Genomic DNA, 72,089 nt, shown 5'->3' with positions numbered 1-72,089 from the left:
ACTACAGATTCCTTTTAAAGAGTCTTGATGCATGATGCCAAAATTTCCTTACATCACAGATCTTGGAGTCAAATTGCACTCAATGATCTAATGCCAATGTTATAATGCAAAACATTATGCTAAAGATAATTTTTATTTGTAAAACTGTTAATTTGTCATTATAACAAAGTTTCCAGGGATTGAAAACATTTCCTTTTAGCCTTTTTATAAATGTAAACAGAACTAGAGTATTTGTGGATTCTAGTCTACTGTCTAAAGGCTTTGCTCACTACAGGTACCTGCCCATGCAGGACATCATGTGCATGGAGTGTCTGTCACGGAAGCTACAGGAAGCAGTAACTCTTTACTTGAGGGTGGTGAAAGTGGTGGACTTATGTGCAAGCCGGTGGTGGGAATACATGCCTTCAGGTTGGTAGAGTATATTTTCAGCCAACCAGGTTGTTTTATCAGCATATATGTGCTTCTTCATGGTCTTCTACCCACTAGGGGTAAGTGTTCTGATGATATACTTCATTACTACAAGAGATTGCCTCACAATACACTTTTCAGAGTATTTCAACACATTTACAGTTTCTTGTGATGTCTTTCACATATGTGCATTGGTGTAAACTATAGCATTGCTAAATGCAACATCTAAAATGACAGAAATGTGCAAAAGCTTTGGAATGCACATAATCAATATTAAAGAAGGGTCACATCATCCTGTCCCATAATTCTGTCATTAAAGGGTGGTAGACTGATGTTTTAATTGTATGTTCTTTCAATGTAGGATTCACAGACTCAAGTTTCCTCACACTCCTGAAGAAGATGCCTGATTTAGAGCAGTTGTATGGTTTGCATCCACGTTACCTAGAGCGCAGAAGGGTGAGGGGATATGAAGCTTTCAGTATTCCCGGTGTTCTGGAGGCTCTTCAGGCCTGCCCTAACCTTCTGGTGAGTGCAGAATGTACAAGTGAATAAAAATGTTGGTGAGGAGCTTATCCTGATTTCCTGAAATTCAGATAACATTTAGGTATCTGTTTTGTTTGATGTATTTATTTATTTATTTACTCATTCAAAGGGTGTGGAGACATCTCATTTGGAGCTGGTGGAAGCAATTTGGAACTACATGCCTCAGGTTCACATCCTTGGAAAGTTCAGGAATCGCAATGGAGCCTTTCCTATTCCCCCTGAGAACAAACTCACTATTCCAGCTGCAGCTAAAATCCAGACCCTTCATCTTGTTGGTAGGTTTAAAGCTGTTACTGTTTGTCTATTTAAAATTTTTGTGATTTAGCATCATTAACGTTTTGGTCTACACACTGTCCTATAAATATTGTCTAAAATTTTCCATTCCTCAGGGGTCAATGTACCAGAAATTCCTTGTGTGTCCATGCTTAGACATTTGTATATGAAGTGGGTGCGCCTTACAAAGCCTCAGCCCTTCAAAGACTTTTTGTGTGTGAGCCTGCGAACGTTTGTCATGAGAAACTGTGCTGGTCCCACCAACTCCTTGAAGTATGTGCCACTGGTGACGGGCTTGGCCTCTGCCCGTAACCTGGAGCAGCTAGAGCTTGTAAGGGTCCCCTTCTTAGGGGGACTGATACAGCATGTAGTGGAGGACAGCTGGAGGTCAGGTGAGGGAAAAATGCTGATTAGTCCACTCTGTTAATATGTTGTTCCTTAGGTCTCACAGTAGTAAAATTTGCTTTTCTCAGGATCTCAAAATAGTTAACAATAACATAAATAGCCATAAGAAATAATATGTAACGTGTAAAAAAAAAAAAAGTCAAATACTAGGGATGCCCCAAGCTTTTTTGCAAGTCCAATATTAGTTTACCGTGTTATGCTCTGTTTACAGTAGATGTTGTAATAAAATTACATTATCCACAACTTAGGGCAGTGAAGGCCATTTTAAAAAGAGTCACAGTTGCACCTATGGCCACCTCTGCCACACTTGGCATCACCACACCATGTCTTGTATCACTGAAAAGAAGCTTGTTTCATGTAGAACTGAACTTATTCACTTATTTCAACTGTCTTTGTACTGACAAAAACATTCCCACAAAAAGTGCATATTTTCTGAGATATCATTGACTAATGTAGACTTTTGGCCTGATTTGGTAACATTCAGGATGTGATGACTTTCAGAACAAAATTCTCTCTTTCTATAATATGTACATTCTGAAGCATATTCCAGGATTTCTCAGTTCATTGCTAATGGCCTAATTTATGATAGCTGCATGTTTAATTATATATCATTTGCATATCTAAATGTAATATTTACATTTAATTCATATCTAAATTTAATTTTTACATTTACTTAAAATAAGAGTAAAAGAATATAGTATATAAGTAATATATTGGCAAACGACAAAGGCAGTTTGTGTTTAAAGAAAAAAAGGTAACCATTTGACTTTTCTGTCATTTTGACAATATTTTTATGTCCTAGGGGGTTTTCGAAATTTGCACACTATTGTGTTTGGTGCATGTAAGAATGCACTTGAAGTTGACTTGGGCTACCTCATCATTACTGCTGCACGCAGGTGAGGGAGGACTTTTTGTCTTAAAGGTATTGTCTTTCAGATGTATTTTAAATTAATGTAATTTCATTACATCACAGGCTGCATGAAGTTCGAATCCAGCCTTCCTTAACCAAAGATGGCGTGTTCTCAGCACTAAAGATGGCTGAACTTGAGTTTCCCCAGTTTGAGACTTTGCACCTTGGATATGTCGATGAGTTCTTACTACAGTGTGAGTATATATACAGTTTAGTCATGTTCATCGGAAAACGAGCAGCAGTTTTAGGCCTTCAGATTTTTAGCCATGCTATTTTTTAGGCTTGTTCAAGAATCAGATACTTGTAAAAGTGCTTCTAAATCTATTATTAGTTTCACCATATTTGACTTATTCCTTAATACTGTAAATGTTTGTTAATAAATAATTTAGCTTTAGCACAAAATAGTTTTCATTTGTTTTCACTACAAAAATTTAACATGGATTTTATTATACCTAGGAAATGGATTTAAATAGTGAAATAGTATAGTGTCTTCACAATTAGAAAAACAATCCTAGACTTAATATTTCCATGTATAACTTAAAAAATTGAGCCTATATACCAACAATTTCAGTGGTTCAACTGATTTTAGCTTTTTTGTTGTATTTGTATGTCCCATACTAGCCTGGCCTGGGAAATATAAAACTAAAGTAGCATAGCTGAATTATTCATTTGCTTTGTAAATGATGACAAAAAATAATACACTCCTTAATAATAAGGAATTATACCATTAGACCCACACAGTTAGATCAGACTCTTGAGGCAACAGATGGCTCTGATACAATCTTAGCCAATTTACCACTTGTGAATTATTTTTACTCACCCAGTTGCTCATTCTGAAACCCAGTTTGCTTTGACTTGAAAAGAAGGCATTTTATTTCATGGTGCATGATCCACATTAACAGTTTTAAAACATAATTTTACATTGTTACAATTCATTTCAATAATAGAATACTGTATGCATGTTATTATAAATGAGGCTCCAATAATCCCTATGAATTCACTGAACACAGCAAATCAAAAACCACAATAATAAATATGAACAAGAAAGGGTTAGTCAGGAAATGCATCAAATCTAAAAATGCAACATTTAACAGTACTCAAACTGGAAACTGTTAGTGTTTATTAAGCCTCATGTGCTTGTTATTGATCAGTTATCCCATGAACAGACTGTGTGATGGCAGAATATAAATGCAGTATGAATACAGAATACCCTTTATTTGTAATATCCATCTAAATCAATTAAGCATCTCTTCTAAAGCACATATTCATATTCCTTTTCATCACTGACACTCACTTAAGAGACAGTGACTGGTTTCAATAAATAATTATGTCTTAGGGGTGGGTGTAAGTAATGCAGTCTTTCATAGCAGTTGGGGCATTTGTTTTTGTTAGTGTGTCCGGAAAGTATTCACAGTGCTTCACTTTCATTTTGTTATGTTACAGCCTTATTCCGAAATGGATTAAATTCATTTTTTCCCCTCAAAATTCTACACATAATACCCCATAATGAAAAAGTGAAAAAGGTTTGTTTGGAATTTTTGCAAATTTATTAAAAATAAAAAACCCAAAAAGTCACATGGAAAAAGTGAAGAGCGGGGAATACCTACCGGATGCACCGTATGCAAACATAATTAAACCATAAGAATAGGTTTGGTAACCAGATGTTTCTTCTTTTGATCAAGATATCAAAAAATACCACAAAAATGTCTTGTTCACACCACACACACACACACACACACACACACATACGTATGTGTATGTGTATGTGTGTGTGTGTGTGTATGTGTGTGTGTGTGTGTGTGTGTATGTATGTGTGTGTGTGTGTGTGTATGTGTGTGTGTGTGTGTGTATGTGTGTGTGTGTGTGTATGTGTGTGTGTGTGTATGTGTGTGTGTGTGTGTGTGTGTGTGTGTGTGTGTGTGTGTGTATATATATATATATATATATATATATATATATAATAAATAATAAAATTTGTATTAAACACTCATTAGTGAGTGCTCAGTGATTTGATCTTTTCTTTTTTCTGTTGGTATTTCCTCTTTTATAGGTAAATTGAGTCATACTGAGTTAGTGAAATATGGCCTTGCTGATGTAATAGAGAATCCAGGGATCATCACTGATATTGGAATGAAGGCTGTTAATGAAGTATTTGCCTCAATCAAATATTTAGTCATTTACAACTGCCCTCATCTCCACAACCCACACAACTGGATCACAGGTATTAATAACCATTTCTTGATTGTCTCACACCTGAAGATGAATAGTTTTCATATCTAGTTGAATATTTTGCATCCTGTGAATTCTGTCAGAGAAAGGCTTATTTACAGAACGCTTATAGTTAGAAAAACTGATGTTTAAGAACTATGTTGTTCCAAATACATGTCAAGCTCCTAAATGTTTGATTTCTAAATGTAGTATTAGCAGATCAGAATCAAATGGTAGAATTGAGTTTCTTAACATTTTCCTCACTGAAATGCAAATTATTTTATATACATACACAGTGGAGTCTGTAGGCAAATAAACAGTGGTATACTTTTTGTTGTTTTTGCTCTGTACTCATGCACACTGAATATGAAATTAAAGAATTTTATTAAATAATAAAGTAAAGAATGTGAGCTGCATTGCATATATGAATTACAACCTTTATACATAAGTCGCTGGACCATAAATACTTAAATAATTGTGTGACCTGTTTTTTCTTGGCTAGCTGAGTCCATTACCTGTCATCATTAGTTTATGCACAATAGAGCTTTAAAAAAAAGGTCTAAAATTATTCTGGTACAGCATTTGCATCAGTTGATGTTGAGGGACAGTAAATGCCATCACGAAGCTGAAAAATCTGAATAAATCAGAGATATAGCTGACATTTGGTGTCAAAATGAGCTCTTTGATAAGAAGCAAGAATGGGCTCATTACTGAGAAACAAGAATAAACGTGAGCAGTGATGGCAAAAAACCTGGCAGACCATGGAAGATCACAAAGAATGCTATTAGTTATCAACAAACAATGCTGAATGGAAAAGAACAATATAGAAGAAATACTATATTGCAAATGTGGGATAGCATCATACAAGATGCAACCTAGTGTCTTGTGATTGCCTGAAATCTGCAAACAATAGACACTCAGTCATTGTTTGCAAAGGATTTGCAATCAAGTAGCAGACAATTTAAGTTTGTTTTGCATTTGAAATCCATTTCTCAATGCCTCACATGGGGAGAATTTATAAACATTGCATGGGGAGTCATACTTTTGTTTCAATAACAGTCAACTAATGTAAACTATGTATATATATATATATATATATATATATATATATATATATATATAAATAAGATGTTCTGTCATGCAATACATACTCAGTCATAACTGTAAGTTGCTTTGGATAAAAGCATCAGCTAAATACCATAAATGTAATATAATTTTATTCAGTTTGCTATGGTAACTGCAAGTAGATTCAACAGTCAACCCTGATTTACAGATTTACATTTTAGAATTGAAATTTTATGCTCTGAATAAACGACAAAACGGTAAGATGCACAGAAAAAAACTGTACTGTGTGACTACTGTGAATTTGCTGTTTTTGAAAATTTACCAGGGTTTGTAATGATTCCCCAAGTGGAATGTGAGAAGTTGTAAAAGAATTGCAAGTTACTGAGACACTAAAGCTATTGTTGAGGCTATGTTGCAATAAATTATGTGAAAGAACAATTTTCTATGCTTCAGAGTGGAGACAAGGCATTTACTTCAGAAGACACATTCATTTTTTAAGATGGCTGTCAGAATTTGATGTGACATATAAACATCCTGAGGAATCACTGTGTAATTGTGCCTGTGTACACTTTACAGTCATAAAACTACTTTGTTACTTTAAAAAAAACCAAAACAAACAAAAAATATGACATTTTGCACCTTATCTTCATAGTTATTGTTCATTTCAGATCCAGTGTGGAGTACAGAGCTAAAGTAACACAAACTGTCATTCCGTTCAGTTAGTGCTATAGAATGCACTCAGTGAAATAATAGTCTGCTACTTTGATCACATAAAAAAACCCCAAGTCATTAGGTAAAATCTGCACCATATTTCCTTACAGTAAATTTGACCACGGTAGTGTCTTCTCAATGCCCAATTTATGCATATATTCTGAATGACTAATAAATTGATCTTTTCTTTTAGACCATTCTCGTTGGAGCAGACTGGTGGATCTCACTCTAGTGCGTTGTCATGCCATTAAACTTGAGTCTTTTAGCCAATTTATTGAAATGCTGCCCAATCTGGAGTTCATCTCCCTAGACCAGATGTTCCGTGAGCCCCCCAAGGTGAATATGTTCAAAACACATCAAAGAATCTCATTCAAATACCAGCATAGTTCTTGTTTATAAGAAGCAAGAATAATGGAAAATACTTCTGTTAAACATATTGAACCTTACCTTAGTGGTTACTGATTCATTCCTCATGTACTCAGAAAATCTGTTTCTGATTCTAACTGTCCAGAAGGGGACCCACCTGGTCAGGCCTGAGTAGGTGTGAGATCCTGACACTGCTGCATTGTCTTTTTCAAGGGTTGTGCTCGGGTCGGTCTTAGTGCAGGCACAGGTATTGGTGTATCATCTGCTCTGGTTAGTAACCAGAACCCTAACAACGGCAACGACAACAACAACAATCACCAGAACAACAATGCTGCTAATATTCCTCCACGTAATCGTGACAACCATGCTGTTGACATGCCACCACACAGAGTTGAAGGCATGCTATCCTTGTACTAGAAAGAAAATATCTATTTTATTATTTATTTATTTTTGAGTCTTGGACTGATCTGTGCTTTTCATGCAGAGATCCCTGATGTGGAGGGCATGGTGGTGGAGAACATTGAAGCAGAGCCACAGGCTACAGCTGCCAGTCAAGGGGAAGATTCTCAAGGGCTCTGTCAGGCACAAAATCCTGCACTAGAGGATGAAGAGCAAGCAGGTATGAGATGCATCATGACCCCATTAGTTTTGCTAGGGATGCCTTTTGCTCATAGTTGGCTTTTCTGTCCTTTAGGGCCCAGTGGTGTGCAGCCTGCCATGAAGAAAATTCCAGTTGTGGTGTCTGATTCTGACAGTGAGGATGAAGAAGGTCCAGTCAAGACCCAGGACAGTTTTCACTCACAGCAGCAGTACGATGAGGCAGATATGCAGAAGAAGAATGGGGCTGCAGAAGAACCAGCTTCAAGAGGTTTATCATATTGGGTCATATCACCATGAATAACGGTACAAATTTGGATCCAGCAGTGTTCCAAATGACGCTCTGTTTTGACAGGGAAAGGGAAAACCCCACTGCGTCGACGGGGTTCGCAGTGTCCCAGCTGTGAGAAAGGCTGTCAGGTGACCAGTGAGCAGATCAAAGCAGACATGAAAGCAGCCAGCGAATTGACCGAGGACAGTGCCCGAGACAGAAATAGTGGAGCTGCTGGCCACAACACCGCCGGGTGTGTCTGCTCCATCCGCTGGAGAGAGGAGTCCGTAAACCCCGAGGGGCGAGCAAGGTCAGGAGCAAGGGAAGAAGGCCCAATGAGGACACGTTGCGCTTGCATCCGGGCTCATGCTGGCGCTGAGAGCAGCACTCGCACCACCCTTAGCCAGCCAGGAGGAGGAGAGAGCAGATCGGCTCACCATGTCCCTGAACAGACAGCCAAGGCAGAGCAGTCTGAGACCAGGCACAGAAATGCCCCTCCAAGGATTCCGAGCGCCGCTGAGGGGTGTGGCACTGCAGGGCTCCAGGGAGAAGCTGTTCCTTCACATAGAACCTCCAGGGACATGTTTTTCAGGCGGCCGGTCACACGTGCTTGCAGCAGGCTGTGCTCCGTCCCCCTAGTGTCTGAATCAGGTAAGGGCAGGACAATCACACTATGTGAGAGAAAGTGCACCAGGTTGCCAGTTTATTAGCTACACCCCCCCCCCCCCCCCCAAAAAAAATCATAAACTGACAGTGTACAGTAGAAACAAAGCAGATCCATGTTTCTATTCTCAGTTAGTGTTTAACTGAGCTTTGGAATAGCTAAAATGACTGACAAATCCAGGTTCCTCTTGCATTATGCTGATGGAAGGACCAGTATTTGGCATTTGAATTATAAGTAGAGTCATTATGTTTGGTGTAAACAGGAGAGGCTGGTGGTAGCAATGTGATGGACTGGGGAATATTTTCTTGGCATCTTTTTGGCCCCTTGATAGCCTCTGAAAATCTTCTGAACAGCATGGTATATCTGACCATTGTTGCTGACCAAGTGTATCCATTTATGGCTACAGTGCTATGGAAATTCCCATATGATAATGCACCATATCACAACGAATATTTGGTCACTGAATGGTTCTAGAAAAATGACAGTGAGTTTTCTTTGTGTAAATGTCCTGCACAGTCCTCGGAGCTTAATCATATTCAGCATCTCTGGGATGAAGTCTAAATGGCTGTTTTGAAGCAAGACCGCAGATATCCAGTTTGAAGCAGCGGTGCCACTCAGTTATTTCTGCATGGTATAACACACAGTGCATCCTTTGTATAAGCCATGACCAGGCATATCTTTGCTGCTGTGAATGTCAAGGGATGCACAACACACTGCTTGATAGGTGTATCTAATAAACTGGTAACTATAGATTTATCTCATTAATAGTTAGAGAGATATACTACTTGGGAGTAATACATTTTAGACAATATCAGTAGATGTTGCATAAATCTAGACATAAAGATTCAAAGTTTTAGGATAGTTTAAAGACATTTCAAGGATTTTAAATATTCCTGGTATGCTCACCACCATTCTTGTAGAACTCTCCAAGCCCAAACCTCGGGCTGCAGTAAAAAGGAAGCGCACAGCAGACAAATCCACCAGCACTAGTGACCCAGTGACTGAGGATGACCATATACAGGTGGGTATGTACAGTCCTAGAGGATCAGGAGTTTACTGTATTTAGTGTTAAATATATATTTTTTTTTCTTCCTAGGTGCTCTCACTAAAATCAAAAAACCTTGTGGGGATTACCCTCACAAACTGTGGTATCACAGACCTGGTGCTGAAGGACTGCCCTAAAATGATGTTTATCCATGGTGAGTTAATTTAGGCTGCAGAGAATAGTAGAATGACCATAAATTATCAAGATGTAGTAGAGGCTATAGCTAGATTTTTCCAGCAATTATAAACTAAAGGAAAGTTTCTATAGAGCACATTTTAAAAAACAAAAGCCAACTAAAGTGCTGTACATAGTTAAGAATGGAAGAAAAGCACTAACAAATCAGGTAAAACAGGACAGGTGGGTGTGTAATACGTGGCCACTTTTTAACAATAAAATGCTAAAGTAAAAATGTATCTTTTAAGTTTTGACTTAAATACAGTGATGGAGGAAGCAGACCTAATGCTTAGTGGTAGGCTTTTCCACGGCCTTGGCAAAGCTGCTGTAAAGGAGTGCTCATCTTTTGGCTTTAGCTGAGAGTGTGGAACTGTCAGCAGTGTCTGGTCTGAGGAGCAGATATGTCTGCAATATAAAATGGATGGTGCCAGATTGGTCTGATTATTTCTAATTATTAAAAGCAATCTAAAAAGCATAAAGCCTGCATAAAACATGCTTTAAAAAACCCCACAATTTTACTTCACAATTTTAACCATACTACTGTGGCATAGCTTAATGACTGTGAATGTCCATTCAATTTAAGATAATTTATGAATGATTGATTGATTAATTTTTAACCCCTTATTTGGCAAAACAGCCAAAGTTTGGCCCATGCATGTATCTCTCCCCCCCCCCCAACCAACAATAGTCCAGTTGGGTAGAGAACTAACTGTGACTTGCTGCTGTCTGTCCAGCCACTCGCTGCAGGGTACTGAAGTACCTAAAGGTGGAAAGTGCTCCCATAGTGAACCGCTTTGATTATGCCCAGTGCAAGAAGCTGGACATCGAACAGGTCCTGGATCAAGTCTTGAGCATACCACCTGAGAGGAATCGTATTGTCTACATGCGTCCTATGCAACAGGTTAGTCACACAAGCTATTTATGACCAGTACAGATTTCACTGGTATATAAAGGCATGATTTACTGCTCATTTAGTCATTTCAGGAATTTCTTATTCAGTTCTCTTATTTCTTATCTACTGAGGCTGTTACCATTAGAAGCTATTTTTGTTCTTTCCCTAGTTTTACAGTGAATGGTCCTGTAAGAGTTTCAACAATGACCATTTTAAAGTGTGTTTCAGCAATTACTGTTACAAAGTGTTGTCTTAATTTGATTGTAATTTTGGTTTAGATAAGTATGACTTGTTCCCTCTAGATTGATTCGTTGGCCCTGGAGAAAAAACTGTTCAGTGGTCCCTACCCATACCACATAGCAATTATCCATGAGTTCAGCAACCCCCCCAATGTCAGAAACAAGGTGCGAGTTCGGAGCTGGATGGATACTGTTGCCAACATCAGTCAGTATGTACATCTGTTTACACCTATTTTTAAGCATAGTCTTGCTGAATTGATGGGTGCAAATGAGTTTTAATGACTCATCATGGATGTATATCCTTGTACTATACAGTGATTGATAATTCATTTTAAAAAGCAATATTGTTTTGTTTGGAATGATTCAGACTGGTTTTATTTATTGAATGTCTTTCAACAAAGAACTTTATGTATATTGTTATTTGTTTGTTATAATACACACAATGCACAAAGTATCTAATGCTTAACCTCGTGTGTGTGCTGTCTGCAGCCCTAAGATCTCAGATAAGAGATTTTATTGCGAAGTTCTATTAGAGCAGTTGCACCCCTTACAAAGTTAAAATGAAATGTAACTGCAAGCAGCAATTATGGGTTCAAGCACGTATAGGCCTTAGGACCCATTGTGGTCAAAAATCAGACAAAATATGATGAGTTTCAGTGATATTACTCAGAAAATTGATACTGACTGAAAATCCTAGGACTAGTTTGAAAAGTTCAAATTTTATAAAACTAATGGATGGAGAAAAAAAAAATTAAACAAAAAGCAGCTGTAATTGCAAGGTTGTTAGGACTCCTGCAAATAATAATTTCAATACAGTTTTACACTCCTAAGTGTAAATGTGTAGATTTGCAGAGAATTGGAGAGTATCCTTAAGTATCCATAGCATTTACATTCCATCATGAATGTCCATTTAAAGCCAGTCAAATGCCATCTGAAATCTGATTGGCAAATGGAAATCATAATTTTTGACATATCGGTTAATCCATAATTTACTTTGTATATTATATCTTAGTGATGCAACATACAAACTTTTAACATTTATTCCAGCACCTATTGACATACATTAGCCAAAATCCCAAGGCCACCCTATAGTCATGTGCATAAATAGGCTGTGAAGTTTAATCAGAATTGGAAGAAGTGTTCATGACCCTGTTTATGCAAGATAGGCAAACTTCCTGAAAGATTGTTATTGAGGTTCAGACTCTTGAGAATGTTATGCCACCAAAATTGTGGTAGTAGTGTGAAAAACCTAGGACTAGTTCGCAAAAGATTATTTAGCAAATTATGCAAATTACCAAAAAATGTGTGGGCAGAGCTTAATGTTCTTTTGGACCTTTTTTGCTTGGTTTGAGCAAAATAACTTTCTCTGTATATAGTTGGGAGAGAATTTTAAAAAATGTAAAAAGTTGCACTATAGCTCTACTACCAGGCCAATGGAAGCCCCTTTCTTTTTTGTTTCATTTATTCAGACCATAAAAAGGTCCTTTTAATCTTTCTGCAAAATTTGGTGTTTGTAGACCTTACAGTCTTTGCTGCACATTGCATTTTAGCTGAGAAAAAATAATGAGAAGACATAATAAATAATGAGGAGTGATGGAAATGGTTATAAATGATGAATTCTCAGGAATTATATATATATATATATATATATATATATATATATATATATATATATATATATATATATGAGAGAGAGAGAGAGAGCGCCATCATCTGTGGGACAATAAACTTGACAAGTGTGTAACAAATTTGATAGTTCAATTAAATGTTTCTTCTTCATGCAACTTCAACGATGCTTTACTGATGTAACACTGAACTTTTAAAACTTTTTAAAAGTATTTCTGGCACTGCAAAATATACCATTATTATTAAAAATGAACAAAAGTAGAAACAAGTCCAGCATTCAGGTGGTTGCTTATAACACTTTTAGCTCTGTGACATATTTGCATTTTATAGCTATTAGTTATTTATAACTACTACAGTATTATACAGTGTCAAGCCTGAATTATTAATTATACTGCATTTGTGTATGTGCAAACGTGTGCAGACGTCAGATATCTGCATAGGTGTCACTCAGCATACTCGAACACAAAAGTGTGTGCACTAGAGGGCAGCATCCAAATCAGAACGTACAAAAAATGAACAACAAAGAAAACCATGTACAGCGTTGTAGAGAATGACTTCAAGAAAGAGTAGTGGAGGAAATAAAGAAAAACTTTATAATTTATTTATAAATCTAAACTTTATATAAATGTTTAAATGCGGTAAATTTTGACAACTGGTTCTCAAACAGCTCCATTTTGTTTTCGTGCTAGTTCTGGTTCAGGTCGAGTATTGTTTGTGTCTCCTGACCTGCCACCAACACAGCTCACAGGGTGCACAGCTCTGCACATACGAACGACACACAGTGGAGATTTTGGAGGTGTGCCTGTCTGAGCTACGTTTACAAAAAATGTTTCCCTGTATCAAGTGCAGATACATTTCTGTGCATCCTTTCACATATAAATATTCAATTCAGCCTTCATAAACCAAATCATGTTATTTGGGATTACTTCAAAGCATGGTTGCTGGCAGCTGTTGATGATTTTGGCATGCAGTTTGCACAACTCAACGACTGGTTTACTTATTAGCAGTGTCAGTGCCTCACAGTGTCAGCCCAAAACAAAAGAAGCATTGTTGGCTCATCCATTGCCTATGGAATAAAAGCAAAGTTATAAAAATTAGATTTTTTTTCTTTTATTATTCAGCTATTTTCTCTCATTACTCTTTGTTTCACCTGTCCAACAGAGAACTAATAAAGTATGAATTCTTCCCGGAGGCAACAAGAACAGACGAAGATGTAAAAAAGTATCCCAACTACCCATGGGGCCGAGACATCTATACCTTAGAGGGTGAGAATAGCTAATTCTCAGTTAAATCAGAACCGTCACTGAGAGTGTCAGCAGTGGCAGCAGATTAAACGCTGATGTTTTCCCGCTTGGATTGACCATGACCTCATTACTTGAACCAGGTGGTATTGGATTAGGTGTAGTGCAAGGCCTTTTGTTTACCTCAGTCTTTCAAAATGCAACACAAAATTTAGTTTCTTTCTTACCACTAAAATGTTTACTTTCTGCATACTTTCGAAGGTACGAGAACTTTTAAAATGAAGTGGAGCAGAGTGCTATTTCCTAACCCTAAGCAGTGTATCTCATGAACCCCTGCACAGTCCACACCTTTGCTCTGGCCTAGCCCCTCATGCCTCAACACTGTATTCATTGTTTATTATTGCATGGCTAAGGCATGTGTAGGATGCTGGGTTAGAGTGAAAATGTGGTCTGGCTTAGGGTCAGTGAGGACTGGGTTGCGAAGCACTACTAGAGGCTGCTTGTATGCTGTATCATTTTGTGTTGTGTCCCCTCCTCCCTGCTTTTTTGTTTAGAAAAGATGCTTGCTGCTTTTTGGTTCACAGTTTCTTCCTCTTATCCCCACCCATTTCTCTTAGGAGTGGTAGATGGGGCCCCCTACTCAATGGTCACCGATTTCCCATGGCTTCGCTCCCTGCGCACAGCAGTGCCCAACAGTTATGCTCGTTATGACTTTGAGGATGATGAAAGCAGTAAGTTTTGACTGGAGCACTGTGGAGTTACTTATGTTGAATTTGTAACAAAATCTACTTCTGTATCACCATTATGTTTGTATTACCCGAGTTGTGATCCACTTTGGATAAAATCATTTGCCAAACGCATAAATGTAAATGACTAGAAATATTACAGGTAGGTATAGAATTGGCTCCTCTAAAAGAGCTGGAATGTCCATCACTGCTGCTTACATTTTCACTTGCTTCAAGTTTCATATCTGAACTTGGAGAGCTAACTAGATATCTGAGGCTATCACAAGGCCATAGTATCCAGACAACCAGCAGTTGCATTTGGTGACCTACCATTTCAAACAGCCAGTTTCTCCTAATTTTTTCCTAAGCCTTGTTTCATCATCATTAAATATTTGTTACATTTATGGCATTTAGCTGATGCTTTTATCCAAAGCAACTTACAGTTATGATAATTATGAGTACAATTTGGGCAATTGAGGGTAAGAGCCTTGTTCAGGGGCCCAACAGTGGCAGTGGGGCTTGAACTAGCAACCTTCTGATTACTAGTAAAGTGCCTTCACCACTAAGCTACCACCATTTATTGATTATGTATAAAATTAATTTCTAAATGGCTTGTCTGATATCATTTGTGTGAAAACAATGCCAAAACCTTGTCACAATGAAATTTGCTCACACATGTCAGTAAACAGACATTACTTAGTAGGCATTTAATGCACTTATACAGCCACCTATTGAATGTGTCTGTGTTTTCAGGAAAGGCCCCTTTGTTGAGTCCAAACTTCTGAATTTTACCTTTTGCTCTCACCCCCTCTGCCCAGCCACCATCTATGCCCCACGACGTAAGGGCCAGCTTTCAGCCGATATCTGCATGGAGACCATTGGTGAGGAGATCTCGGAGCGGCGCCAGCTGCGGCTGGGGGTGTTCCAGCGTGTGGTTGTTGTCTTCATCCACTACTGTGACATGCACGGAGAACCTGTGGATGATGACTACATTTAAAGGCAGAGTGCAGGACAATCTAAGATGCATGAATGAAATGCAGAACACTTTTTCCTTCATCGTTTTCGATGACCATCGTTATTACAATTTGGGCCTGTTGGAAACAGATGAAATGGCATTTTCAGTTACTTTTATTTCAAGAACCGTGGATGTTATCTTATGGAGAGTGACTGCTTTGGGTATGCTATTGTGTGGTATTCATCCTCTATTAAGAAATCATCTAAAAGCCCCTGCAAGCTGTCTCTGCTTTTTGATTCACATGGGCAGAAGATATTAATCTCTCAGTAATGTCTAACTCATCTGTCTGAAAGGAGCATTCCAGGATTGGCAGAATTAACTTGTGAGGGTTTTGGGAGAAGTTGATGGTTTTAGAATAACAATTGAAAAAAGTTGTGCTGTTTCAGCTGTCATTCCTCAGCAAAGTGCTGTGTCCTGTTTGTTAATGTTAAAGCAGCAGCATTTCAGAGTTCACAGCTACAGCGCCCACATCTGGTGTGGAGAAAGATGCACGATTTGCTAAGCATCCAGCTACACACTTGAGGTGCATTCCTAAAAAATATCAAGTTTCTCATTTTGCTTATGGCATTCATTTATTTATAATTTTTTAGTAATCCCCATGTTTTAGTGTTTTCCTCTCATCTTTCCTCAACTCAGTTATTAGCATTGAGAATGTATATGCCCTTTTGCACATATTTAAACAAATCACGTTATGAGATGTTTTTGAGTGTAACCAACCCCCCCGATATGAAGCGTTATAATGGTTTAAAAAATGGTTAGTTACTAAAGGTTTTTCTCAGTCAGGTCAACATTTTTATATTAGGCATTACAAAAATAAAGAACATTTCCTGTTTATTTGTAGATGAAACTATATACTCTTTGAGAAAAATGTGAAAACAACCAAATCAGGTTAATGACCTATAAATACAATGGATGAGAGAAAGTAATTGTTAGTAAACTCCCAGTATTTTGTGTCTTTGGGGGAAATTCCTCTAGTCTCATTTTATTTTTTGCCTCATCTAGTTTTGGCTCTTTCGTAGAAGATGGAAAGATACAGCGACTGATGGTATGTGGAGCAAAGGAAAACACATGTCATAATCTCTGATGTGATGCTGAGCAGATAAACATATGAGCAAACCTTTTTGTGTCTAGTCTTAAGAAGGTAACATAAAGAGCCGAAAAGCCATTTCAGGTCTGGTTCTATGAATTTGCTCGATGGCACCCTTTACTAATATTTATGGGTTGACTAAACCCACGATAAACACTGCAGGAACCTGTGTATGAAGTTTATGTACAGAAAAACACCTTTATTATAAATCTGAGATTTGTTTTATATGTTTATATAAAATAATTTCACATAATAAAAAGGGATAATTTATGGTTTGTGCTTTTTTGGGGGAATATTTTTAGTTTTACAGTAGCAGGCTGGGAGGTAAGGATAGTGTCTAACAATGTTTTTCAGTTCTTAGTACTTAAATTGAAAATATTTTAAGAAATAATGCAGATACTATACTAAGTATACTATACTTATACTTAATACAAAGACAGTACTATTTGACTGTAATCTATAAGTGCTGAATCCTACACTGCCATAGCCTTAGGCACACCTGGCATTGCAGAGAGCATCTTTTAAATTACAGTTCACATGTTATGGGAATTCACTATCATGGCTATCCCAGTAGAGAATCCATTCCACACTCTCTGAAACATACTGAATAATCCCACAAGGAAAAGGAACATGAACTGTGCTCAAGTAAATCTTGTCACATAGTTTACACTGCTTCACAGACACTAATTTGTGTTTAAAGTTTCAAGTCACTTATAGCTTACCACTGTGTAAGCAGGAAGGGAAGAGATTTGTGACTGAAGCAATTCTCCATGCTTAGTTCCTCTCACTGTCCAAACCTGCAACATGTCAGGATGACATCTTAACCTGCCAATTTTTCTTAGACAATGAAGGTAATAAGTCCTCCATGCAATGTTTTCTTAGAACAGTGTGCATATGTATTGTCTGAATCAGCCTAGAACTGAGTAAATGAATCTTTGCCACTTCACATGAATTATTCTATATTCATTGTTTTCAGTAGGGCTCCAAAGATTTTGCTGCAATGCTCAGAAGAAAGTATCAATAATCCGTTTTTATACATCGTAAAGTAAGTCTTTTTTCAGATAGGTTTTGTGAGTTTGTGAACACTTTAAAACAATCACGATTATTAGAATTGCTCCTAAAATGTGACCTATTGATCATTATAACAAACTTATTTATTTAAGTACACATTTTACAGTGCCATATCTTTACTGAGAAACATTCCCCAGTCACAGTCCTCAGCTGAAGGTGTATGTGAACTCATATTTGGTAATTAGTGGAATCTGCCTTATTCAGCAAAAACCTCAACAAGCCCTTTCTATAGCTGCATATAAGCCATACACAGCAGTTAATATGCTTTTTTTTTTGGATTCCTCTGTACAAAACCTTTAATCCAGGTACATTTTTGGGATATCTTACCTACTTGCAGTCTTATTTTGATTTACTCCTGCACTTTGGATTTTTGTCTGCATGACTCAACCTCTTCTGAATTATTAGATCACAGGCACCCTGACATTTTGCTATACAGATTTCTAAAGCAACTTTAGAGTTCATTGGTCCCTGAATGAGGACAAGCTGTCCAGGCCCGAAGCAGCTAAGCAGCCTGACACCATAATACTGCCTCCAACATGCTTAACTGCTGGGATGAGGCGTTTGTGTCTCATACAGTGTTCTGGCTCTGTCCACTGTCTACTGTTTTAGTACTGGGAGACAGGCAGTAATGTTTTTATTTTTCATAAGCAGATGTTTTCTCTGGTAACCTCCCATTAATACCATTCTTGTTCACAGTTTTTCTTATGGTAGACCAAGGAACACAAACATTATAAATGCAAGAGATGCCTGCCCATCATCATTAAGTTGTCTCATACCTTTTTAAGGATTCTACACCATGCTCTTGCACTGAACTTTGTTGGACACCCACTCCTAGGAAGAGTAGCTGTGGTGCTGAAATTCTTCCATTTGTTAACTAAACTTCCTGACTGTAGACTGATGGAGGCCAAAATGTTTAGAAATTCTTTTGTCTTTGCACTTCACCAGAATTTTGTTGCAAGGAGCAAGGAACATTTTTAATGGTATGGCAGGTCTGTTTAAACCATGTGTTCAGTAAAGGTATAGTAATATAAACTATTGTGGCTTAAATGAAGATCAGATCACATTTTAGGAGACATTCGTGCAGAACATAATTTTAAATGGTTTTAAACAATTTTTTTTCCCCACATAACTACACTCTTGCATTGAAGCCCACTTATGAACTTTAAGCTCATAGATTTTCTTATATTCAATAACAAATTGCTTTTCAAATAACTTAATTACTTAATTACAGCCAGATAGAAACAATGTGAAACAGATCTTGATTATATGGTCACAGGACAATACTAGGCATAGCTACTGAGATAGAAGGGGATACTCATTGTACCCCTCTTTCTGCTCTTTATGTTGCTATACAAAAGGTGGTTGATATTTGTACACTACACAACACACCCATGTTTACATAAATGACAATGGATAAATACTATTGTTAGATTATTAAATCAGTCTAAATTAGGCAAAAATAATAGTGAGGTGACCATGTTAATAACAAAAAGACCAGCAGTATTTTAAATTATAATAACAATTATCTGACCTCTGATATCTGATGATAACACAATGTTCCTTGCCTACTCTGTTGGGGAAGGCTTTATCTCCTTGTCCAAGATTGGAGTTGGCCCCACGGAGGACCAGTTTCTACAGTGCTGCGATGGACTGGGCTTCCAGAAAGTTCTAATGCTTCCAGGCTGGCTGAGGTGGGTGAGTCTAAGCAAATGCTTCTTCCTGCTCCTGTTCAAACAGATACCATCACTTGCTATAAGGCTGCCACTCCTTTACATTTTTAACTACAGTATACTGCAGGAACACAGTTATCTGTGTATATATAGTAGCAGTAAAGGTTTCAGTGAGTTACAGAGAGAAACAGGATGTTTCAGGCAGATGTCCTTCTTTAGATTACCTACTAACTTAGAAAAATGATAATTTAAGATTTTTTAAAAAATCATAAACCAAGGTTTACTCTCAAGTACTTAATTTTTTGTGAATATTCCTAAAAATAGATTTGCATATGTGAAATAAAATAAATTTCCTAAGTAAAGTGATTAGATTTTGTTATCACCAAAAATGTTTTGGTCTATGCCATAATGGATTTGATTATGGATGAAAGGATGGATATATGAAACAAGCCAATCACTTTATTATAGACCTTTGGGGTGTACAGTTAAAGTCCCTATCTCATCTATTGTTGGACACACTTCAGCCATGCCTTAGATCTTTATCAATACTCAGTTTCTGACCATAATTGAAAATGTCATGAATGTACACCAACTTGTACTCTTCATTTTCTTTGAGCATAAATAAGATATTTCACATCCAGGGCAGGGCATACATATTTAATCCAAGAATTTAAACTTCCCCTCAGTTATTCTCACACACTACCACCACTAAAGGAATCAAATATTTTAAATAAATATATTTCCTGTAAAATATATGAGCATAAAATTTCCATACACATAATAGACAACAGATTTTTTAAGGTGAAACTGTAAACAAACCAGTTTCCTTCTTCTTTGTACAATAAATGATACATTAAAGCACCTGTTTATAGACATGACCTAAAAACAAAACAAAACATTTTGAATGGAAGGAATGGGACACTTTAGATGTGGCCATGTTGTAGACAAAATGTAAAGAATAAGTATATTAAGGGAAATATATCACCTAGGTTAGAGCACTGAGCTGCCAAGTTGTGGAGAACTGCTTGGCTGCCATCTTTAACAGCCTCACTGTCCATAGATGTAAACAGAAAATCTTCCCCAAACATTGCCTTTTTAAGGCTTGTTGGAGAAGGCCAGAGGACAACTTATTTTACAGGTTCACAAATGCCTACCTAACAATGACATACACCAACATTCCCTCATTTGTTTTACTATTAAGCTTTCATTTTGTTCCACTTCACTTTGCTCTCCGTCACCCACTGTCTAAATTTAGTCTTTCTAAACTGTATGACTGGCAACCCATGTTAGGAGGACATGGTTGCATATCATTCTGTGCGAGCTCAGTAAAGAGGGAGGGATGAAAAGCTAACCCTGATATTTCACAGACCAGGCATGTCGTTCCCCACAACTATTTAACCATATCCAGTCTGTCTCCATTACTACCACAGTTCAATATGTCCAGCAACTATATTTGTCTGATAGAAAGCATGCTATAAGATCAAGGTTTATTCTTACTTTTCACTCTAATTATACTTATCTAATTGCTTTTGTCCACTGGAAAGCAACTGGGTTCTCACAAAATAGACTACAGTCTATAGAATCTGACCACGAATGTTTTGTTCAGAGTTACACAATTGCAGGTCATGTACTTTTACTAACCTTGCAAAATTTACACTGAAACATTTGAAATTCACATTGCTTACTGCATACTGAAACATTTTATTCTTATCACTTAGTTGTAAAATGAAATAATTAACGTTGCTTTTTATGTCTAGAAAGCAAACACGTGAATGTTGCCAATTTTAAATGAGCAAAAAGTTAATAAAATATCATTTGTAAAGCTTTTAACAAATGTAAATATTTGTACAAAACTTATAGGTAGCTCTTACTGTTAACTTTGATGGATTTTAATAATCTACAACTAAATATATTTAGCAAGATAAAATCATTCATTTGTAGAGGTGGGGACAGTACTGCAAAATGCTGCTCTGGCAGAATAACTTACTTCTGACAAAATGTATTTGGAGTAAAACAGAAGTACTTGTATTTGTTAAATATACAGGCGGTGATGTCTCAGTGGTTATGGTACTTGACTTGTAATTGGAAGGTTGCCAATTCAAACCCGACCACCACCAAGTTGCCACTGTTGGGCCCCTGAGCAAGATCCTAACCCTTAATTGCTCAAGTTGTATTCAGTCATAATTGTAAATCGCTTTGCATAAAAGCATCAGCTAAATGTCATAAATGTAAATATCTGAATTTAACTCTGAATATATGCATTTGAGATTTGCAATATACACTGCCTGGCCAAAAAAAAGGTCACCACCTGGATTTAACTAAGCAAATAGATAAGAGCCTGCCATTGGATAATTACTGCATGGGTGATTGTTTCAGCTGGCAACAAGTTATTTAACCCTAACTGAGGCAGTAAGTAGCTTCTCATTTGTTAAACAACCATGTTGAAAGACGCATCCTGTGGTCGTGGAAAAGATGTTAATTTGTTTCAGAAGGGTCAAATTATTGGCATGCATCAAGCAGAGAAAACATCTAAGGAGATTGCTGAAACTACTAAAATCAGGTTAAGAACTGTCCATCGCATTATTAAAAAGTGGAAGGACAGTGGGGAAACATCATCTTCAAGGAAGGAATGTGGTTGGAAAAAAATCTTGAATGATCATGATCGGCGATCACTTAAACATGTGGTGAAATCAAATTGTAGAAAAACAACAGTAGAACTGAGGGATATGTTTAATAGTGAAAGTAAGAGCATTGCCACATGCACAATGTGAAGGGAACTCAAGGGATTCGGACTAAACAGCTGTGTAGCCTTAAGAAAACCACTTGTCAGTGAGGCTAACCGGCAAAAACAGCTTCAATTTGCTAGGGAGCATAAAGATTGGACTCTGGAGCAATGGAAGATCATCATGTGGTCTGATGAGTCCAGATTTAGCCTGTTCCAGAGTGATGGGTGCATCAGGGTAAGAAGAGAGGTGGCTGAAGTGATGCACCCATCATGCCTAGTGCCTACCGTACAAGCCTGTGGGGGCAGTGCTATGATCTGGGGCTGCTGCAGTTGATCAGGTCTAGGTTCAGCAATGTTATGTGCCCAAAGAATGAGGTCAGCTGTCTACCTGAATATATTGAACGACCAGGTTATTCCATCAATGGATTTTTGCTTCCCTGATGGCACAGGCATATTCCAAGATGACAATGCCAGGATTCATCCACCTCAAATTGTGAAAGAGTGGTTCAGGGAGCACGAGACATCATTTTCACACTTGGATTGGCCACTGCAGAGTCCAGACCTGAACCCCATTGAGAATCTTTGGGATGTGCTGGAGAAGAATTTGCGCAGTGGTCCAAATCGGCCAACATCAATACAAGATCTTGGGGAAAAATTAATGCAACTCTGGACAGAAATAAATGTTGTGACATTGCAAAAGCTTGTGGAAACAATGCCACAGCGAATGCGTGCCATAATAAAAGCTAAAGGCAGTCCAATGAAATATTAGTGTGTGACCTTTTTTTGCCAGTCATTGTACATAATAATATATTTTGGACCCATTGTTCAGAGGTTTACTGATTGTGGCATGTTAATATTTATCACTAATTGGTATTTTTTCATGAACAATCAATTTCTGATGTACCTTAACTCAGAAAATTAGATCTTCTGATTTAGTGTTAAAAAACACATAAAAATACATAAAAAATGTTAATATTTTTAATACATGTAACGTTAGAACTCATAATGGATTATGACATATTGTATGTGAACTCTGTGACAGGAATTTAAAACTTTGTTTTTATCAAATAAATAAACCCTTTTCACCTCTGAGATGTATACTTGTTCATCCCTTCAAACTTCTATGTGGTGCTAGAACCTACTAAGCAATCTAACTTGTCTACTGAGAGTGGCAAGTTGTAAGCGCTAACTAAACTTGTAAATGTTTGCATAAAGAGTATTTATATATACATTCATATAATAATAATAATAATGATGATATCAATAATAACAACAATAATAATAACAACCAGACTCAAGTACTACAGCACTAAAAACACATTAATAATTAGTAATTATTAATACTAAGAGAAAATAAATATTGGTCAATTTTTTAGCACCTTGCATTTTGAGGTAGAGTCTATGTTTGGTAATATTTCTAAGCGAAATAACTATACCAATAATTCTAGAAGGGACTAATCATATACTAATGACATGTATAATGGCTGTAGCCAAAATAGTCTATTTTAATTTTACCAGAGTACGGTAAATCAAATCAAATTTATTTATATAGCACTTTTTACAAAGCAGCTTTAAAGATGTCTGAGTCCAAGCCCCCAGTGAGCAAGCCAAGGGTGACAGTGGCAAGGAAAAACTCCCTAGAACATGAGGGAGAAACCTTCAGAGGAACCAAGACTCAAGGGGTGGGGGGGTGTCAAATAATAATACAAGTCAAATAATCAATTGCACTTATCAGACTCCAGCCATTGTAGCCCCCTAACTCACAGATGTGATCAGACAACATGACTGGTTCAAAACTTCCCAGCATAAAAAAACAGTCAAATTAAACATTGCTGTTACCTTGTGTCGTAAGTGCTGGCTTGAAGCCTCATTCTAGTTTCTAGTAGAAACTATATACAGCAAAATAAAATGTACTCTATATTGCCAAAAGTATTCGTTCATCTGCCTTCGCATGCATATGAATTTGAGTGACATTCCAATCTTAATCCATAGGGTTTAATATGATGTCGGCCCACCCTTTGCAGCTATAATAGCTTCAATTCTTCTGGGAAGGTTTTCCACAAGGTTTAGGAGTGCGTTTATGGGAATTTTTAACCATTGTTCCAGGAGTGCATTTGTGAGGTCAGACACTGATGTTGGACGAGAAGGCCTGGCTCGCAGTCTCCACTATAATTCATCCCAAAGGTGTTCTGTAGTGTTGAGATCAGGACTTTGTGCAGGCCAGTCAAGTTCTTCTACACCAAACTTTGTTTTTATGGATCTTGCTTTGTGCACTGGTGCATAGTCATGTTGGAACAGGAAAGGGCCATCCCCAAACTGTTCTCACAAAGTTGGGAGCATAACATTGTCCAAAATCTCTTGGTTTGCTGAAGTATTAACTGTTCCTTTCACTGGAACTAAGGGGCCGAGTTCAACTCCTGAAAAACAACCCAACACCATAATCCCCCCTCCACCAAACTTTACACTTGGTACAATGCAGTCAAACAAGTACCGTTCTCCTGGTAACCGCCAAACCCAGACTCGTCTATCGGATTGTCAGACGAAAAAAGTGATTCGTCACTCCAGAGAACGTCTTCATTGCACTAGAGTCCAGTGGCGGCGTGCTTTACCACTGCATATGATGCTTTGCATTGTGCTTGGTGATGTTATGCTTGGATGCAGCTTCTTGGCCATGGAAATCCATTCCATGAAGCTCTCTACGCACTGTTCTTGAGCTAATCTGAAGTCCACATGAAGTTTGGAGGTCTGTAGTGATTGACTCTGTAGAAAATTGGTGACCTCTGCGCACTATGTGCCTCAGCATTCACTGACGTGGCCCACCACTTCATGGCTGAGTTGCTGTCATTCCCAATTGCTTCCACTTTGTTATAGTACTACTGACAGTTGACTGTGGAATATACAGTAGCGAAGAAATTTCATGACTGGACTTGTAGAGGTGGCATCCTATCACGGTACCACACTGAATTCACCTGAGAGTGACCCATCCTCTCACAAATGTTTGTAGAAGCAGTCTGCATGCCTAAGTGCTTGGTTTTATACACCTGTGGCCATGGAAGTGATTGAAACACCTGAATTCAATTATTTGGATGGGTGAGTGAATACAGTATATAGTGTATAATGATTTTATGTCAATTTTACATTTACATATTCACATTAGCAACCCATTTTCATATTCAATCTTTATCGAGTATGTTTGTGTTGAGTATGTTTGTGTTTTTATAGTAAAATGTGATTTTTTCAAATTTAATTTTGTGCGCTTTTTGTGTATTTTTTGGGTCAAATATGTTGATAAAGTATGCCAAAGTGAAAAAAAAAAATCACGCATCTACATCAGGATATATAAGTGATGTGCTGGAAAAAATGATACTGAACATTGGCATAGTAAACATTATTTATGGAGGTATATAAAGGCAAAATCGGAAATATTTAAAAAAATGGTCAACATAGCCAGAGATTCCTAAGAGTTCATTTGCTTTCTTTCAATATTATGGGCTTTTATCCTGTGGGCAGATTTTCTAAGTAAATTTCTGCCATGGACATTTATTAGAGACCAAATGATCCCTATGGGCAACCAGTCCTTGTATTTCTGTAACTGTAAAATTTGTGCTTTTCTTTGCCACCTTGGTTTGTGGGAAGCCAGCCATGGACACAGTTTCTACTCTTCCTGGCAAATAAACCAGGTGCAGTGACTACAAATGAACACTGTACTAACATAGGTGGAGTACTGCAACTGGGGGTGTGACTGGTTTCCTTCACATCAGCAGATGCAAATCCAAATGATATTTTTTTTTACTTCAAGCTAAGGCTTAAAAGTCCTGTCCCATTTCATACATCCCCGTCTTGTAGATGTACATTATTTCACTTCACTTCACTTCACTTCTGTCCCCTTTCTTTCTTTAAAAAAAAAAAAAAAAGAATAATTTTTTCAAACAATTGTGCTGCTATATGCCAGGTTCGCACCTGTGCTGATGGCACTGAAAATACCCAGACCTGGGCTATATCTGCAGCACCCACGTGGCAACATTGTAATTTTGTACCTTATTTTTGTTTTTATGCTGTGATCAGGAAAATATGTCCCTAAATGTGAATATTGGATATTTAAGGCATTATTCTCAAGATCAACAGTTGTTAAACATTCACCAAGCTTATGGATGATAAAATGATTTTCTGTAAATATTTGGTCCATTTTAACCCTTGGAAAGCTGCTTGAATGCATATAAAACATAACATTACTGTAGGTCAAAGATGGACTAAAATGACCTTAAGTATATCTTTTTTAGATGTGTTTGACTGTATTTGAAATAATCAAAGGGTTTCCAATAATATATTTTTGTTATTGCTGTTCTTTGCTCTACCTAACTGTGGTGTACACAGTCAGACAAGACTAATTCTGCATATATTAAATCTATTTGTCTACAGCTGATTACTTTAAATGTCAGATTTATGTAAGTTTAATGTTATTGTACAATGTGAGTAACAATAAAAAATCGAGTAACTTTTGCCCTGCTTTAAAAAAAAGCAATACTTAACTGTCACTTTGTAAATAACTTTTATTTAAAGGTTTTGATAAAATTATTATTTTGTAATACTTTTGCACTTAGTTTCATCAAACTGTTTTCTGATAAACAATTTGTGTATTTGGAAATGCCAAAAAGAGTAACATCCGATTTAAACTGAAAATCAGAGCTCATCAGTACACCAATGTTATGAGTGAGCACTTTAGATTTGAGGGCTCTTGAGTCCAAATAGGCAGCTATAAGAATGACATCACAACAATGATATAAAATGTGTGAGGCATCACAAGGTAGTACAGCAGTCTATGACTGCTTACAGAAACTTAGTAGTACTTCTGCAGTATATGACTGCTAACAGGAATGTGCTTTTCATGACTCATGACCTTTTGTTTAAACAGTAAACTTGCAAACATATAAGCATATAAATTCTTTATAACAATCCATTACCTTTCAGTATGTAATGACCACTCATTTTACCGTGAGATATGATTTATTTGCAAACACAGTGGTTCCTGGTCCTAGCCCTAGGCTGCTGGTTTTTGAGTTTATGTTGATCTTGCACACCTTAGACAGCTTATAAAGAACTTGAAACCTAACTGATGAGTTGAAGAGACATTGAAACAGAAAAACAACAGCCATAGAAATTTATGGCGTCCACAAGGTTTGGATCGAGTCATCTGAACCTTCATAAGCAAAACATATGGGATAAATGGGCAGTAATTTGTATTTGGAATTAGTTATCATGATCTTTTATTGTGATTTTATCATAAAAATTACACACCTTGCCCTATTAGGTAAGAATAAAGATGATTCCTTCATTTAAATTTTTAGAACAAGAAAATATTCTGAATTACAGTTGTAGCTATAGGACTTTTATCTGATGATTTTTACATTTGATGCAACATACCTCATTCCAAAAAGTATCTGAGTCACTTATATTCTAAATTCACACAGTGCACCTTTAATTATATTTTGAAACAAGCCTTCATGGCATTTCCAAGATCCATTTCTTCCCTGAAAAAAATTCCACCTCATCTATATACATCTTAGCCTGATTTAAGTTATTGCTTTCCCATATGTGAAGGAACCGTTTTTGAGAAGAAGTTCATTACTCTAAATATCTGTGCCTCTGCGCAGCCTCCTTATTCCCAGGCTCCAATGGCCAGAAGCTGTCTGTTGTTAATGGTTTCCACATGGGCTCACAGTCCCAGCCGCCAGACTCCCGCATGGGCAGAAATGTCCAAATTTAGAAGAAATATGAAAATTGTCAAATGTGCCTTCCTTAGTTGGAAGGACAGATCCACACCCCTAGACTGAGCCCTCCCCCAGCTTGAGCCTCCCTCCCCAGAAACCTCTCCTCCTCACACATTGCGGGTCACAGCCTGGGGTCATTGGGGCTCACAGAACAGCCAATCACAAAAGGTCTGGAGGATTTCCCTTACATGCTGTTCTTGCAGGCCAGCCTCTCGCGTCATATAAGGTAAAAGAAAAGTCTTTGGTCTACAAGCTCTACATGCTTCAAAAGAGTGGCTTTCACCGGGAACCTCCTCCAGATTGTAAGATTCACAGGGTCCACAAAAAGTGCACGTGCACCTCGGTCTACTCTCTTGTCTATCTGCACCCTAGACACATTAACTCCAGACAGCAGTAACCTCCAGCCCAGACTGTGTGGCAAGGACAGACCTCCAAAAATTTCCATCTATGCTGTGGACAATCCTGAGGTAAGTGTGTCTCCTCTTACACTGCTATCAGTCAATGACTAGTTAACATAGTTTGAGGTGGTGAAGCTATATATTTACAAATATGATACTTGTTTTATTTCTATTTTGATCAATTTGGGGAAACTGAACTGGCACTGTAGAGCACTAAAAGCTGTGACACAAGAGACATATCAAGATTAAATCACAAAATCACTCTAGCAACACAAATAGGGCTGTGAGTTAATACCTCAGTTACTGTAGTATATGGATCATTTGCCAGTAGTAATAATTTATGATTTATCGTTTATGATTTTATGATTGTAGATTGAACTGGCTCATATTTTTATAAACTGCATGATTATGGTAGTTACATACGACAAATTACTTAGATAGAGTGAAAAGAAAATGTGAAATGACGTAGTGAAGTCAAGTAGAGCCTTGACTTCACTGGGCAGTACCCAACTCAGAATTAGAGTCTGATTCTTTCCATACCCTTTGACATTTGACTTTTAACTCAATTTATCACTAGCATATAAACTAGGCCATCTACAGTCTTCTTAGACATTTGACTTGAATTCCCCTTTTACATGGATTTAAAGAGGATTAGGCAACATTTTTGCATGCCTGGTTCAGAAAATATTGTTGTTAGGCACCATGAGTAGACTGGTATAGTATACAGTGGTGTTGAAGATGAATTCATATGATGAAATATCTGATTTTATCATATGAATCTCTCTGCATTAATGTCTCTATCAAATGTGGTGAATATTAAAATAAAAAGAACTGAAAAATGGATAGAGAGATGATAAAAAGAGGCAATTCTCAAAGCTATCTCCTCTAATCCTTTGTTTCTAGAAAGGGAGGGAAGGACGTAGGCCAGCTGATCTTGTCTGCTATTTATGTGGTTGCAAACAGCTTTCAATAGTACTAGCTCTGAAACACCACTCAAATGTACTCTCTTGCATGGAGCGACCTCTTTAATCAGATTTTTCCATAATTACTTCATAATTTAGAATGGCAGTACACTCTAATAATTGCTGGATACAATATCCTTTTGCAGTTAACACAACACAGATGGGCGCCAGATATAAAAATGAATATATGATTGAATATTATGAGTTTGCATTGGTCAGACAGAAATTTGGAAACTGCCCTTAACCAAATGTCTATTGTCAAATGAATGTGTACAGAAATAAATACATAGTTTCTTAGTATCACCCATTCTTTCCCCCCCCTTTTTTTTTTGCTCAGTGCTTATGAGGGAATGAACATATGTGCACTGATTTGACAGATGGATAGATTAGATAGCGGGATGGAGGGAGTCCATGAACTCGGGTCTGTGAGGGAGGGAGAGGAAACGCATTATTTATTTTTCTAGGAGTCAAAAGTCTGGGATCCATCAGGTCCAAGTGCTTTCACATGACCCAAATGGCCCTGGTTCTCTGGCGTGTCCCTTGTGTCATTCGCTCCCCTTCTCAAGCCCCTTGGGGATCCCTGATCTCAGGGTCACTTTCACATGAACAGTGAGAGGGCAGGGTCCTCACCAGGAAATGGCCAAAGCGCTTTACCACCAGCCCCTAAATGACACAAAGATACCCAAGGCCTTCATACACAAAGAAGTTAGGTTTAAACATGGACCTGTATTGTCTTTGTTTTTAATCTTCTGTTGTCAGTTATATGCTTTTAAGAAACAGGCTAATAGTTTTTCAAATTCTGAAATTCTTCTCTTTACTTGATCAAGGTTAATGATCTCATTCTTCCAACAACCTGGTTAACATTACTGTGTCTCTATTATTTTACTCATTGTTTATATTACTCTGGTGATTGCAGAAGTAAACTATATAAAGCCCCCGTATGTTGATATAAATTGGAGACTGACATGAAAATAAGGATGCTCTTTATTAGTGTGAACAGGCAACTGTGGAGGACATTGCATGTTTGACTGACTCCTCTAAACTACCACATATTCACAAAAGTGATTATTTTGCATCTGCTCTGTGAATGCATGTGTGTGGCTTCTCTTCTCTATTCCAAAAAATACAGTCACAATGCTACCATGCTATCCCTAATAAATTTGGCTCCAGTATCCCTCTTTTGGAAATCAATCTCAGCCTTCGAACACTAGTGACTGGGTATCATAGACAGGCTATAGCAAAGACACAAGAATGGTGTCTCTGCTTAACTCAGTGAAAGAGCTACAGATGCAGACATCAACATACACATATTTGTGACTTGATTTCAGAAATATTCCTTTGTCTGTCTTACATCTGAAGTACACAGTAGCTTACTAAGTGAATTGTCTAAGATCAACACAAGTGGATATGTGGCTACAGTATGCTTTAGAGCATACATTAGACTCTGACAGAACAGAGAGGGGAGGGATATTACTAGCAAAAGCCAGCCCCCAACCCCCCAACCCTCACACTTCCTGTCGAGATTATTTAAGGAGATGAGGAGAAATGAAAGGGGACCTTAAAAGGCAATGTTTGGGTGTGCAAAAACGCTTGCTCTCCATTATCAGAAGAGTGTCTGGGTTTGTGTAAACACTGTTTCTGCCTTGTCTTTGGAGGTGAGCACTTTGGCTCAAGTCTTGCCTGTCAAGCTTAAACAGTAATATGTCTATTCCTCCATCCCTCTCTGTTCCCCTTGCTCACTTACACCCATGCATATGCAATAATATATACGTTTACAGATATCTTAAGTCTATGGCTTTTTTCATTGACCATAAGATTCATTATGTGAAAATTGATGTGAAAATTCTTGATTGTTTCAAGCTTGCTTGCCTCATACAAGAAGTTCTGTGAAGACTCATATGTCTTTGTTGGTTCTGACACTGTTTTAAGGTGGAGAGGGCTTGAACGAACACAGCTGGTGTGGAGAGAGGTGTGCAAAGCTGGTAACACTTAGACTTCCCTTCAGCTTGCTTTTTGCCAGCGTAAGTGTGGACAGGCCCAGGCATTTGTATGGAGTTGTGGCAAACATTAGAAAATCTTGGTAAATTTCTATAATTAGCCCAGTTTACATGACAATTCTCTCTATGAAGTATACCAAGATCCAGGACACATGACACTTTTCCCTTTTGAATAATTTTGAATAGGCTTAAATAGCAGATTTTAGAGAATTTTATTTTTGCTCAGCAAAATTGCAAAATTTTGTAATTGCAAAAACATTCTGTTCTAAATTCTCCGTAGAATGTCCCTACTGTAGGAGGTTAAACTTGAAAGCAGGATGTAGTTAACAGGATGTTGTGTTTATAATAGAACTGGTTTGGTGTCTTTCAGTATTTTTCACATACAAAATGTTTGAGATTATTGGGTGTGTCTTGTATGAATTTTTCCCTTCAGACATCAGGGGTCTTCTTAGAGTTCTATATATCAGAGAAGCAATTTACAACAAACTGTGTTCAGGGAAACAACAGTCTGATGTAGTTCAATAATCCGGGTTAAGCAGCATTACAGAGCCCATGGTCACTACTACACTTTTCTGGCTTCTTCCTCACCTTCACTCCTTTTTTGCCTTTTATGTCAGGCTGCAGTAAACTGTGGCTAGAAAAGGGAATGTATGCAGGCAGAGCAAGGAGTGAGAGGGGGAGGGGGAGGCCACACGGAGCAGTGACAAACTATCTGCTTCCACAATCACTAGCCGTAAGAGGCTGAACGAGTGTTTATCAAAACCACAGCTTCATTTTCCATTATCCCAAAATAAAATCCCTTCAGAATTCCTTATATGGAGTCAGGGAGATTCCAGAGGAGGTATTTGAGAAAATCTAAAGCTCTCACTTCTTGGAAAAGGCTCAAAAGGGTTTAGGAATTTCTTAGCTGTTTCTTTTTTTCCCCTCTCCTCAATGGTTTTCCTTTCTGGGGTAAAGCAAATACTGCACAAATTAAACAGAGATGTGTTGCTTTTTATAGCTCTTATCAATGATAGTGTATTTATGATAGAATATTATAGCAATGACTGGATCTTCTTAAATGTCAGAAAAGTGTAACAAATGTTTTTTTTTTCCCTCTTGGAACAAGGTGGGGAGTGACAAGGGAAGATGGTGGACCAATCAGCTATACTTGATGTACTACATACCAGGCAAGGTGAGTCTCAGCTGACAGTCTTATTCAATGACAAGTCTTTCAGCCCCACCCCTCCAAGACACACATGCGCTCCCTTAAATTCAGGTAGCAAACAGAAGTTTATCGCGGGGACGAGCTTTTTCTAACCAGACAACAAGATTTTGTGAACAAGCTACTAGTTATGTTCCTCACCCACATCCTCCATTCCTTTTAATTCCATGCATGAAAGAGTTAGAAAAGGAAACTCCAATATTATCCTCATGGGGAAAAAAGGTTTTGCAATGTTTCAAATGTTTTTTGTGTGTTTTTCTTCTTCAAAAGTATGTACGAAAAAGCAAGATAACAGAAAAACACACCTCATAATGGTGAAAGTAAAACTGCGTTTAGTAATCCTAATATACAACTAATACAATTACAATATTTTCCAGTAGTTGAATTTAGTAATTCTAATGTACTGTTAATGCACGGAGACAATATTTTGCAGCAGTTGTTTTTAGCCACTCTAATCAATTGCTAATGCAGTGACAAAATATTCTCCAGGTGCTGGTATTTCAAGCTTATGGTAAGAAATGATAAAGAACAGAACTAAACACCACACTCACTTGAGTGCTTTGATTGGTGAAACCAATCTTCAAAAGATTATCTTATGAAACAGCAGTAAGTCAATGTGAAAACATGCAGAAAACATCCTTTAGGGAAGCATTAGAATTTTTCTTAAATTAATATGGCCGTTGCTTTCCCTTCAAAGTCAACAAAAGGTGGCAGTACGATGCAGGAAGCTGATGAACAGAAAGCACAGGGTGATAACATGGAAACCAAGGACATGTCACGCAGGTGAAACATTAATGTCAACAACCATAAGAATATACCCCATCAAACGGTCTGTTTGTCTTTAGTATATCTGTTAAAAATCTGCATTTTCATCTTTAACTTTGAATGACTGAAGGACATTTAATTAATATAGACATTATGAGAACTCCCCCTCCCCTCCTTATGCCTGTTCTCACTGTTTATAAGGTACCTCTTTTAGAACAGAATAATTACAGACTGTAACACAATTATTGTCATGCACAATTTATCAGGCACACTCTACCTCTGTACAGAAGAAAAGGAAATAGTCCTTTTAACAGAGTTTCTCAACCCAGTCTTGAATATCTACCAGATGCCTGAGATAAGCAATTAAAAATAATAAATGTTTAGAAGCATAGAGCAAAACTGTGAACAATCTGGTGGCTCCTGAAGACTAGGTAGATGAATACTATTTTAACATATAAGCAACAGTATCAGGAAGCTTCTTTGCTTCATGTTCCCTGAGGCAGATACTAACCACAGATCATTCGGTTAGTATAACTATAGAGTATATCTATAGTTGATAACAGTTGATATCTCCTGAAAATATTGTATGACTATCCTTAAATTGGTCTTTGAATTTTGGGGAAGGAAAAGGTTTAAAAACAGCATTTGTTCTTTTCATTTAATAAGCAAAGACGGCAGTTGGCTGTCATGAATTCATTACTGATCTGCTCATTCCATTAAATTCTAGAGCAGGTACCATAATCAGTGCTCAATACGCCTTGCATTAGGCCTAAACATAATATGTATCTGCTGGAAGCTGGGGCCCTGCTTAATATAAAGCAAACCAGTCCAGACTGGATACTTGTTTAGTTTGGTGAATCAGCTTGGGAGTTTTTGATTGGCTATGGTACTGCAGGTGAGATTCAGTATCTCACTGCTGAACCACCTGCTCTCAGCCTGGATTAGTATTACCTTTCATATATATTTCCATTCTTAAAGAAAAGCCTCATCAGGACATGTCAGAACATAGAGGGAACCCGAGGATTCATGGTCACAAAAAAGGAAGTATTTGGATAAGGGAAGCAGGAGAGTGCGGAAGACAGAGGGAGGCAGTCTGAGAAATCAAAGGAAAGGAATGTTTGTAGGGAGCTCATGGCACAGGGACAGGAAAAACAGTTAAAATACGTACAAGCAGGGGTCAAAGCTATTTCCTGTTCACCCAAAAGATGTTTACAGGCCCCTCCTCCACACGCTTTCAAGTCATTCCTTTAGTGCTCTGGGCTCTTGCACAATAACTGGTTTGGCAAAGAAATCCGAAAGTACGTTTCATATACAAAAAAGCCAAACCCACTTTATGATCAAAAAGACTACATATCCAGATCAAGGTAAATGTGTTTCCACAGTATTTCTCAACATTCTCTGCCTTTAAAACTAAATGAAGAGAAAACAAAAATCCTCATTAATACTCATTGCAATGAAATATATTATGCAATCGACCTTTATGAACAAAATTTGAAATCAGGAATCTTGGTATAATTTTTGATTTGCCATTAACATTTAGGTTCCACGTTGATATCAACCCTAAAACTTGACATTTTTCTTTAAAGAAATACAGCAAGAATCAAGACCCTTCATCATGCTGCAAGATGCTAAGACTCAAAGCACTCCATGCTTTCAGTTTGTCATGGCTATACTATAACATTTTTTCATTAAGACTGCTCAAAACCCCCATAACAGACTGCAACAGAATACTACTGTCAGAGAAATAACATGTACAAGAGGAAGAATGCACTTCACACCTGTTTCAGCATCACAGCTCTGGCCACCGGTTCCTTTTAGAAGTGTACATATTTTCTAAGATTTTTTTTTACACGTTTACAAAGCTCTTAATGCTATAGCACCATCATACATTTCAGAATGCTTAACAGACTATGCTCAAAATTGATTTTTAAGATCTTCAACTCGTGGATTATTAAATATACCTTATTGTGCTCATTTAGCATTAGCTTTTCATTAGATTCACACTTGCTAGCACTATATTAGCAGTCATGTTTCTCTCTCTCTCATACACACACACACACACACACACACACACACACACACACACACACACACACACTCTATCTAATTTATCCTTTTATAACTATTTATTTACAGTTTCATTTATGGTGGTTTTTCTGTTTTGTGAAGCATATTCAGCTGCTTTTTTATGTATGAAAGTTACTACTCAAAGTTGTTATTTTTATTAGCGTTTTCCCAGCAGGCCAAGATGCAAAAGATGAATCTGGCTATCTGGCAGAATCTGACTGACCTAGAAGTCAAATCCAATTTGGCATATCTGCTTGTAGGCCCAATTCACTGCTCTTCAAGAGATACACTAGATCCCAACGTAGGCAGCCATAAGAGAAGGTATGTATGGCATGTCATGAAATGTTTGGTGCCCCGGTCCTCAGGCCCAAGGTGCAGTGCTGCATCTCTGGTCATTTGGGAGTCTGAGATGAAGCACTGTAGCTCGGGAAGGAGGGCACTGCCATTGCAAACAATGATCAGCAATATTTACTTTTTAAAAAAAGCTAGATTTCATAATGCATTACAGATGTATGTTTACAGAATGAAATGAAAAAATAGTTCAATTTGACTTTTTTCAAATCCAATTTTATTTTGTGTAGGATTTAAACATAACTTCTAAGGTTCCCTTGTTGGTAGTGGTTTCTTTTCTGTGTAAGATGGCCCCTCTTCCCTGTCCCCGGGGTCCAGTTTTCCCAGGAATCCCTTGGACAATCATAAGGGGGATTCCTGGAAATACTGTTCTTGGGGGTGGGGTTAGACAACATGGATATATAACACAAATGACAGACTCAGTTATAATATGCAGTATTGGATAAATAAAATTATTGTAGAAAAGTATTTCTACCTACGATTGAAGTTGTTATAGCACATGCAAAATGAAAACTAATGTACTTCTCTGTGTAAATTCTCCTGCCATTTTGTCTCAATCATTTTGCAACAACATTAAAATGTAAACTTTTAATAAAGCCGTGAATTACACAAATCATGTCTGTGGAAGTACAATCATGTTTCCAGCCAGCATACATATGTAAAATATTTGCTGCATCATTTTCACTTTGTCTTGTACTTGATTAAAATACTTCTTGGGTGTGGTGTAAAAGTTGATTAAACTACCTGGAAAAAAAAAGTCTTGTTTTACATAACATTCAGTAGAAGGTGCCATTGATCTTAAAATTTGGACATTTGAGGAAATGCTGTTCACACACTCTGCCGTAAGCAATTGGAACACCATGTTAGAATCAATTGAGATATTTATATAAAAATAATATGGCTATTGCTAAATTCCTAAACAAAATGTAGCTCCACAGTAAATTACATTGGTGTGTATGAGCACACCACAGGTTTTACCAATAGATACATACTGCCAACCACCTACACATACACCACTCTATAAAGGTGAACAAGATTCTCATTAGAGAATGTTAGGAAGTGTGAGCCCTTGGAGAACTGCAAAACACGTTCATTTGACCAGTTCCATTTCTGCATGTGATAAGCTTGTAGCAGCCCAACTTCTACAACCTTGCACCTACCTCTATGTGATTAAAAACGCTGTGTTGAGACTGGTCTACCACCCCGATATTATCTGGTCAGCAGTGCTCTTGTGGTCAGAAGGTGACCAGTGATGAGCAGGGTAGAGGCTGGTCAAGGAATTGCGAATAGGCTAGGTGTAATTGTACATGGACACAATGCATCCATTCAATGGTTGGGCTTAATGAATAGGCCAATAAAAGCAGCTACATGGTAGGTGTTTCTAATTAATTCTGAGAGTGTAAAATTATTTCCCGTTCTCATCTACAGTACATTTCCTTAGGCTAACTTGAAAAGTATTAGCATATATATTTTCTTATAAGGCCAAATTAACCCATTTTTTATATAAAGTGTAGCAAAAACATTCAAAATTAATCTTCAGGTTTGTATTTTAAACCCACTTCCCTTCTTAAAAGCGATAACTTATTCCACTGTTCTTGATCTGCTTGACAACGGTATACTTCCGTCTACAAATTCAGCATCCACTAGCTAAGGAGGATCTGAAAAATGGTGCCTTAATTCACATTATAGCTCTAAAATGGGCTTTTTAGCACCCTCAGTCAAATTTGGTAGACACACACACACACACACATCACCGTCTGATCACTAATAACATTAATATGGAGCTTTTTGAAGTGTTACTGACTCAGTATGCACAAAGGAGCTGGAAGACCATCTGAACTTGTTTAGGATTAGGTAAAAAGCCTGAGGCTTTTTCAGAGGTCACATTCAATAACTCAACTAAGATATACTTGCCCATGCAAACTCACAAACAACTTATAAATTGTTGCATACAAATCTATATTTCTAGTAGCATCACAAATTTTAATTTATTCAAACATTGTAAATACATCAAATTGCATTCATTTTCTAATTTGACAGATTTCAGAATATTGTGCTACTAGCAATTCATATTTCTAATTGTACACAAACTATGGAATTAAAGCACATTTAGAGTGAAGCTAGTGATAGTGTGTGTGCATGTTTGTATTCAGTTTTAAAAGTACATTTAGATTAAAGATCATGTAACAGCACTGCCTGTGAAATGCACCATAGTGCAATAATATGATTTTCTTACTGCCTCTAAAAAGTTGGGATTACCTGCCTTGGTCAACAGTGCACATGTGAAGGGAATGCAGGTAATGTTCCTTTATTAAGTCACAGTAGACATTTCACATGAGATCAACCAGAAAGCTAAACCTCAGATAAACTGAAATTAAAAGTAGCTGGTGGTGTTAGTGTAAAAATGGGTGTAATTACCACTTGATAAACCAGTAATTCTGCTCACTCCATTATCTGCCTGAAGGTTTATGTAAATTAGCAGTACATGTTCAGTATTGATAAATATACATAATACTTGCGTATAATTCAGTTGAGATTGTAAGCATATGAGTTGGATGGCACCAACAACTAAATTGGGGTCTATTTCTCTTTCTGCTTTTGAACATGCTGAAAATGGCACCACAGCATGCGCCATGGCTTCAGTGCCTCCCTCCAGACCAGATTGGCAAAACTGTTCCTGCCCTTTATGCTGCCTAAAACATGTCAAGGAGAGGTCTACTCCATATTAATGTCATGTAAAATGTGAGCACTTAAACCCTGCTGATTTAAACATTTCAGAATGTATTTATCTAAGGTGTTAAAAATGTTATGTAGAAACCCTTCATGCATTACAATAAAAATGTTTATAGAAATACAGCACTCTTTTATCAGATGAAGTAGACACTCGCAAGCTCAAGCTTTTAGTAGTTCATATACTTCATAGCTGAACATGGCCATGTGATCAAGCATTACTGATAGTTTAACATTTGAGACCAGTTTGATATACTAGGAACATGCAGTGATTTTAGACTGAAGGGTGTGCCATTGGTGTGGACACTAGGATAACATTCCTCCTGGAATACAAACTTCAAAAATTTCATGTCAAATGGGTTTCATTAAAACCATTTAGGCTTTAGTAAGTTTAGCTCTGAGCACCACCTCAACCCTGAAGCAGTCAGGTTGAAAAGAGGTAGGCTTGTGAAACAAAGGGTGTGTCAAATGTCAGATTATTTGAGGAGTGCAGTGCTTTTAATGTTAAACTGGGTGTGCTTAGGTATTGGAAGGTGACTTACACTTGCTTAACAGGAGTTTCCCATTACCAATTAAGGAAAAAAGTGGTTTAATAGTGGCTTCTTGAGAAACATGTGGTTTTAATCGCTTATTTGGGCCAACCTACCAGCCCTGCACCCCCCCAAAAAAACAATGATGAAGCTTTCACAATGGTGGGGGTGCATTCAAATTGTATATAAATAGAATGAATAAATAAAAGTTGACTGTTCTTGTATCTGGTATTGATGACAAACACTGAACAATTTCCACAACTGCCATTTCAAGTCATTTTAATATTTACAAATATATATTTGGGAGAAGTTAAACACCATCACAAGCATTTGTAACTACTCACCAGCTCATCAGTTTATAGGAACTGCTTGCCCAGATTACAGCAATACCTTTAGACCACTTCCACAAATGCCCCAATACATGTCTGTAGTTTTCAAAACAAATTAATCTGAATCCTGCACTTTTCATTCAAACATTTTCTTGCTCAATTTTAATATTCATTTTTAAAGGACCACTGATTTGGTTGTATAACAGACTGTAAATGACTGTAGAGACCAAGAAAGGGACAGGACAAGGGAGACAACTAGATGTCTCAGCCCAAGCCAGTGTTTATGGGTTTTTTAAAATTACAGACTGGGTCAGTGGTTCTGAGAAGTCATTTTTAATTTATTCTGACATGCTAAAAGGGAATAAGTTACACTTTTTAGAACATCCAGCAGTAAGATACTTTAAGCTGGGTTAGAGGACAGAGGAAAGGGGTTGGTGGGTTGCTGGGGAAAGATAAGTAACCTCACCCCTGAGGGGGAGTAGGGGTGGAGAAGAAAAAAAATAAATAAAAGGGGAGAGAGAGAGAGAGAGAGAGAGAGAGAGAGAGAGAGAGAGAGAGAGAGAGAGAGAGAGAGAGAGAGAGAGAGAGAGAGAGAGAGAGAGAGAGAGAGAGAGAGAGAGAGAGAGAGAGAGAGAGAGAAAGTACTGGTGCCTTGTGGCCAAAATCTGGAGAAACTTAAAAATTAAAATAATTGATCTTGTCCCAAAAAACCCAACACATGAACTCCCAAATAAGCAATACAAAAGCAAAAGCAACATGGCAAAAGAGGAAGGGCGGAAAAAAGAAGCCGCAGAGAACAAACACCCCAGAGATGTAACAAAAATACCCTTTCCCTAAGGTTTATTCAAAACAGGTAAAGTAACTATAAAAATGAGAATTTTCACTAATATATATTAAAAAAAAAAAAAAGTTTACAAAAATTGTAAAGGGAAGGGTGGAGACAATTTTTCACCTCTTATAAACAAAAGACCATGGCCATTTGTGAAGTTTTGCCCAACAATTTTTCTTACTAGAAAAGAAACCCAGATCGTTCACGCATACAATTTCATCTAAGCAAAAAAATATACAGGTTTACTGAATTGATGCCTAATTTGTAATGAATATGCTCCTGTGAAGTTCAATCTTTTATTCATTTTTTAGACTTCAGAATATCAAGTACAATAACAGTTAATGCAGCGTTCTAAAGAGAAATCTAGTAGTCACTAGAATTTTTCATCTTCACATTAGAAGCTCTTCTAGCACATATCAGCAGGCAGAACCTTATTACCTTTTCAGAGGAAAGAGAAAACAATAAATGCTTAGTAATAGCCAGGTTTCTCTTATAACAATTAAAACAGATTTAGTCTTACATTGTTTCAGCCTTGCTTAATGAGGAAAAAAAAAAGAAGAGGAAATCGTTTCCAATCTGATAAGTTTCAGACTTCATGACAACCAGTGACAAGACAAGAATGAGGGAGCCCAAGCCATTTTCCTGAAGGAGAACTCTAGGAAAATATTGCCAAGCGCACAATTATATCCTCAGAGTCAACCATTTTCTAAAGTCTTTATTTTTGAAGAAAAAGAAGAGGGAGGGAGTGTCTTCAGGGACAGGATAGAAAAGGCTACAGCTTCAAATTCCATACCAAGCCTGCTCTCTTTGTGGATATAGTATATACATACCAATATATAGATAAATGCAGAGCATATTATCTATATATACCGATTACATATGTAGTTTATGAAACAAAAGTTCTTTAACAGGAAAAGGGTTGCCCACAGTGCGCCTGGCAAGTTCTGGTGAATTTGATCCTAAACGCCGAAGTGTGATTGGAAGGCAAATCCTGCTACGACCACTCTGTTCTGCTCTGCTTCATTAATCTGCCTTAATGCTTAGAAACCTGTAAAAGAAGAACGGAGAGATGGAGGTTACACCTCAGTTTAGTAGAGTTGTGCTTTGCTACTATAATTGATTTAGTAAACCCCCAGCACGGATACTGAAAAAGAGATCCAAGTCACCAGTCACTTTGAACATCATGTAAAATACTTACGTCTACAGAAGGTCCTCACTTAAAAGCAATGTTCTTTAAAAGCACCAACTGGAAAAAAAACTCTTATTACTGTTATTAATACAAAGCTTTTAAGATGCTATAGGCAGCACACTTTATTTAACCAGATATTTAGTGCAAGTTCTAAACTACACAAGCACAAATGGAAAGTGCTTCAATTGTATACTGTAGGTACACAGTTTGTCTAGACAGAGTGGGCTCTCAAAACAGGTTATGCAAGTTACAGCAAAATGAAGTTTGACTTGCTTTTTTGGAATACCCATGACTTCAACTTTTTAGATGGCTTTAATTTGTTAGCCACTGTATTGCTCACTCCAGAATGAACCTACACAAGTCTCAATGTGTAGACTGAAGTGGTACTACTACCACCACCACCATCTTCACAATGAACCACAAACAGCTTACATTAGGAGTGTAATGCTTCTTTGATGCGTTACGCAAAACACAGAAAAACGAATATTCAAATTATATCCATTGACTAATATCCCTTGACTGGGCCATTTGAAAAAAGACTCTTAAAAAAACAAAAAACAAAAAAACAAAACAAAAAAAAAACAAAACAAAAAAAAAAAATCCAAAACAAAACCACACACTGAGATTTGTGCAATTTCAATAGTCTCATTGTATCTGCACTTCAGCTCAGTGACAGATGATCTGAAATTCATACTTCCCACAAAAGGTAGCAAGGTATTTGGGTCATGATGCAGCAAAACAAATCACCACCACCCTTCACAGTGGGTTCTGACTCTGAAAAGCAATGTTAGGATTTCGTCAGGCATAATGGATCTCATGTCTGCCGAAAGGCTCCAATTTAAATTAATCTAATATAATTAATTCATTTTAAACCAATCCATAACACACAGTTCCAGAACTATGGACAATCATCTAGGTGTTTTTTTGGCAAACGTGAGACAAGCATTTATATTTTTCTTGGTTAGAAATGGTTTCTGCCATGCTATTTCACCTAGCTTTCTGGATTCTTTTTTCCCCTCGATTGTCATGAAGGTTGGGCCTGGCTGAGGCAAGAAAGACATGCAATTCTTTTGGTTCTTTGCCACTTTCTCGATCATTTTAAACATGCTCTTGGACTAATTTTGGGAGGGCACCCACTCCTTGAAACACCAACTCCTGATGTCTTTTCAAACTGCAAGATTGCATAGATGATACACTGTACAATAAAGACATCACAGTACCAAATTAATCCAATTTCCTGCCAGACTACATACCACTCCAATCCACTATAAAAATCTGACTAACTATAATGTGAAAAACATGGACAAACTCAGGAATTCAGACAGGGATGTGTTCCAAAAGACATCCAACAGACAGACCTCAAAACTTTAACCAATGAAATTCTATAGTGATTACAGGTAGCCATTCAAATAATGTAACTCCAAATAATGAGTAAAATGTGCCGTTTGTGGCAAACCAGTATACAGACATTAATATCTGGGTTGGATATTGGTGTAAAGTGTTAAGGCATATCATCTACTGCTAATGGTCAGGTGATAGTTTAAAATGAGACATTCTGCAGACAAAAGACAAACTGCCTATAATGTGAAGTTTGATGCTTGAACAGTTCAATGCTGATGAGAGTCAGTCAACAAACCGTGTGCATAACCTCTAAAGCCAAATTAGTTTTTTAGCCATGCATAAGATACAGTAAAATATCTCTGGCGTGGCGGGGAGGGGGGAGGAGGAGAGAAAATCAACAAACCGTGATTAAATTTTTTATTTATTTATTTATTTATTTTTAGCAGCTTTCAGCTAGTAGTCTAAAACACACACACAAAAAAAAGTGTTGTTAAATAAGCTGGTCTGATATTTTGTTAACAGGACAATACTGGTCTTGGCTCCATTATTTTAACCGGTTTATGACATTTTCCCTTAGATTGTGCCATTTTGTTTTTAATTTGTAATTGCCATCAAGATTTGCTACTGTTTAGCCTACACGGAGCTCCTCAACCTTGACTGTTCAGGTCATTCATTTAGACTTGACAAAGGCCATTTCGATGAATCTAGGTATGTTTTACCTTTGTTAAAAATCCCCAAGTCAATTTAACATTTACAGACATGGGAAACAATTCACCATGCTCATCCCAGCACTAGTTCTGAAAATTCTTATTTTTAATATTTAAAACGTCACAGATGTAATGTAATTACAAATGCATGTAATTAAAGAACCACATAGCAGTACTCTGCAGAAGTTTGGGTTTTGGAAAAAAAAACCAAAAAACTGCTTCATGCAAAATGCACCAAACATAACTACAGGGGGGAGGGGCTCACTGTAGAAACCCCACATCAGTGCTAATGCATCTGAAGTTACCAATGTCTGATGTTGATATAGAGCAGACAGGATTTTTGTAAGCAATTTATTAACTTCATATCATGTATTTTCATCTCTCGAAGTAGTAAGCAAATGCAACCCAATACAAAAAGTGGTAATAGGCAATGTTTTAAAAGCCCAGTTTAACACTTAATATTTAATCAATATTAGAACAATGCCCAGATTTGATGATTAATAAAACATTAAGCCTGAACACCATTTAAATGAAAATAATGGAGTCTAATTGTTGACCATGCAAAAAGTATTCACCAATAATTTCAGTTTTTGGACTTTTTCCTTAAACATTGGTATTGGTGACAATTTTTGTATTTGTTGAGCATTACTAAACATCTCCCCTGCTGTAGCGGTAACAGAATGCACAGGCTGAATCAGTTTCCAAGAAAGCTGCAATTTTCATGGCCAACACAAAGAAGTAAATATAGACAAAGTAGTATAGAAAGTACACAATGTAATGTATAGATATGTTCGTCAAACTGTGGACCCATAATTTCTCGGACCCAGAGAGGTGACTACCAAATGCAACCATATACTACTGACCAAGGAGGCTACACAAAAGGATTAAGCCAATGTCACGTCATCAGCAGACAGTATTTATAGGTCAGCCACTTTTCCAGCACTTGCACAACACTCAAGAGCCTCAAAAGACAAAAGCAGCTTCCAGCTTTGAGGTATCCTGCTCTATAGGACTTTTTGGAATGGTAACAAAAGGATCTTTCCTTGCATCACCAGAAGATATTAAACATTTAATGATGTACAACACAATGAATACCATAAACTACCAAGGGTATAAAACTAGCTGGTATAATATTAACACTACCATATTTCAATAGAATTTGATTTGTGATCTGTTGACAGTTTGTGAGGACTGATTAAGCAACATAACCTAATCAGCTGAGCCAATACATGATAATGGATTTCCAGAAAAATTACCATGTGTATATCTAAAATGTTTATATTACACAGTGCAGTTCTTTGCATAAGAAATTGACCATAGAAGCCAATCTGACATGATTATGACTAATTGAGGCAAAAAGTTCATAGACAGTTGAAAAGATGTTTTCTATTTTGCTGAATAAAACATGGCATACAGAGTAAAACTGAGAAAGATTCCAGGCAAAATGAACACAAAATCTTATCGGTTGCTGAGTGCAGACTAAGTATCCTGTTAAAAATAAACAAAAACCCAAACTGTTCTCTTACCTAGAGTTGGAACCCCTCTTTAAAATAGTCTAGATATCATGTTCAAGTTGATAACATGCATGTTATTGTAATCCCAACAGAAATCTCACTAGAAGGTAATAAAATCAGGTCACCTCCACTCCACAAAACTTGCTTAGACTGTCCATAGCCTGCTTTTACAGTTAACAATAAATATGACTCATGCCAAATTAAATGTTCAATAGCAGGATAATGTAGTTTTAGATCCTCCATAGACAGCACAATGTTGTAAAATCAAAATCTTATCAAAAAAGTAAGTAACATGGTTAGTGTACAACACCACTCCCACTCATCAATCATAGGGATTGTACTGGAGACCACTGGAATAAACACTAAATGGGAAACATGTCATAAAATCAAATGACAAAATCCTATTTGGAAAGGGGTTAAATCAGAGAGAGAGAGAAAGGATGGTTATGATCTAACAGTCAGGAAAAAGTTATGAAGCCACCCTTTATCCCAGAGAGGAATAGACATTTTTAACAAAGTTAGTAGTCAAATTTCCCAAGGACGTCTTTGCATCTGCAAGACAGACCAATTTAAATGTGTCTACCTTTTTGGGTGTCTTCTTGAGCAATTACTTATTTTGCCATATTTAATATATTTTGGGGTGGGCAATTTTTTTCCAAATTCATTATTGAAGTTCATCTCTGTTTTCACCTCTTTTTACAAAAATGAAAGTAATTGGTGTCTTATTTTGCACTGAAAACGTCACTTGGCTGTTTGCTACTAACCTTTCATGTTACTCTTGGGTTTGTCAGTTTGCTTGCCTGTGGGGGTTTGTGCCTGTTGCCCCTGTCCCCCTGAGGATGCCGCCTGTTGTGCTGCTTTCTGCTTCAGCATGGTCCAATCAAAAGTGTAGTCATACTGGTGATTCAGAGTTCTAGGGGAGAGTCAGTGGCCGTGAGCAGTACGGGAGGGGGTGGGGGGTACCCGAAAACATGAACATATACTAAAAACACCAAATAAGGATATAAAGAGCACTTCCACACAAAATATCTTTGAGAAAAGCACTACACAAATTGCACGCTGATTCAAACAAAATCAAAAAACTTGATAATTTATTGTATTCCAAGAAATAGTTTCAGCCGAGTCATAATATAGATTTTTGTTTCCTTTGATGAATGTTAGACCGATGTGAAAAACCGACAAGTACCTGAAAAGAATCCGAAACAACTGACGCAAATACATGTAGTCAGGAGCTTCTTCGAAACGCAGCCCACGACAATAATTCAGGTACATGGCAAACTCAGCTGGGAAACCCTATAAAAGGGAAAGAAAAATAAAAAGTGACTCAACCAATGAACAAGTTACCGCATTCATCAACAAAGACTTGAAGCCAATCTCTACAAAAGTTTAATATCAAATTATAATACAGCTGAATGAGTAGCATTTTTCAAAATTCCACACGCATACCTTACACAACACCTCAACAGGAGTTGACATCTTTTTCTCACTGATCTTCTCATACTTCTGTTTCTTTGTGGCTGCCTATGGCACACACAGGAGAGAAACGAAAGTTGCTTTACAATGTGCTACTGACAGGCCATTAGCTCCAGGAAGCATTTTTATAACTCCCAGCTTGGAACCATGTCGACTTCTGTTAGGTCTTACACCGAGCCTGCTTCTATAGTTTCAAAATTTCTCACATGTACTCATCATTCAGCATTTTCTCTTCTGTAGCATCTTGTATAGAGCAAGGATTATTACTAGTGAGAGCTAGATATTTGACAGAATTTAAACAATGGCCACTGACATTTTACAGATCAGATGAGTGCATTAAAAAAAATAAATAAATCATACCATAAGGCATGCCTTAAAGCCACCAACAAAATCACAGCATGGCATCTGTTACAGTCAGCACTATTTGTGTGCACGAGAAGGTGGTGTGTACAGTGTGACAAGCACATTATCATATGCTGATTGCAGCAGGATGTAGCGATTTCACTACATCCTGGTTCTGACCAGAGAAGCAGCTCCTCCTTTGAGTCTACGCAGCCCTTGCAGCCCGTAATGACAAATCTCCACTCCACAATACAACTAATGTCATCTCATCTGTTGGGTTCAACAGCCAATTTTGACACACGTGTGACATTCTGGTCTATATAGGGTATAACAAGATGACCATGAAGAGCACTTCTCTTATCATGGTATACTGCCAAAGGCATTTGCAGTAGGTCAAGACATAACTGGACTGCTGACGACTGTGTAAAGGTCTGGTCTAAAAATTCCCTGTTCCAACTGTCCCACCATGATGGGTGATACAAAAACAAGTAAAAATGGACAACATGTATCGAGCGCTTAGGGGCATTTATCTGGCATGCACTGGGTCCATTAATGTCTGTAGATTGACACACTGAACACCAAGGCATACATTAACATGGAGATCAGATTAATCCATTTATGTCCATGTAATAGTGCAGGAACCCTCCAGGAATGGTTTGATGCAGATTCAAGTATCACAAAGTTAACAACCTGGCCACTAAAAGTCTGTATAGAATAACCTTAAACAGATCATATACACACACACACACACATCTACCATAGGCAGATGTGTGAAGTTCTGATGCCTACCCACCCAGGGCCCTTGTTGAATCACTGCCATAACATGTGACAGATGTCAGACACAAAAGATGGAACAATGACATACTAAATCCAAGTTTGTATTTTTCTATTTAATGACTTTATATCCTAAATTCAAATTTTAGAAAAGGATGGCATGGTACAATGTTAAATTTGAATTATAGGAAGACTGAGACCCCCTGAGAACCTCCCCAGCTTACCTTCAACCCTTGCCAGGGGAGGCTGGTTCTGTTGAAATACATCAGCACATAGCCTAGTGACTCCATATCATCTCGACGACTGTTGAATACAAAATTTTAAATTAAAATAGAAGACAAAAAAAAAAAACTTGGTTGTAAACTGCTTAAAAAAGTTTAACCACAATACACCCATTCTTAAAAAGTGCTACTTGGGTAGTTAGTGGACTCTCATGTGCAAGAACCTTCCAAGAAAGGTTGATGCTTTGAGGTGGCCCATTGTTTCTCCACCTTGAAATTCTATTTTAGGATACTTTTAGGGACTGCTTAGGAGGCATGGCAAGCACACACAAAGAATATGAGAGCATGCAACCCAAAGCACCACAAATGACCATTTTATCAAAATCTCCCCCCAAATGTGACTGCAATACTGAAAACTAAAATCTTCTCCTTTTATTGTATAGTCCCTGTACCTCTGCTCTATGCCCAGGTGTGCATTGATGCTGGCATAGCGAGCTGTGCCTGTGAGGTTTTTGTCTTCTCTGTAAGGTATGTGCTGCCGCGTCCTGTTGTCCCGGTATTTCTTGGCCAAACCAAAGTCGATGAGGAACAACTGCAAAGATAAGGAACAAAAAACACTGGGTGTGTCAAAAAAAAGCCTCTGGCTGCATTTGTAGTGCATTACTTTTTATGAAATGAAAGTGAGTGTACCCGATTAAGACGAAGTAGACTAGATTTACATTGGCAAAATGAACTGTTCAGGAAGAATATTGTCAAATTGACATCAGCAGGACTGTTGACTGCCAAGACAAACTGTACCAAATGTGTGCCGAACCTCCTAGCGGCTAAACTGACATGAAACCAAAACTATTAGAATGTACGAGACGTGTAAATTCAAATGCTGGAATGACTGGTGAACTGGCAGTCATCTTGATTTGTCAGTAGGTATCAGCATTGAAATCAGGAACACCTAAAAATCAGTTGGAGTGTACTCTTCCCCACAGACTCCTCAGAGTAGCACTGCATTACCATTAAAGAATGCCAGCCCTAGAATGACCATTTCTACACTAGGACACCATAGAAAATGGACGAAGAAAATTATTATATCAGATATTCTCACGCGGACACTGACATTACAGCGGACAAAATAAAGCTACATCATACTAATATTTATACTATGCTATACCAAAAGTATGTGGACCACACCTACTGCTAACAGGTTTACAACTTCAAGCAAACTCCAACAGACAAATGTCAGTAGAATAGCTAGTAGTGAAGAGCCCAATGACTTTAAAAAGGAACACGTTCACAGGATACATTTGTACAAGTCAGTTTGTGAAATATTTGACCTTATTGATCTGCCTTGGTCAACTGCAATTGCTATTACTGTAAAAGAGAGGTGCCTAGGAACAACAGTAGCTCAATTATGAAGTGGTAGACCCAGCAAACACAGAGTGGGGATACAGGTGCCAAAAAGACTACAACATGCTTATCTGTTGCGGTGGTATCTGGAGTGATCAATCAAACTTTATATGGCAATCTGATTGAAAAATTATGGTTTCAGTAAATGCAAGGTGAACAATCTAAATGCACAGTGCCAACTCAAATTTGGTGGAAGGGGGATAAATGGTTTGGCCTATTTTTCATGGTTTAGGCCAGTCCCCTTACTTTCAGTGAAGGCTAACTGTGCAATTACAAAGACAATTTAAAACAAATGCTTGTGGGTACAATTTGGAGAAGGTTCTTTCCAGGTCCATGGTGCCCAGTAGCAAAGCAAATGTCCATAAAAACATGTAAGCATGTTGCGGAGGAACGCCAGCTCCCTCATGACCTCAAACTCATTGAACACATTTTGGACGAACCTGAATGATGATTACAAGTCAGGTCTTCTGATTTAATATCAGTGCCTGAATTCACGAATGCTTTTTTGGCTAAACGGGCACAAATCCCTACAGATGCACTCAAATCTTTTGGAAACCCTTCCCAGAAGAGCAGGGTGCTTCAGAAGGGAGGCCCAAATTAATATTAAATGCCCATGGTTTGAAATAGAATGTCAAATTCACACAGTAGTATAGTACATATGGCCAACACAATTTGACATGCCACTCAAGTCTTGGGTAACTTGATCCAATGAAGTAGTTGGGCCAATGGACCTTTGCAGATGAGCACTTCTATATGCATTTTATTCTTGATGTTCTGAAACAGACTCTGCCACATTCCAACACTTAATTAGCTCAGCAGGGATTCTTGTTAAGACTACTTGTTTATTAAGGGAACAAATAATCAGATAATCCCACAAACTTCATACAGGGCACTGAAATGATTGAAACCTGTGCAGCAACAAAACATGTCTCACATTTTATAAAAAGTTAGAACCAAAACAAGTGTGCACATAAAAACCATTTCGTCTCTTAGGTATCTGACAGAAATTCATGTACATTACACACTACCTTGAAACATTTTAAATGGTGACCTTCAACAGATCTTTTTGTTTGCTCAGCAGCGTGCACAAAGGAGGAGGACCCACAAGGTGGACTTTCCAACAAACATGCATTTCACTTTGTTTCAGTGAACCTTTATGAAGTGACTTTTGTGAGCCTTTTCTCGTCTTTAAACATCACATGCTTGAAAAGGTGTAGCTATTTTGCAAAAAGCATTGCTTGCCCAAAATGAAAGCTTTTGCCAATTAACTAGCTAGAAACTTTGCTGAAATGATTAGCAGACACACGCATGAATGATGTGTGCCGACACCATTACATTTGTGGACCAGCCTCTTTAGGCTTTAAACACATTTGTCACAAATGTACAGACTAATGTACAAATGATCAAACCAATTTTGCCTTTTCTGACTTGTACAAAATCTCTTGGTTGTTTCTTCTTTCCAAAAAACCCCCCCAAAAATAAATATCCCAAAACAACCTCCCACTACACCGTCAAGTTCTGCCAGTCTTATTTCCACATAAATGTGCTGGGAATATTATGCTTACAATATATTTTAATACAGGTTACAGCAAACAGGCTGTTAAATGTGATTCAGAAGTATTTAAAATTAGTAGGTTTTATATACGCCGATTACGTCAACATTATCTTGGACCAAAGCCAAAGTTTTTTTAATGTGTGAGTAATCAATACATGACAAATGACATTTATGGGCACCTATTCTGTAATCTGTAGTGAAATACATTTTAAAAGCAACCCAATCAGAATAAGAGAGTCAAAGTACAACCTTAAGCAAAGAGCATTTTTATAAAAAGCAAAGACAGAAGGGTCTTAAAAGGCCACAAGTTTGTGAAATATGGACTTAGAAATTTTTTGCCTGTGCTTCTCCTTTCAATTTTTAGAGAAATGGTTTACAATTGGGGGGGGGGGGGGGGGGGGACGACAACAACAACAAAAAAAACAACTTAATAGTTTACCAAGGGCAGCAAGTCAAAGAAATTATTCCAAAAATAATGATTAACTGCAGTTGCTGCTTGAGTGGTTATAATCTTCCATTAATTGCAACATATACTTTTCTAAATGTTTTGTGCTCATCTCAAATGTAGTCTCTCTGAATAACCCTTGTGCATTTTTAAATGTGGTCATACTGAAAGTCATATTTTATGTGTTTGTGCACATACATTTAGGTATCTGGTGTTTGCCAAACCACAAACTGTGAATACATCCCTGTCTTTTTTTGTGGGCTGTCTAGATCATGGCACTCGACAAGCCAGTCAGATTTGGCTTCCCTTTGTAGATCAAATTCAGGATGATTAAAAATTGTACTGCCATCCCCCACCCCCAACTGAGTTAATCCACCCACAGATTGAAAACTAACCTTTGCAAAATTTATTTATTTATTTAACACACACGCTGGACCTACTAGCATTAATGTTGAAGCTAAAAGCTAAGCATAGGAAGTACACTCTTCTTCGCTGCACAGACCAGCACAAATAGCTACACTGGCCTCCAGGCTCAGAGGACAGAAGAGCTGAGTGGATAACATTCATGTTTAATGGCAACGTCCCAGCTACAGTCTGCAAAAAAAACCCAAACCAAACAAACACGAAGAAAAAACCCATCACCACCTATACATGTGCCCTAATCACTTTGTCTGTCCAACCTAGGTTAGGACTGGCAACGAAACTTTTCCTAAAAGAGAGATCAATACCAACTGTCCAGGCAAAACTACAATCAACGAAAAGTATTTTTTACCTAATGCTGCTGTTTTTTTTCTTGTTTTTTTTTTGACATTTAACACTAGCTAACTGAGGTAATTATGAGTCTTTAAAATGTTACTAGCATACTTGCTGCAAAATCTACAAAAACAATGCTATTAATTTGTTAGATAAAAGTCTGTAAGATAAAGCTTAGCAACAAAGCTAATCTATTGTGAGAGGGTTCCAATCAGGTAATCAGGGCTAACAATGATCGCATGTTGTACTAGGGGTAAAAAAATGTGCTTTACATGCACCTGGAATTTGCCAAAAGGGCATGCTTTGCAGTGTGTAGGTAAGAATATTGGTGTGTGTTGCTGCCAAAATTAGGAGAGACCTGACCAAAATCAAGTGTTGTATAGCTGAAGCAATGCAATCACTAATTCATTTTGGATCCAAACACATACACCTCATCTGCTGAGCCACTTGTTGAACTGTACATGCAGGAATCTAGATCAGAAAGATAAGCAGCTCTTAGTCACTCTGATGCAGTTCACTCATTACCATCATCAATACTAATTTTTCTTGCTTTGCAAAGTTTATTGCTCACTATTGCTTTAGGCCATAGTTACAAATGTGAGTGATTTTTTAAAAACTCAGATTTGGGCCAAGCAACACCAGACTTTGCCAACAGTGTAAAGCTCCCAGTGGCCCAATAACAAATCTGTAAAACTAATGGATTGTTCTTCAAACGCTTAAGAAATTGGCTTTTACTCCATGTAGTAGATTTAGGGTTGGTAAGGATTAAGATTGATCAAATTCCCTTACAATTAGAGTTGTCTTCAATGTAGTATGCAGTGTTTGTCGATTATCACAAAAAGCAAGACACACACACACACACACAATATTGCTGCTCTTGATGTTTAGGCAAGTATCTCTTATCTGGCAGTGATGTTTTTTCCAGGGATTACGCCCAACAGTTGCCACAGGAGTGCCAAGCCATACTCAAGTTGGCATATCTTGCAGAAGAGGGAGTGGGATGAGCAGTAGCTCATTATCATTTAATGAGTACTCAAACCATTCATCCTGAACATGGCTGTTTAGACAAGGTCAGAAGTTGTGGCAATTGATCCTTGTGGTACTTTGTTTGAACAAAGTCACATTTAAGTGACTTAAATCACATTTGACTAAACAGGGTATGATGTCACAATGTAACAAGTTCACATGAAAGGCTATCAATATATGAAATTCGAGTTCCAATAAGTGGGGGTGAGCAACTATGCGTGTTCAGGCCCAGTTAGAGCACAAAAATGAGGTGGCAGAATAGAGCCTCATTTTAACTGATCTATTTACACATTCACACAGAAGAGGGAACCAAAGTTTACCGTCAGATGGTATGAATGGATTTGCAAGTTTACACTAAACAACAATAGGTTTTCAACCTGGCTAACGGGAGACATTTGAGTAAGTAGTGCAAACATCTTATGGGAATATAACCCAGATACAAAATACATGAAAACGTACATTGGGACCCAAGTTGTTCAGGTGAACTAAGGTAGGCCTTAATTGGTGCATGGCATATTGTTCAAACGTCCAATGTTTTAATAAGGTCGAGCCCATTTTGCAAAAAAAGAGAGAGAGAGAGAGAAAAAAAATTGTTTCCACTATACATTCATGGATATCTAAAAAAAAAAAAAGTTCTATAAACAGAGGCGTCACATGTAGGTTTGGCAAAAATGAAGCAATGCATTCCAAATTGAGGAGCTCAAACTAGCAGTCGCATTGCAGAATATTACACTGGAGAAACTACTAGCAAAATGTTTATTGTTCTAGACTTGGGCTGTGCACCTTAATGCACATCACTTGAGGTGCAAGTAGCTGTAGCTGACAAAAGTCCCATAATCCAAAAAACCTGAACCTGAGGACTGGGTAGAAAAAAAGTCTTCAAAAAATACAAGGCCTCGCCACCAGACTCAACATGACCCTATTAAACCTGTCAACCAGTTCAGTCAACCAGTAAGAGTTCTAGTTCTATAAATTCTAAATATTTCAATTAGAGTCAGTCAATGACATTTGAGAAAATAAAAAACAAAAAATAGGGGGGAAAAAAACCCTCCTCATGAGGAAAAACACGAAGCAAATTACTTTGCATGATATACCTGTAGTCATTAAACTATCCCCAATCCCTAAAACAAAAACCTGCCCTCCAGTCTGCTACACAAAAGATCACTGCAATCTGGTTATCTCTGTTTAACATGTGTGTCTGGTTTAATGCCAGGTTGTGTTAAAGGCTATTCATTAAAAACAAAAAGCTAGCATGGGGGGAAAATTGGGCAGTATTATTAGGCGATTGTGGATTCAGACCTGGTTTAATCCTGAGAAAGATGGGTCCTGAGAAGAACTAACAGCCAAGCTTCTTTTCCTCTTCCCCACTGGAGATTCTAAACACTAAACAGACAATAGAGGGTGCAGTGCATCAAACAGTATTGCTGACAACCCCACATGGCCAGCGCAGACAGGCAACACAAAGGCTCAGAAAAAGAACAGGAGGAGAAGGAGCAGAATGAGGGGGGAAAAGAAAGCCTAGTGCCATCCTTCATACACCAGCAAGCATCCTGACTAAAGTCAGGGAACTTCACTAATAGTGGGACCTCTGTCTGGAAAATTAGGCACAGATCAGTCACACACTTGAGCAAAGGACAGCAAGATGGCTCAGGTGTTTATGAAAGCCATGTATGATTGATATAGGTGGTACCAATCGCCTGAAAAGCTCAATTACACAAAAATTGTTTTAGCCTGGTTGTCTTTTTTGACCTTGAAGCTTTATTTTCTTTAAATACTTAACATATTTCTTTATTATTCAACACTAGTTGTGTCATATGTCATGGGAAGAGAAAGGTCCGAGTGGCTGGGTGAAGCCCATGCTCACCAAGGGCAAAACAACAGATCAAACTGACACAACCAGTGTTAAGTTGATGAAACCAAAAGCATTGGCTACAATGGGTGTCACAATTAAAGCACATTTTGAAAGTATGTTGCCAAAAATCTAAACCCAACAAACAGACCCCACCCATGTATCTCATTTGCTCATCCAAATGGACAGCTACTACTGTACATTCAAATACTACTAATAAAACTCAGAGGCTACAGAACAACTTAGGACCTTCAGTAAGGAAGAGGGTAGAATACATTGGCATTTGTAGAATTTAAATCAAAAGAAGGGAAAGAGGGGATGGGGTCTAAAAGTGTGCATTATAAGAACATGAATTTATCTAATTTACACAAAAACAATACAGCAACTTGGATCAAGTCTGAATTACAAAAAGGGACAATTTTCATGAAGCTAGCTTTATGTATGTAGGTTTTAATAAAGCATACCAAAAATATACAACAGACAAGCAATTAGCTCAAATCCAAGCTGAGCAATCCTTGCACATGATGTCAAAAACTCATTTAATAACGGGTGGGAGACATATGTATAATACACGTAGGAATCTGTATTTACATTTACATATTTTTATTTTCCTAATTCTCACAGGAGAAAGCTCCAACAAGATGAACATTTTTAAAAAAAATATGGGGTGGAAAAAGATACTTGTCTACAGATATGAAAATTTTAACTAATCTCAACTAAATGTCCAAGAACAGTCACAACTTAACAGGACCATTCAGAAGAAGATACAAACATATTTAACAAGTTAAATGTAAACTGTTCAGTGTGTCCCTCACAAACAAAGGTCTAATTTGGGCCAAATCTATATTGTAGATTGGAAGACAAGTAAATCAGGACAGAGGTAAAGCAATAGATTCTGTAGAATAGAGTTTGCAACTATTCACATGAGATTCTCCCATCTGTTCAACTTACTGCAAATTTTCCATGAAAGACTTACAAAAATGCCAAACTGGAGGTCAATAGTGTTATCGAAAAGCAGAGCTGGGGCAGTATCAGATTTCCTAATAATGCAACACGTGTACATGAACTAAAAAGCTTTAAGCTGGCATTCACAGACACACAATGGTAAACATTTATTCCAGAGAGCACTGTCAATAGTAATACAGGCTTGAGTAAATTAGTATTAATGAAGACCATTACTCCGTTTTCACACATTCAAAATCAGTAAATCTGACCTTGTACTGGCAGGTCTCAGTTTAATTCACATGATGCTTTAACTTTGCCAAATGTTGCCTGTCTGCAAGGGCTCAAAACAATTAATTTCAAGCAATAAATGAATAAACAAACAAACGGTCAGGCAACGTCAGGTACAGTTTGTATACAAAAAGGTGACAGCTCAAAGTGCTTCAAAAAGTGAGCAAAAGGGACATTTTTCACAAATCATGCAAACCGGGTCCGATCCAAATGTAATACTCCACCAAACAGCTCGTCTCACCACATGATGGTCTCAATGATACACCCATAACTGAAACTGAGCATTAAAGAATATGTTCCTTTGGGACTTAAAACATTTTAATTACTGAATTATTAGAACTGTGTGCAACATAAATTAGCATTGCACATAGCAAGTGCCACCAGAATCAACATCACATGCTCTTAATTGTTAAGAGCAAGTTTATAAGCTTGACAACACCCCCCAAAAAACAAAAACAAACAAAAACAACCAACCAACCAAGAGATTATTAGTTTGTGTGCTTGACAAACTAATAAACCCCAACAGTGGAACAAGTGGATAAAAGCTTACCTTATTACAGTGACGGCCAATACCCATTAAAAAGTTGTCTGGCTTGATATCTCTGTGAATGAAATTTTTCGTGTGCACATATTCAATTCTGCTGATCATCTATGGAGGAGGAGGGAGGAGAAGAAAAAAACTTTGATAAAGTCCATCAATGAAACCCTAATGTCAGGCTGTGTGTGTGTGTACACCCCTCCCCCACACATCAGCCATACCTGATCTGCAAGCATAAGAACAGTTTTCATTGTGAATCTGCGAGAGCAAAAGTTGAAGAGATCCTCTAAACTGGGTCCCAGGAGATCCATCACTAGGACATTGTAGTCCTTTTCCTGGCCATACCACCTGTAAAACAGCAACAAGAAAGATAAAAGTAAAAATTGAGCTAAAACTATTTGACATTATTGATAATGTCGACTGAAAATTGTCAACAAATTTCCTTGATTTACTGTTGACCTTTTAAAAGGTTTAAGACTTGACCTGAATAAACAAAAAGAAGGAAAAGGTTTTGGAGCATTTTATTAAACAGAACAAATAAATTTCATGTGGCCTATGCAAAAATAAGTTAGCCATCCAGACACATGATGTGCATGCTGCAGCACCTGAAAAGGAAATATCCTGGTATTGATTGAGGATTACTGTGCTGCTACAGAATCTTCACAAGCAGGTGTCCATGAGGAAATGTAGCTCAGCAGCATAGTCCAAAATGTAACCGATTTGACAGAATAGGCAAGCGCATAAAACACAAGGTAATTAGAATATCCTAACCCAAATCCATTTGTATGTACATTTAGCAGACTGCTTTGAAAACCTACTGAACTCGTGGCAGTTTGTAAGGTCTGGGCATTATACTAATTAGCTACCTATGCTAAAATGGTCAAAATTATCTTAAAATATAGCTCAACCTGCAAACATTTGTGTTACATCAGCTTGTCATCCTGATCTTGGCTACCTCCTCATGAGTAGACAATTTATACATGTATAGTACAGTATAGTAAAGATGTTTGAAATTGTCCCTTGTTAGCGGTTCATACAATGTTATTTCTCTCTGATATATATAGAGATTTGGTCCATAAAAGTAATTATGTTCATACGTTATCAGTCTTACATTCTTTTAATAAAACAAATGTTAAATTATTAGCTATATCCTCATCTACAAGCCACATTTATAACATCCCTGTTGAAAAATGGGGAAGAGCTTTTGGTAAAACAAATGTGACTTGTGTCTGACTCGAATAATGTGATTTCAGCACCCCACGTTTGCGAATCTACCTTACATTGCATACACATGACTCACTTTGCATCATATGGAAGAAACTATGTAAACAATCAATCAATTAGTGTACATTAAGGCCATTTAAAGTTCCCAAGACTCACTCAACTGACGGTACAAATTTTTTTAATAGAAAACCAAACCCTTGTCATTTTGAGGAAACTTTTTGGAAAGTGGTTGTGGAGGGGTTGTGTTTATTGCAAGACACTAAATATTTTATCCATTTTCTTTGTAATACAAAAGAATTTCTGCAGAACAAAACAGCAAGAGATCAAACACAAAAAAAGTATATAAAAAAAGTAATATACATAGAATTAACTTTTAGGGTGGGTTCAGATTAATAGCTTTAGTTTGATTAAAACAAACCATGGTGAGATTGATCTGTTAGTGCAAGTGTGAATGCTTCCTTTCGAACCTGCTTAGGTGGTCTCGGTCCATTTCTAAACACAATATGAACCAAACGCAGGACGTCACAAGATGCAACAATAAATGCGCCAGAAGCGAGTGTATTGAAAACATTTTCCATTACAGTTCAGGACAGGCATTAGAAACATACGTGGTCTTTGCAGAGTACTTTCTTCGGTATGTGCAGTTTAGAAGTTTCTGGTGCCGTTTTGACTCCATTTTACCAAATTTTCCTGTTTCCAGATACCACCAGGCACACAACCCCAATAAGCACATTAACCCAATTCTGCACCTGCGCCCCCCAGCAGGCCCGTTCTGGCATACCAAGAAGAATCACTCGATAGCATGAAAATAGAGTCCATAATTTCTTAGAACTACCTACATACCAATTTTCAGCCATCTTTGTACCAAACATGCGTTCATTTCCATAACCCACAAAACACGCGTGCCTTCAATAACCACCCAATGCACATTAGTCCCATAGCATCGTCCCTGAATAGATTGGTCCATAAATAGCTTTCTTTCTCTCTCTCTCTTTTTTTTTTGAGTGATGGCCTTTCACACCTATGAATATAAAAATGTTGAGGGGAGTGGAGGAGGGGCCCAGCATTATTTCAAAAGTGTTTACCAGATGCACCTGAAATGACTGACAGCTGCTCCAACAAGCATCTCCCCCCCCCCCCCCCAAGCTGAAAACAGAAAGCTCACATGCCTTGAAATGGTCACCCAATAAGTGAGGGAAGGCAATGTGCAAAACAATAGACTGGTACACTCTAGCCAGACAAGATGTAGCGCACACATGCGACACTGGCAAAACTAATGTGGTCATGGATATTTTTAGTGGATAATTTGATCATCAATATTTTTGGACATTATAGAAACTTAGCTGAAGTTTAAGTGGAGTTGTTTGGGTGCATTGATGAACTAGAAGCTGAGTTCTGACAGTTCAGTGGCTTCTAGCATGGACTATAATGTAAATTAAATACATTTCTAGAATTTTTCCCCGCAGGAAGCATTTGTGATAGAAACAAATGCATCCTGCTGGGAAATATTCTAGAAATTCTCTAAGTCTAAATGAACATTTGTGCATAAGAGAATGCAAACCATTTGCAGTACTACAGCACTTACAATTTCTCTGCAGCATATCCTTTTAACCCATTAGTAATACAGCTAATATTGTTTAGCCTTTTTAGCAACAAAACTATTAACAATGAAGCAAATATTGTCTTTGTAGTAAGTTGTTGTAGTAACATTGTTGTGATTATTTAGCAAAACAAATCTTGCACATTCTTGAGCTATAGTGACTATTTGGATAGGTTTTTTGGCACTTTGGAGATGTCTAGGACACCTATTGGAAAATACTATGTAGCTCCTGAGTACTTTCACATATATGCTCAAATCTGTTAAGACCCTGGTGAATCAGAAAATGTACAGCATGACTGAAATTTAAACTCCAACAACCACATTATAAACCTTAAAAAAATAAAAAGGTGCTTTCTGTTTTAATTTTTTTTTTTTTTGTCCATTACATGAGCTCAAATGGAACCTAAACCACTGGGGGGGGGGGGGGGGGGAAGTCTGGATGTGAATTAATTTCTTGGCCCAATTTGAACCCTGAATGATTATTGTGCTATATGCACAATTTCAGATAACATGCGTTAAATAATTTCTACACCAAGAATTGAAATGTAAACTGCACATATTTTAAAATGAGGTTAAAATTGTAAGTGCACATAAAAGGTTAAGCCCATAGACTAAGATACATGCATCATAAGTCAACTAACTAGCAAGCAGTAAGTGACAGCCAATACTTATTCACAAAATCACCCAACATTTCATGTTGTCCATGTTTGAAATACTATCAATAAAGTGAATGAAGGGTGTGATGCTGCATTGGGGCATGATTCTTTGTAAATACATTAGCTATAAATACTAGCCACATTTATATTGGCCCTGATGTCATTTACTTATATACATGCTTCTTGTTCTTAGTCAGTTAGGTTTCTAACTTATATTTTAATGTATCTAACATTAGCTAGCAAGCAATGTGTGATGGACATCTGATGTGCAGGTTCACAAAGTGTTCTATATCTGGACCATTTAGAAATGCTGAGAGGGGCTAGGTTTGCTAAAATAGTCACCAAGTGGATGTGTGGTTTTGCTATTATTGTAATACTCCATCTACATGAAAGGATGTGAGGATGCAACAGCACATGGATGTGTTTACACAAAGGCCATCTCAACCATAATGCTGTTTACTTAACTACAAGCGAGTTCTACACTTGGCTTGTCTTGTAGCTGTCGAATCACATTTCAATCAAACCAACATTAGCTGACAAGCAAACATTAGCTAACAACTGGTGATATGCACATATTTGCTGTGTTTGTTCACAAACTAGCCAACATTTTTGCTCACTGTCCCTTTTATTGAAACATGCATGCATACTGATGATTTATGGTAGTAAATATGAATAAGATAGCATTTAAAAAAAAAACAACAACCCAAAAACAATTTTTGCAAATGCTTGCAAACACCTGCCACTATTAATGCATCAAATACAAAATCAATCACATTTTAGCACATCAAGTTAGTAATGTATAATTGTCATTCTCAGAGGTAACACTAGAGTCTTTACACTAATGACTAACTCCCCATTGCTAAACATAACCAAGAGACCCAAAGGACTTCATGTCAGCATTCAGTGTTAGCTGTGATTATAACAAACATATAAATTAATTACTACTTTCACACATTCCTCAGAAGATTAACAAAGCAATGCTGCTCTAAAACAAGACATTTTTCTTAGCAGTAAGACATGTATGGCCCCCAAATTCAATTTCCTTCTGAGATTTCCAATCATTTTAGAGGTCATACTGCTAATGCTTGCATGAAATATGCTTTGCAGTACTAGGCTTTCTAGTGTCTTCTAAAGAGAGGATCAAGTTTATTCCTTAAACTATACTGCCTCGTGTTGACAGATTTTTGACATCAAATGTATCATGTAACACAGAACTAAGGACACTGATGACCATTTCTGAACAGTGGTACGAGACAAAAGTAGGGGCTGATATTTAAACTGGTATTTCTGTAAACATTTCAGGCCCCCTAGCACAGCCATGCCATTGACCATCTTGTTTACTTGCATCACTCAGCTCCCGTTGCTACTGAACACTGCAAAATTAAATGTCAATTAGTGTTTAATTGTTGTACTAGGCTGATTATTTTTGCTGCTTGCAATATATTCCAAAGGAATTCTTATACTAACAACTGAAAGTAACGATTTTCCTACATGACTATTTTCAGTACCATTATAATTTACTATTCACAATTTGACTGTCACTAGAGCCTAATAAGATTGTCAAAAATTTGATCTTACACTCGCTATGACACATCCCATTAAACAAAACTGTTTGCAAAGTAGGGCTCCTTACACAAGTCCCAACTCATTATATTACACAACTCATAATACCGTACTTGAAACAAAAACTAAGACTGTATTGAAGTACAATCTAATGCCTGCCTACATAGACATCAGTCACACTGCTCTCGATACATTTTTGTACATCTAAGTAAATAGGCCTATAGCTTGCATAAAGCAATAATACAGGAATTTTTGACTTCTGTTTAACTGACAGTGTCGCAATATTTAGTGTGGTTTTATTTTTTGTACAAGGCACATTGTATTGCTTTTTTAATATACTAAAACTTTAAAAGCCCCCTAATCTGGTCTGGTAGATTTTAGTTTCCATAACACTGACTGAAATACAAGATATCATTACAACAGGTTATTTGCAAACCTAAACCAATACCACACAGATCTGTTTTCCAAGCAATAATCTCGATCCCAGTAATCTCAATCACATGTCCACTAATCCCATCAAGACCCTTTTCCATTTTGTTATCTGTGTGAAAATTCTTCATCCCCTGCAATTAACCAAGGCTGCTTTTTCATATCCTGATTTTTAAGTTGAAAAGTGGTACCTGGAGAACTTAAAGGGACAGGGGCACAAAAAAAAGTAGTGTTTAGTGTTTCCTAGCAAAAATATTACATATACTTACTTTGAATTTCAGCATATCCTAAATTTGCCTACCTTTCAGGGTTAACCTATACTAAAATCCCAAGATCTATTCTTTACACAGCACTGATAATTTTGGAAAGCTTAGAAAAAGTTGCATTTTCTCCATCAGCCTAAACAGTACCCACCCAAGAGGCCTACCATCCAATGAATTTATACTGAGTATATATTTATATTAAAGTTATAATAAGTATTTCTAACATTACACCTGCATATCTGTAAAACAGAATTTACAGCATAGGGGATTAAGGAACATGATAATTATAAAAGAATTTTATCACTAAACAATTTTTATCATTAAACATACCATAACGGTATTTAGATCATGTATTAAAGAAACCATTGTTACTGCTTGTCAATAGTTGCAAGGACAAATAAAGAGACAGGTGAAAAAAAGTTAAGTGCCAACAGTTCTTCCCAATTTGGTGATGTTCAGAGAAAGGAGAAAAAAGGTAACAAAACCAGAAAAGAGACACTATAGCTACATACTTGTACCTTTTAAATGATTACACTAGCTTGATGACCGCAAGAGTACCAGCTGAAAGATTAGTTTGGCAATGAGCAAGAAAGGATCTTCAGCATGACTACCTGCGATAGTACAAGCAGCCTACTTCTCACAAAGGTTAACTGTTTTGAAAGACTTCATTAGCCATTACATGCGATGTTCTCAGTAGCTAACTGAAGGGTAAAAAATGTTAATAACCTTAATCCCTAAATATACATTCCTTACACAAAATCCCATTCTGAACTGTGCGGCACTCATTTAGGTAAAACATTATGCTCCTCTCCTGGCAAGACAAATAAATCCAGAGCTTTTCAATAATTTCACTCTTAATGAGCAAATAAATAAACAAGGTTTTATTCGCCTCCATATAAAAATTAATGATTATAATCTGCACTAGGTTAGTTCACTTTAATATGCACTTTTCCCTATGACTACTTTCTCATCAAAAACAAACAGAAAAGGAAATGAACTACAATCTGCCTCAACATTATTAATATTCCTAAATACACTAGTCTACACTGAAGGTGTTTATTCAAGTAAATTCCATTCTCCAGTAAAGCATCAAAAACTTTTAATAAATCCTCAAGTTACATTATGTACAATCTGTCTTGTGCTACTGCAGAATGCCGTGTCGCCAATAAGGACACCTGTATACATAAGCAAGAATTTGCTACTTATATATCCCGACCTGAAACCAGCATTTGAATGATTTCGCCCCACAGACACAGCAATACATATTTTCATGAATACATGCTTCTGTGTAATGGCTTAGTCAACCAATAAGTGCTAAGAAAAAAAAGCAAAGTTGTAACGTAGCTTCCTCGAGATTAATTGCGCAATTTGAAGTTCGTATGAGAGACAAAAAAACGTTTTAATCCGTGAGATAAAGCTAATCGTTGCGTAAAAACACCAGTCACCTTGATAAACCCCACCACTATGTCCGGAAACTTGTTTTCGACGTCATTCAGCCGCCATTTTCTTACCAAGAAGGAAGACATGTTGAACAAACATAACAAAAGAGGAGCGGCCATTTGCAACTAGTAGCTACTGATGTTAGTGAGCTGTCTTGCCATCCAAACCCATTTGCTCACTATTTTGTGGTTTTAAAAAGTTACCCTTACCTGATGTGCGGAATTCCAACTCCCCCCTGAAGAATTTTATATAGCTTGCTTTCATACAAGAGCTGCGGGTGTCTGGCTTTCTGCGACTCCAGTTTTACAGCGACCTCCTAAATACAAAAACCAAAGTATTAATGACTGAATGCTGAAATTAAGATTTTATATAGGTCAATGAATCGCAAGGTTATCTAATCTGAATTAGTTAGGCATCTGGCTAAAATCAACGTTCATCGACAAGTAGGCCAAGCTATCTAGATACTGTATAAAACATTTGGGAGATGGCCGAGAGGAATTTGAGGAAATTGTTAATATTTAGCTAACAACTAGGTTACCAGTTTAACAACTAGCCTGTATGACAGCTAACATTAGCTAGCTACCTAGCTAGAAAAGTGACGTTAAGCAAAAGAAACGACGGAGTTTTTAATCCATGACCAAAGCCTAGCCACCTACAAGTACTTGGCCTTGATCCATGTTAATAATATAACATTACATAGCCACTAAATCTAACTTTTACAAATGTATTTCAGAATTACCTCTCCGTTTGTGATGTTGATTGCCAAGTAAATGTCACCAAATGATCCAGATCCAATTTTCCGGACAAGCTTGTATTTCCCACCGACTATAAATTCGGCTTTAGAACCACTGCTACTAGCCATATCTTTCTAATCCCTAGCAACACTCGATCGGTAAATGACGGCGTTTTATAATCGAATATATGCGACCCTTTAGCCCGTTGGTAGCTACTGCTGTAAGTAACGTTACATATAGCTCTTTTTCTGTTGTCCGATTCAGTTGAAACAATGCTAGCTAGCTAGCTAGCTTAAATGTGTTGTTGGCTACCAAAGGCCCGCGATTAATCACTAAGACGAAAATGTAAAAGTCATTTGTGTCAAATGTAGGTTCTCGCTGTCCCAAAGTGTATTTCAGCGATACGATTATTTCCCCGAAATCCGATGGGGTTTACTTGACCAGTTTTCCAGTAACGTTAGCTACTAGCACACCAGCAGCTAGCTAGCCTCATAGAGGAAGGACACAGTAACGTTATTAGCAGTCCTGTGTTCGACGTTTTCTCTAAACCACCTCAAATAGAGGGGCGATTTTACTCCACGATGAAAGATATATTCCGTTGATTTAAGCATACATTAACGAATTCTATTTATCCGTTGTAATATTAAAGAAATAAAAGGAGTCGCTACTATTTCCTAAGCGCAACCCACTCACGCCGCCATCTTGTCGTTCTGCCGTTCGTCTCGAGGTGATTAACTAGGTTTCTTTTCTAAGAACGATTGCCTATCGCTGCAGGCAGGGGAGAGGTTGCTGTGTGATGTCACGGAGACGAGCGCACTGAATGCGGGAACGCGCACAGGGGGATTTTTTTCTCTTTTAAGATTAGTCTGTTCTTGTTGTTTAATAACCTTTTATATACGGACTTATAAATGGAAACACGTGCCCAGTTCAGCAGAAACAATAGTCGATAGGTACAAGCATTTCGAGACGTCATTCATTGATCTAAGTGTCTTCAAAAATGTTCTTAAAAAGTTATTTTGTGTTTTGCAGACTAATAAAAATGATCAAACGACCAAAACAAAGAGAGATAAGAATAAATATAATTCAAATAAGATGAGACCTAAATGAATTTGAATGTGTAACAACATCGTGATTTTTCAATGTGATTGTTTTATGCAAAACGTCTGGTCTCATTACCCAAGTCTACTGTAAATTATGCCAGAGTCAAACTACAATATTTCTGCACCAATTTTATTCAATTCTTTAAAATGGTTAAATCCGGAGTTATATCTTATATTTTACTGCAGTCAATATAATTCAACAAGTTACACTGTCGAGTAGCAGACAGCTAGTAGATTAATATAAGGAGCTATCATTAGATTATCTCAACTGGAAATCTACCTGAGTTCGTTAAAACAATTAGGCTAATCTATACATATAGTTTACTTGCTAGGTAACCAGGAACGTTAAATTAACAAACCAAATGACCATGGAGTCAATATAACCAAAACCTTTGGAGTGAGACATAACAGTGGCAACATGAAACATATTTGATCATCATTTTTTAATACTGCATTCCGTGCAGTTTTCAGCGTTGTCCTCGTAAATTACCACCTGCTATAGGCTATAACAATATCAGACCAATGGCCAATAAAATCATCCCCAAACCAGAGCAATACCAAAATTCAGAAGCCCCTCCCAAAATATCTGCTATCAGACTCCAATATCATGACTATCGCTGTCAAACGAAGCAGTAGGCTAGAGAATGCAGGAATATATATGCTTGTCGCTATGAAGCGTGAAAGAAATTGGAATAGAGATAAATATTATTTAAATAATACTGTCTAGCCCACGCAGAATGGATCAGCTCACCGAGAAGTCAGCTTCCTGATAGCCAGTCTGCGGCTGTCATAATCACATGTATGTATGATATCAGCAAGGGTCTTTTAGGATTGTAGTGAAAAGCTTACACTTTCACACTATTTTAGAGACATACACTTGACAAAATAAGCAAATGCGCAGAAGTGAATAGCTTTCAAATGTCCAACGATTAACTTAACTGCTCCGAATCAAACACTCACCCACTTCCCCCCAAAAAACAAAACTAGTGACCCAAGTCCTTATTTTCCACCTTCTATTCCCATGTAAGACAAATATGTTAATTTAGAGACAGTGTTAACATTTCCAGTTTCGATTTTGTCCAGTTTCATCTGTGGATGGCTACTAATACCCTGATATCCAGCAATCGATCTCATTCTGAACAGATCATAATTCGTGCGATTTTTACGTCAGTCCAATTCAACATTCGTTATAATGCTGCGCAGATATTAGCTGCACTGTAGACTGACCTGTTAAATTATCCTATTTTTTTTCTCGCTCCCAGATTGAACACAAACAATTTTATTAGCGCAATAGCACAATACTGACACTAACTCATACAATTATAAGATTAAATTTTGTTGTACCATGAATGTATTTCAGCGCTTAGTTCACTAGGTTAGCTAGCGCTGATAGCCTCCAGTAGAAAGAAAGGTCCAAAATTTAATTTAATTTTTTAGCTAGAACAGTGAAATTAAAACAATAGTGAGAGCCGGAAGCCAAATTGCATCAGACAGCTAGTTGGTCAAGCAATGAAAAAAGCAATCCAAATTTTTTTCTATGTCAAAATGCTGTTCTACTAACAAGAAGGTTCATTTTGATTTATTAAAAAAAAAAATCAAGCTAAATATCACCAGGAACACATAGGTATATTTGGACCTGTTGGGAACCCATAATATTTATCAAGAAGGAAAAAAAGAGCTCAGTTCTCCTCACTTCTCTTATTTGATTTATTACAATTATAACTCTCTAAAGATACTACTTTGTGCACAATAAAGTTAATCGGTTAAAAACCATTCAAAAACTCATACACCCATATGTCTGCTATGATTAGAATAATTTGCCAAAAGTGGAAAAGTGGGAGGCCTGACTGGAGGTTAATGGTCTTATCACTGTACCACTGGCAAATGATTTGTACATTAGCTGGTAGTCATGATAAGGAAACTTTAGCCACTAAAATTAACTGAATCTATACAGTCATGGGTAAAGATATAATGTGTCATCTTTATCTGACAGAAATCAATGTACCTAGTTTGAAATGACACACATACACATCAAAATGATATCAACCTTTTTAAACTTATTTGATTGTTTGTTGATGCCTTGTTTCCAATTCAAATTGGAGAGGTTTCATAAATAGTTGACTAAACACATATACTTATATATTGCCTTTTCTGTTGTGCCAAAGTAGTGTGAACTTTGTTATGTTTGACTGCTCTGTGAGTGTTTCCCACATGCTTACATATTCCTTTTTTTTTTTTTGCACAAATGATCCATTCGTAAACCATTTTGTCAGTAATTTACAGACTTTTACTGCAGTCAAATCTAAGTATGTATGTGCAAAATTCAGGGGCAAGCTTTGAATATAACTCAGTGGTTAAGTTACTTGACTTGTAAGTGGAAGGTTGATGGTTCAAGTTGCCACTGTTGGGCCCCTGAGTAAGGCCCTTATCCCTCAACTGCTCAAGTTGTACTTAGTTATAATTGTAAGTTGCTTTGGACAAAAGTGTCAGGTAAATGAATATAAGGGCTGCATTGTTCAATTGTAAAACTGTCAGACCTGCATTATATATTTGTGTGGCACTGATTTTGACAGAGAGGAGAAACGACAAAGTAGAAAGCAACCCTACAAGTTTCACAGAAAAAAGAATGATGTAATATAAATTGTTTTATTCTGCCATTGACACCGGTTTGTTATGTCCACTACATTACACTGCATATTGACACCAGTGGTCTAAGATGCAAGGTGAGTTGTACATTTTCAATAATCACCCACTGAGTAATCACCCATTGATGTTAGATAAAATTAGCATGTGCCTTAGAACACAGAGGTTATGGTAATGTCAATGTTAATGTCTAACACACACCACCCCCCACAAACTAGGTTTTGTAATATTTAAAAAACTCTAGGGCCGCAAATATCACACACACACACACACACACACACACACACACACACACACACACACACACACACACATACACACACACACACACACACACACACACACACACACACACACACACACACACACACACACACATAACATAACATTGTAACATAACATTTCAAAAATACTAGGACCTCATATGTTTGAAAAGACAACATGAGTAATGACCTGGTAAATAGTTGCATCCAGCAAAGCAGAGATGTGCAGCTAGCCTCTACCTCTCTGCATAATTTAGGTTTTGGATCAGCTGAATCAGTTTTGTAGCATGTTTTCCAGAAAACAAGATTGTTATCTGATGGATGTAATTTGAAGAATTATAGATATGAAATATGACACCACCCTAATACAGAAAAGATGCAGCTGGCTGTCACACCATTTGACCTCTGCACTCAGTAAATAGCTACTCCAAATATAGTGAGGACATGAACAGCTTCACTGGGAGGGGTGAAGGGATAGTGATTGGTATTTAGTCTAACTTGCCATAATCAGAGAACAGAGTACACTGTTTTGAAATGGGAGTTCCTTCTTATGACAGTGGCATACTGTAGTTCATTTTCCTCTTCCAAGTTGTTTTTGGCAACAGTAAATATACTTTTGCTGTTCATGAAATGCTTTTTGATAAAAGTATGATTATAGACCATATTGGATGCTGTAATGAAGGCACACACATGACAGAGAGGATCCAATTGCTAGAGGTTTTATTTATCTTACATGGCAGGGGGGAATAAAGGGAGAGGTTTTGGGCCTTGAGCATTGCAACTCAGGTAAGAGGGAGTTAGGTGGTAATCTTGGTCAGGCTGGTCTGAGGTCGAAGACGAAGGGGTCCAGTGGTCAGGCAAGCGACAAGGTCTGTAAAACAGGCAGAGTTGGGCAACCAGGAAGACAAACACGTACAAGGAAGGCTTAGTATGTGACATAGGAGTGGCAATACTTCACAAAGAGAGTGTAAGAGAGTCGAGTTTAAATTGGAGGGTAAGGGAGAGAATAGTCAACAGGTGTGTTTCATTAATATTCCAGTAAATCAGATTGGAGATGTCGGTGGGAAGAGTTGGGTGTGGCAGTCCTGGGATGAGCATGCTTCATGGAATCTGTGACAGATGCCAGGTTGAAGAGTATGTTCACATATATTACATGCTGCTGCCCAATCTATACCCTGCATGTGCATTATTTTACAATATTATTTTAAATTAGAGCCATGCCAGTTTACTATGTTTCTAAAGTTGTATCATAACAACAATCTGATAAAAATCTATATGGCTTGAAGCTACACACAATACAAATATAAATATAGTTGAGAAGTTTCACCTCATGTTGTATATGACGTGGTTACAGATTGTGAAAATGCTGTAAATGGTTAAAAATGCACAGTACATTTTGGGCAGTGTAACAAATGTGATGTAGTGTAAGTATACATCAGTATCTTGAAATGGACTTCCTGTGACGAGGTAGACAAATTCAGATGCTAGCAGATAAAAGAGGTTCGGGTTTAATCAGAATAGGAATATCCATAACAGTAGTAGGTAAACAAGCAAGGGTCAGAGCCAGAAAGATTAAGACAGGGATAATTGCAAACAAGAAGATATACAGTACAGGACGAAAATCAGAAGGCAAACAAAAGCAGGCAGACAAAGCGAATGGAACAGGCAAAGAACAGTTGAGAGTAATACAAAAATAAAAAAATAAAAAATCCAAAACAATAAGGCACACAGGAGAAAACTGCTCAGTATGCACAATAATAACTGGAGGCAATACTTTGCAAAGAGGAGATGGACTTGACAGGTTTAAACACACTGGGTTAAAGAGAAACAGTCCGGGGGAAGATGATCTTGTAAACTGTCTTTGATTGGATGGGTTGTTATCTGGGTGACAAACAGAATGTTAGGAGTTGTAGTGTGCTTGGGACACGGGTGGCATGACCCTTCATTAAGTTAACTTATTATAATATTACTGTATAATATATACAGTAATATTATATATTATATAGAGAGAGGGTATAGCGATAACAATATAAAATGTTTAGGGAAAACCTGTAGGATTTAATTTTTCAAATATTTAAATAGTATTTTATTGAAGCAGCTACTAAAAATGTTATGGCAGCTTTACTGTTAAAGGACAATAATCTTGTATTAAAAGATGCAGAATTTTGTCATGACCAGTCCCTCCCAGTTTCCGTGTTCCATGTTTTCCCTGGCTTGTCTTTTTAGTTCCATTCCGTAGTTTCGTTTTCTCCTCCCCTCGTTTGATTATCAACACCTGTCCCTCGTTTAGTTCATGCATTTAAACCCTGTTTTGAGAGCTGTATTTTGGCTGTTCATCGAATGGTTATTTCGTATGGTTATGTTCCTTTGTGTTTATCCTAGTTTTCGTATTTCTTAGCCCCGAGTTTTTCCTAGCATCTTTTATTATAGCCTGCTTCCCGTTTGCCTTTTTTTTTTTTTTTTTTTTTTAAATCATGTATCCACGTACTCTCCGTGTCGGCTCTTTGACCCTGCAACTTTATAACGACTCTGAGTCTGGATTTGCCCTGAATAAATCTCGCTCTTCTGCGCACATGCGTAGGCTCCTTACCGCTCACCGTTACAAATTTGGGGAATATTGGCAGATATTTAACAACCATGGAATGTGGTATTGCACTGAAAAAAAGTCAAGTCAAAGTTTAGCCATTAAAAATTTCAGTAAACAAATACAGTCAATAACTTTGTATTAATTTGATTTGTGGTCTTAACAGAGTAGAAAAGCATATGTCTTGTATAAACATTTCTTGAGGTGCTCTTCATTTTTTTTTAGATTAATACATGTGATTAAATAAAATGTTAATTTGAAGTACTAAAAAAATCTTTAATTTACACAATTTTTGCTAGATTGTCAAGCATTTTACATTTTTATTATCTTCAGACATGGAACTGCTGAGATATCTCATCATTTATTTAACCAGAATACCATGGATATCCACTAGAGGGGAGTCATGAATTGCTAGGACTTCACATTTCTTTAAATTTGTTCTCAGTCTGGAGGCTTCAGAAAAATAACCTTTCATTTTTTGTATGAGATCTTGCTCAGAATGTTTTAAATGTAACTCTATCAGCAAATGAACTAATTAAAAAATATTTGAAAAATACATTTAACATGTTTAAATTCAGAGGTTTTTTAATAAATGGAGAGCATTCCTGCTGCCATCACGTAAAGGGGTTGTGAAACTGGGCAGTCGTGCTTTATTGGCTGCATTACTTTTAACCAAGGTGAAGTACCTAATTATTAAGAAATATACTTGAATTGATCTTCTTTACCTGAGAATACATTTTGTTCACTTTAATCTGTACACAATCTTTGCTCCTTTTACACATTTTAAGATCATAATCTTATAGGTTAATGTATATTAATCACCAGTGAACATTGTATATTACACCAATCAACCATATCATTGAAAACATTTGCCTAATTAATGTATATGCCCCCATCATGCTACCAAAACAGCATTGACTCATTGAGGTAGAAATTAACAAGACCTCTAAAGGTGTCCTGTGCTATCTGAAACCAAAACATTAGAAGCAGATCCTTTAAGTCCTGTAAATTGACTTGTTTTTCCAGCACATCCCATAGTGCCTCGATTAGATTAAGAAATGTCACATTTATTTATATATCGCTCTTTACAACACACGTCACAAAGCAGCTGTAGGCATGTATGGGTCCAGATCTCTAATGAGCAAGGTAAATGTGACAGTGGCAAGGAAAAACTCCCTTTTCCTGTTCCTCAAACCATTCCTGTTTAATGTTTGCAGTGTCGCAAATTGCACTATCCTTCTGAAAGAGGCCACTGCCATTGGAGAATGCCATTGAAATGAAGGGAACACCAGAACATCCAGATGAATACCAAAACCCAAAGGTTCCCAGCACAATATTGCCCAGAGAATCACATTGCCTCGCTGGTTT

General features: G+C 37.3%; 2 protein-coding genes and 1 long non-coding RNA gene across 23 annotated transcripts in view; 2 read left to right on the top strand and 1 right to left on the bottom strand.

Moving 5' to 3' along the window:
* Positions 1-16,735, top strand: part of fbxo38 (F-box protein 38) — an 18,118-nt gene extending 1,383 nt beyond the window's left edge. For 2 of the 5 annotated variants that reach the window (XM_081698942.1, XM_081698941.1), the window contains exons 3-20: positions 275-408; positions 770-933; positions 1,061-1,226; positions 1,341-1,616; positions 2,432-2,525; positions 2,603-2,733; positions 4,590-4,760; positions 6,717-6,859; positions 7,103-7,286; positions 7,374-7,757; positions 7,842-8,408; positions 9,342-9,442; positions 9,518-9,620; positions 10,375-10,541; positions 10,835-10,980; positions 13,559-13,662; positions 14,256-14,369; positions 15,182-16,735. In XM_081698942.1, coding sequence (XP_081555068.1) covers positions 275-408; positions 770-933; positions 1,061-1,226; positions 1,341-1,616; positions 2,432-2,525; positions 2,603-2,733; positions 4,590-4,760; positions 6,717-6,859; positions 7,103-7,286; positions 7,374-7,757; positions 7,842-8,408; positions 9,342-9,442; positions 9,518-9,620; positions 10,375-10,541; positions 10,835-10,980; positions 13,559-13,662; positions 14,256-14,369; positions 15,182-15,360 — 3,328 coding nt within the window. In that variant the 3' untranslated portion in view covers positions 15,361-16,735. The remainder of the gene's footprint in view (positions 1-274; positions 409-769; positions 934-1,060; positions 1,227-1,340; positions 1,617-2,431; positions 2,526-2,602; positions 2,734-4,589; positions 4,761-6,716; positions 6,860-7,102; positions 7,287-7,373; positions 7,758-7,841; positions 8,409-9,341; positions 9,443-9,517; positions 9,621-10,374; positions 10,542-10,834; positions 10,981-13,558; positions 13,663-14,255; positions 14,370-15,181) is intronic. The other 3 variants (XR_014117549.1, XM_035532319.2, XM_081698943.1) reach the window with 3 other exon arrangements.
* An 11,115-nt stretch (positions 16,736-27,850) lies between these two features.
* On the top strand, positions 27,851-36,059 carry LOC145651625 (uncharacterized). Of its 13 annotated transcripts, none has more exons than XR_014117376.1 (5): positions 27,851-28,166; positions 30,989-31,028; positions 32,165-32,230; positions 32,958-33,043; positions 35,268-36,059. It is a non-coding gene; the product is annotated as an uncharacterized LOC145651625 (long non-coding RNA). The 13 variants fall into 13 exon arrangements; XR_014117374.1 differs by having other exon boundaries at positions 35,254-36,059; XR_014117375.1 differs by having other exon boundaries at positions 34,612-36,059.
* Positions 36,060-38,965: 2,906 nt separating this feature from the next.
* On the bottom strand, positions 38,966-64,876 carry csnk1a1 (casein kinase 1, alpha 1). Of its 5 annotated transcripts, XM_081698455.1 has the most exons (12): positions 64,137-64,876; positions 63,607-63,713; positions 56,444-56,570; positions 56,235-56,333; positions 53,902-53,985; positions 47,875-48,014; positions 47,426-47,504; positions 46,059-46,133; positions 45,799-45,905; positions 45,377-45,525; positions 41,060-41,107; positions 38,966-40,909 (listed from the first exon to the last, which is right to left on the bottom strand). In XM_081698455.1, the coding sequence occupies exons 1-11, from the start codon at positions 64,257-64,259 to the stop codon at positions 41,079-41,081; spliced, it is 1,119 nt and encodes a 372-aa protein (XP_081554581.1). In that variant the 5' UTR covers positions 64,260-64,876; the 3' UTR covers positions 38,966-40,909; positions 41,060-41,078. The 5 variants fall into 5 exon arrangements, with proteins under 5 accessions (XP_081554581.1, XP_026886571.1, XP_026886573.1 ...); XM_027030770.3 differs by lacking the exon at positions 41,060-41,107 and having other exon boundaries at positions 64,137-64,875; XM_027030772.3 differs by lacking the exon at positions 41,060-41,107 and having other exon boundaries at positions 45,413-45,525; positions 64,137-64,875.
* Positions 64,877-72,089: the final 7,213 nt, after the last annotated feature.

Source organism: Electrophorus electricus, chromosome 16 (assembly GCF_041902795.1).
Source record: "Electrophorus electricus isolate QZ-2024a chromosome 16, ASM4190279v1, whole genome shotgun sequence".
Taxonomy (NCBI): domain Eukaryota; kingdom Metazoa; phylum Chordata; class Actinopteri; order Gymnotiformes; family Gymnotidae; genus Electrophorus; species Electrophorus electricus.
Note: the sequence above shows the minus strand (reverse complement) of the source record. Positions and strands in the feature narration are given on the sequence as shown.

Coding starts and splice junctions, on each gene's coding strand:
- csnk1a1 (XM_081698455.1), bottom strand. CDS start 64,259: ATGGCTAGTAGCAGTGGTTCTAAAGCCGAATTTATAGTCGGTGGGAAA. Junction 48,015..53,901: donor CTTTCTCAGGATTAAACCAG/GTCTGAATCCAC, acceptor TTATCTTTGCAG/TTGTTCCTCATCGACTTTGG. Junction 46,134..47,425: donor TCCCCTGGCAAGGGTTGAAG/GTAAGCTGGGGA, acceptor TGTGTGCCATAG/GCAGCCACAAAGAAACAGAA.